Genomic DNA, 72089 nt, shown 5'->3' with positions numbered 1-72089 from the left:
AGTTTGTGAAGACCGACTCAGTTTGTTGTTTCAATAACTACTAATTTCGATCTCAATTCCCACTTGGCAAGGCTATCTCGCCAAGTGTGATCCTAGGAAGTCGAATGTGCTTTCAATAAGTCGATCCTTCCTTCCACACATTTAATCGTAACAACATCTTAACCAAAGTCAATCTTTGATTTTGAAAATTGTTTTGATTTTGAAAAAATAAGCGCGGAGATTGAGAGAGATATTCCAAAGTTATTGAGGTGCTTTTCAATTCTCACATTGGAATTCAGTCATCGCTTCAACTCTCGGCTTATGAGAAAAAATAGCTAAGCATGACAAAAGTCATACTTAGCATATTTAAAAACAAAACTTAAAATAAAAGAAAAATGAAAACTTGAAAAATAAAAGAGAGAACTTTTATAAAACTAGATAGGAGAATTAGAAGATTGTAATATGAGTTGTGAGTTTAGGCTTACCCCAAGAGAGTATTTATAGCCTCTAAAAACCTAGAGATAAACATAGAAATTCAAATAAAAATAATCCTAAAGATAATTTCAAATGTTTTTTTAATTCAAACTTTAAAATTAAAAATAAGTCTCCTAATATAACTCTGCCCGTCCACCTTCCAGAAGGCGCTGACTAGATCTTCTTGAAAACTACTGCTAACTGGACCTTCTAGAAACTGCTACATCAGACCGTGTCATGCCCAGAGTTGTGCCCATGTCTCCAGTTGTGACCAAATAGTAAAAAAAATGCAAAATGCACCCATTTTACTATTAAATATGGAAAGTAAGACCCTGCATGAAAATAAGCATAAAACAACCAAATTAGCAGCAATAAATTCATAAGATCGAAGAATTAACGAGCAAATATTATCGATCCAGAACACTCATCAAAAGTTGACATTATATTGTTTATAAAAGGTAAAGACTTGTTAGTAGTTCAAGTTTAAATTGATGATATTATTTTTGGATATACTAATGATAGTCTTTGCCAAGAATTTTCTAAGTTAATACAATATGTGTTTGAGATGAGCATGATGGGGGAGCTCTCATTTTTCCTGGGACTCCAAATCAAGCAAAGGAAAGATGGAATCTTCATCAATAAAACAAAAGTACATCAAAGATATACTCAAGAAGTTTGGATTGGAGGATGTGAAATGTCAATCTACTCATATGAGGTCATCTAAAAAGCTTGATAGAGATGAAGAAGGTAAGTGTGTAGATATTAAACTTTATAGGTCTATGATTGGATTATTGATTTATCTTACAATAAGTAGACCAGACATTATGTCTACTGTTTGCTTATGTGCTCGATTTCAATCATGTCCTAAGGAATCACATTTACTAGCCATTAAGAGAATCTTTATATACCTTAGAGACACTTCTAATATATGACTTTGGTATCCTAGAGACTTTAATTTTACCTTACATGCTTTCTCGGTTGTGGATTATGGAGGTTTTAAATTAGATAGGGAAAAAAACCTCTCGTACTTGCCAATTCTTAGGTATTATGTTGATTTTATTGTTTTCAAAGAAACAAAATAATTTAGCATTATCAACCACCGAAGCGGAATACATTTCGGCTGGTAGTTGTTGTGCTCAAGTTTTATGGATGAAATAACAACTCATAGACTATAGAATTGATGTAGGTACTATCCTTATCAAGTGTGACAATCATAGTGTTATTTTTCTCACCAAAAATATCATCCAACATTCTAGAACTAAGCATATTGAAATTAGACATCATTTCATTACAGATCTTGTCTCAAAGGAATATATAGTTCTAGAGTATGTAGACATTTTGTACCAAGTAGCTGATATTTTTACAAAACCTTTAGATAAGGAAAGATTTTGGGCACTTAGGAGAGAATTAGGTTTAACAAATCTACCTTGTGTAACACCTTGAAATCCTAGTCTAAGAGAATTAAGCTAAATTGTCTAGGATATAAAAACCAAATTGAATTGAGATTTAAATTAATTGAATTACTTAAGGACCCAATCGAATTGCCTAAGATAAAAACCAAGTTGAATTAAAATTTAAACTAATTGAATTAGGTAAGGACTTAATAGAAAGATTTAGAAGAATGATGACCGATTTTGAATGATTTATTCAAAATAAATAATAAATACCATGATTGCATGCTAAATTCATTGATTCCAAATCTAGCCTTGAATTCCATTATTAAGGAAAGGGAATGATATCATCTTCTCCATTAATCTTGATAGACGGGTGTTAGAGAAAAGGAAAAAAAATAGAGAGATTGTATGGAGGGGAATCAACCATGCAAGCTTGACTTCAAGCTTGAATTAACTAAGGAAAATCATCTAGCACATCAAAGTAAGTTTTCCCTCTATCTTCCTATTTGAATTTACAAAGGAAGTAATTGAATCAATTCTTGAGAATTTCTTAATTTTGGTTATTGAATTGATTCATATTTCTAGCTTGCATGATACTAGAATTTATAATAATCATGTTAAATTAAGTTTAAATGATAGGAATTTTGTTAAATTGGTCAAATTATGGGTTATCACATTGAGAGTGATAACCGAAATATTTGTTAATGAACGTGACCAAATTGAGGAATTAGAAAACGAGGGTACCGAATTGGAAAAATGATTGTCTGACAAAGTTGCTGGAAATTGAAAAATTTTGGACATTCGGAGCATTAAAAAGGAGGAAATACTGTAAAATTTCAAGAATTTGGCCTTAGAGTGAAACTAGTCATAATTGTTGCTATAGATCGATTAAGATTATTTTGAACAAATTAAGCAAATTCGGGATCCAACTGGTCAGAATTAAAGATTTGTAATGCTAGCTAAAAATAGGGTAGAGACTGAAAAGAATGTAAAATAAATTGTAAGGCTTAAATTATAGAGGAATTGGTAGTTTGTAAATGGTACATTTGCAAACTAGGTAAAATTGAACTGTTCTGGAAAATCTGTTAATTGGAGGACTTAATTGTAATATTAAAGGCTAAGTGTGATATGAAATACAGGGAAAGAATGAAACAAGAAATGGTAACAAGATTTAAATAAATTTATAAGAATTCTAGGTGAATTAGCTCACCAAAGTGAATCGAATTGCAAGAGTGACAGATTGGTCACTGTAAATTTTCTAACTTTAAATGCAAAACTGTAATTGTATATAATTAAAATAAAATACATACATGGTTGAAAATATAATTGAATTATCTTTCTAAGGGTATAAATAAATCGAAAATCTGATGATTAAATTCAAAGTTCTGGTCAGATTACTGCAAGGTGTTTAATCTGCTAAGATATAATCTGTTTAATGTCAAATAGCTAATTGAGCTGGAAATTATATTGTATTGATTCTAATAACTTCCCATGTTGTGTGTAAATTGCTAAAGCAAGAAATTGATGAAGTGGCTGAAGGAACTAAAGGAGGATCCACAAAAAATAAACAAAAAGGAATAGTAATTCGAGGCTAACTTGGATTATTGTGAGTGTAACTATACTAGGGTTGGTTATTATGTCCCAATCACCCTTTATTTCTATTATATGTTGAATTTCTTATGAAATTAGAATGTCAATAATGAAATTAAGTCATATTAGAACTTAAAATTAAGGGAAAGAAAGATTAATTAAAGGTTATAAGTTATTGAGTGCTATATGAAATTAATAGATAAATTGGTTATTGCATACTACCATGATTGAATCCAATTGGATGATGAACTATTATATCATGTCTTGATTGAATTGAATCGAATGATGATCTATTGCATGCTACCATGATCGAATCAAATTGAAGGATAAACTATTATATGCTACCTTGATTGAATTGAACCAAATGTTGAATTATTGCATTCTACCATGATCGAACTAATTGAAGGATAAACAATTATAAGCTACCTTGATTGAATTGAATCGAATGTTGAATTATTTCATGTTACCATGATTGAATCAATTTGAATGATGATCTATTGCATGCTACCATGATCGAAACAAATTGAATGAAGAACTATTATATGTTGTCTTGATTGAATTGAATCGAATAGTGAATTATTACATGTTATCATGATCGAATCAAGATGAATGATGATTTATTGCATGCTACCATGATCGAATCAAGTTGAATGATGAACTATTATATGCTACCAAGACTCGATTGAATCGAAATCTTGAATGAACAAATTTTTGCTTGTTGCTATGAGCAATTTGAAATTTAAGGAATAGTCTTGACATGGAATAATCCTTGATGGTTGTGTTATAAAAAGAAATAATGATTTCTTGGCAAATAAGGTTAAATGTCCTTGGATAATAGTTAGTCCAAGACATAAAGGCATGCCTTAGAGTCTAGAGCTCAATTGTGTAAGGGGGACTACGGTGCAATTAAAATGTATGGCGATAGTTGGTTAGAGACTTGATTATCTACACTGAACTAGAAACCAAGGCTTAAATTAATTGATAATGAATCATAACAATGCTCGTATATGCATGAATTGTTTATAAAGAATTGTTATATAGATTGAATTTCTTAATTCAAAATGCCATGTAGATTGTGTGTTGCATATATGGTGAATTATGCATTGATCAAATAGAAGAAGAATTGAAATGTTTAATTGGTTGATTTAGTTGATTTTTAAATTAAATGTGTATGATTGTGTACACTCTCCATGTTTGAAATTGAATCTAGATCAAGTAGATTATTTAAATTGAATGCTTCATGAGTATATAGTAATTGCATGAAATCAATATATTAGTTGATTGTGGAGAGCATTAAATAGTAAAGACTAAATGAACTTAAGTGTTACCTCACTAAGTATTATAAGTACTTATCACTCTTGTTCTTTTCTTTTCCAAACCACAAGTTCTAGAGTACTTGAAGCTCAACCTCCATAGTCAATCAACTCAAAGGAATATTTCAAGTATGGCTTGTTTTGTTATCTTTATACTCCTAGTTGGTGGCTTAGCTTTGAGTATAATGGTTAAATTCTCATGCATATGGTGGGTAATTAAGTTGTATATGAAATGTACCTAAGAACCTTATGAACTAGTATAGTCTATAAAGTTAATAGACCCTAACGTAGATAGCTTAACGGTGTGTCATTTGGTATAATACATTAAGGGTCTCTTTTGTAATGTAAATATATAAGTTGGTTATGAAATGATTATGTAGTAAGTTAAAATCATTAATTCCTGGATATGCATGTAGTTTTATATTAATAATCGGCTTAATGAATTGTAAATTGGAATCAAATGAAACTGCCTTAGCTAAATTATGTTTCATGGTTTATCGAATTAAATGGATGAGTAAATTGATCGAGATTTGTAATCTTGTATTCAAAGAAAAAATTGGCTCTTTCATTCGCAGTGTCTGCTATGTATGTCTGATTCAACGTTCAATGATATCGTTCTTACTTTAAGTCTCGATAATGCTCCTAATCCTTGATTCGGAATGGGGCATTACACCTTAACTTTGTGTTTAAATAATTTATGCACTTCTATGATTTTATGAAAAAACATGCTAAATGACTTCTTTGATGCATGCTATGCAATTAGTTGGGGGAGTTTAGGACTTTTCATTTAAAATTGAAAAAGTGTTCAAAGTATGCTTGAATATGTATTTGTTTGTTTGAACATGTTTTCCTTGTCATTTTAGAGTTGCCTATACCTTTTTTTATGCCCTATTGTATGCTTTATGACTTTTGACCTTTTTGTGCACTTTAACTAGAATTTCATGCAACTTTAGCATCCATAGGTCATTTTGTTGTTAAACCTTGTATAAATGGATGAATGATTGTATCTTGGTCATAATTTTATGTCTCATATTGTCATATATGTTGTATGTATAGAATGGATGCTAAAATGGAAATTTTGGACTTCAATATTGTGCTTACAGTATCGATATTGTTCTTCCTCAGCATCTATATTGTTCTTCCTCGGTATCGATAATATTCATCAAGTACAATAATGTTCCTATAGAATCCATAGAATATTGATACCAGATTATTAGGCATAGGAGTATCGATACTCATTAATGAGTACTGATACAGGTCTGTTTTGCATTTTAAACCCCAAAATCCCTATTTTTTTCATTTTCTTCTAAACCCTAAAAACACTTGCTTCTCACTCAAAATCTCTTCAAAATCAATCGTTTTTGGGTCAAAAATAATACTGATTTTCATCTATTCCACCTGTATTCATCATTAAATCATGCCAACACCATCTTTTCATCTCATTTTCATGATTCAAGGCAACTTTCTTTGACCATAATTTATTTTCTTTTCATCAATTATATGATAAATTTACACTAAATAATTGTTGGGTTTTAGTTTCTAAGTGATTTTACATACAAATTAGTTCATTTTTTAATTTTTTTATTCAAACTCTAAATTTTGATTTTTTGTATTTTTATTTATATTAATTTATTCTTGTGATATCATAAATTTATTTTATTCTTGTTTAAAAATGATTTTAAGGGACACTTTTTTTCCTTTTATTTATATATATATATATATATATATATATACTTTTTAATATATATGTTTTTACGTATACATTATATGTATATATACATATATTGTTTTTACTTAATACATGAGGAATGCGAGATAGTAACACTGTTTGTTCAAAACATACCACCTAGATATCATTGGAGTGGGTTGAGACAACTATTCGGTAGGCATGGAGATGTGGTTAGTTCTTATATAGCAAGGAAGAATGACAGAACAGAAAAGTGCTTTGGTTTTGTTAGATTTTCCAACAGAGATGACACAGTTAGAGCAGTCCAAAGATTAAATGGATTCTGGTTATTTGGATATAGATTATCAGTCAAAGAAGCTCGGTATAGAGCCAAGAATCAAAACTGGAAACTGAACAATCCATCAATCTCCAATGCAACAACCAGGGCAGAACAAGGAAAAAGTGTTAGTGGAGAAAGTTTGGAGGAGCAAGCAAGAAGGAGGAGTAGGTTAATACAGGGGGATATAGATAATGAAGTTGTTCGAAAGCTTCAGAAATGCCTGGTAGGAACGATGGTGATGGCTTGTTCTTCGAGTCAGGTAGAAGACAGGTTACGAGCAGGAGGTCTAGGAGAAATTAAGACTAAGTTTCTAGGATGGAGAGATTTCTTATTACAAATAGATGATAAAGAGTTATACAGAATCTTGAAGGAGCATAATTGGTCGTATTTAAATGAAGTTTTTCAGGAAGTTAAACCTTGGTCAGAATCATACAGAGCGTCGGAAAGAGTAACATGGATTAAACTGTTTGGAATGCCGCTACACTTCTGGAATCATAGCAATTTTAAGAGGATAGCAGAGAAATGGGGAGAATGCTTAGCGATGGGAGAAAACGCACTTCAAGCAATGGGATGTGTGGAGATGTCTATCCTTATAGTAACTAGTAGGAAAGAATCAATTGATGAAGTGGTAGATTTGGAAGCAGGTAGAGGCATATTTAAAATTAGAGTAGTGGAACTTTTCACAAGCAGAAGTGACTCATCGTTTTGAAAGTGAGAATAAAAAGAAGCTACAGTTGTAGTATCTTCTGAATCATTGGTAGGAAGAAGCGTGGACTAATCAGAGGAGAAGAGTTCCGAGAGGTGGCTTGAGGAAGATGGCAGTCAATTACGTTGTATGGGGAACATACCTAGAGGCGGCTACTTGTCGGGTGAGGACGAGGAGGAAAGAAACATAGGGGATAAAGCAATTATGGGACTGAGGAATAACGATGATGGATCGGGGAAGGAACATAAGCAAATCGAGGATGTTGTGGAACACGAGGAGAGAGAGGCAGAAGATGACAACATGAAATTATTTAAGACTGCATGTGCTAATGAGGAAATGAAAGATAATTTAAAAGATTTGACTATATGGGAAGGTCGATTATAGTCAAAGGCTATGGAGGATGTGGTTAATATGGGCCTCACAAACAATTGTGTTAACAAAAGATCCAAAGGAGAGGAAGTCCAATAGGACGGGGTTTTGGCGAATCGGGTGTGTGGAAAACCCAAACCGGGGATAGTTTGAGAGGATATTGAGCAGCGACTTTGTTTGTCATCACAACTGATAGAGGATATTTTTACACACAATTACAGGCAGAATTAAAGAGCAAAGGTGGGGAAAACAAAAAATATAGTTCTCTTCAAAGAATTCAAGAGAAATACGTAGATACCCAAAGGAAGAATAGAAAATGCCGAAACAAGAAAAATCAGAAGAAGGTGCAAAGCGAGGAAGAATTGACTGAACTTGAAGGCAGATCTCTATCTGATTCTAGCCTACAAGAAAGATGGAAGAGACAAAAGAAGGAAGCGAAGGAAACATTACAGATCGGCGAAGAATTAGGGATATAGTTTAAAGGCTCGGAAGAGGTTTTGGTTTGGGAAGTCATAGCTATGGAAGAATTGGAAGGTGAATCTCAATCTCAATCCATTGAATTTTAGCTGTAACCAGAGGGGGAAGAACCGAGATGAGGATCTTATCCTGGAACATAAGAGGTATGGGTTCTGATGTTAAAATTTCTGAACTAAGGAAGATATTTCGGATTCACAAGATTGAAATTGCGTTGATTCAAAAAGTATATGAAGTATCATGTCGTAGTGGAAAAAAAAAGTCGTAGTGTCGGAAACAAACTCTGAGATAGTGACTGAAAGATAGAGTCCGAGTTAATAGTGATTGAAAGTCAATTTTCAACCCTTTTGTTGTAAAAGATAAGTCGAAGGAATAATGCACTATTGCAGCAGTCAATGCATCTGCCATGTACTTTGGTTCAATTTAAATAGTTATTTCCAACTTGGCAGCTTGGAGATGGTAAAACAGTGATGTTATGAGAGGATTGTTGTTGTGGATCTAAGCCTATTAGAGATGACTTTCCCAGTTTGTACAGGGAACTTCAAAGAAAATTGGTTGTCCTAGTAAAAATCGTTGGCAATGGAAGCTGGCAGGACGTTGTATGGGAGGTTTAGTTGCAAGATGCTTGCTGGAACGTGAAAAACAGAGTCTGGAAGTGGTTAAAAAATTGGTCATGTCAACAAGAGTTAATCCAAATATACCGGATCGATTAATCTGGATCCATGAAAAAGCTGGAACATTCTCGATTAAGATACTATCAGAATTGATAGTGAACTTTGGAATAAACGATCCGGAATTAAATTTTGATAAAATCTGGGATTTAAAGGTGCCTCCAAAAGTGAAAAAATTTATTTGGATGCTGAAACTAAATAGGAGGGGTGGCCTTAGAGGAGTCTCAATGCTTGTGTTCGTGGTGTGGGTCTGAAGTTGAATTCTCTAATCATTTATTTGTGAATTTTTGGTTTGTATCCTTCATTTAGAATTGTATTTGCCGTTGGTGGCGGGTGAATTGGTTGAAACCAAGGACAATAAATGAATTATTAGAATTCTGCTTTCAAGTCCGATTGTGAGGAGAGACAAAATCGATTTGGTTTATTTGTGCTGCTTCCACACTTTGGATTTTTTGACTAGCTAGAAATGATAAACTTTTCGAGAAAAAAATTCAAGGACCTGATTTTTTATGCTAAGATGCGGACGATTATCTGGTGCGAAGCAATAAAAGAATATGTGATTGAGAATGAGAATAATTGGTGGGAGAATTCATTGGACTGCATAGCAACTGAATGCAAAGGGGAGAATTCAAGTTTGAGATGGCCTCCTCATATGGCCGGCCAATTAAACTTCAACATAGATGGGGCTGCCAAAGAAGTCGTTGCTGGCTACGGGGGAGTTCTCTGAACATATGATGGTATTGTTATAGCGATGTTCTCAGGGCCAGCCCCCGGATTAGGGTCAGACTATGAAGAAGTTTTAGCGATAAAAATTACTCTTGAGTTATTTGTGGTGGCAAGCTGAACCGGAAAAGCTGAATAGATCATTGAATTGGATTCTCAAGTAGCCCTAAATTGGATCTCGACTGTCACTCTTAGACCTTGGATGTGTGGAACCTTTTTGAGGATATTGATTGATTGGTGATTAAGATTATGAGAGTTCAATTTGTTCATGTCTCAAGAACGAAGAATGCCATGGATGATCAACTTGCAAAAGCGGGTCTTTGTAGACAAGAATTATTTAAAGCGTGGTGGGAAGTGGGGAGAACGGTTCTGCAGAATTTTCATTTTGTTCGTTATCTTATGTTGTGGCGTTTCATGGTCTGGTTTGTGGCTGCTTTAGGTTTTGGTTGAGGTTGCTTTGAATACTTGGAGTTAATCTTTGGTTATGCTTTCATGTATTAGTGGATTAGGGTGGTTTTTTGGGGTATTTGCTTTTGCTTTGTTTGCATGGGTGAAAAGGTTTTGATTGGTTTAGTTGTGTTTTTAGTTACAATTTGTAATCTTTTTGTTTGTGTTGCAAGGTTAAGTTGATTGCAGCAGGTTGATGCAGGGTGCTTACCTGATTAGTAGAGTTAGATTGTGTTTGTTTTGAACATTGTTTCAATGCTTGATTGTGTTGTACTCTTTTCCTCCACATCGGTTTAAGGAGGTTTTTAATGAGGCACACAATTTAGGCTTAAGGTGTATTTGACTTTTTCATTAATAAAATATTTATGCCGAGCAAAATATATATATATGTGTGTGTGTGTTTTTTACATACTATTTTAACTTATATATATTTATATACATACTGATTTTATATATATATATATATATATATATATATATATATGTGCGCGTAAATAATTGTTAAGCCCATTTATTTTTTTATTATTTAGTCTTAAAGGCCGTAAATATTGCGGACTCATTGTGAGTTTTGGGAATTGATGTTAGTATATATATATATATATATATATCATTGCTTTATTTTGCATGTTCTGTTTATCCCGATTTATATCCAAAAATGTCTAAACGAGCTTGTTCTTCTCGAACCCATCCTCTACCCCGTGCCCCTCCTCCAAATCCTATTCCTAATTCGAATCTACACCAAAATGTACAAACAATTCAAAAATTTTGGCTTTAATGAACCTCGTCGCCAAAACCTTTGGCATAGGTACTCGCAATACTTTGAGACTTTACCTCTTAAGGGTATGCGTATATGCTCCCTTCTAGCCATGTCCGAACTTAAATTCAAATACCTTCCACAACTCCGATCTTTGAAACTGGACAACACTTTTAAGCTTAAACCAATTGTCTTTCAACAACTTATTCGTATCTTTTATTCTAATGTTATTTGTGTCTTTGATGAATCCTAAAGAGCCATTGTTAGTATTCGCTCATATCTCATGGGGCAATACATTCATATCGATACCACTTCCATTGCCTGAGACTTAGGTCTAGAGGTTAAAGGTATAGATAATGAGAAAGATCAAGAAAATCCCCTATACGTCGGCCATAGTGTCAATACATTCGACTTTCATGAGTGTTTCTTGCGTCTCATTATCACTTGGTGGTTTCGACCATCCGGTGGTAAGTTCTCTTCCATTTATGTCGTTGACTTTTGGTGGATTCATTGTTTCCAAAAGAACAAGCAAAATCAATTTTACCCAAATTGTACTTTGGTGAGATTTTCGACGTTATAAACAACTTTCAATCCAAAAAGTTTGACACCTTAGTTTATGGTTGTATCCTTAGCCACCTCTTTTTCGAAGCTGGTATAAACGTTAACTAAGATCCTGCTATTCCCTTAACCTCTTACATTGATCTTAAATCTCTTCATAAATCAAGATGGGAAAAGAAAGGCACGACTTGGACAAGAAAAGGGAAGCAAGTAGCTGGTTCCTACTCTAGTGCACCTCAGACTCACATTGATGATGTGATACGCGATGTAGATGATACAGTGAATCACGTTCATGGCAATTTTTTCTCGAGTCGGCGGTGGGTATACGAGTGCCTGTCCTCCTTACTTTCATACTTTCATGGAGATGATGGACATATGGTTCATACTTTCATGGAGATGATGGACATGTGGTTTACTACCATAGAATCTCACTTCACAACTTTGGGGACTCAAGGTTTTGAGATTGTTGCTCCCCAGTTGTCATTAGAGGTGATGTATGTGGACTCTCGGCGTGATTTTCATGCTCGATTCGACACCATAATAAATAAGATTAACGAGCATTCTCGTGACTTTGTTTTTTTCACGCTCCATCTTCGGATTATGATCCTCCTCTGTCGGACGCCTGATCGCGCTTCATATGCACCGCTTGTTCTTTTTGCTCATGTTTGGTATTACATTTTGTCATGTTTGGATATTTGGATGATTTAGTGTTTTTGGGTGATTTTTCATTCTTTGTTTATGGATTTGGATATATGGATTTTTATGTCATTTTGATGATTTATGGTATTTGCTATTTGAGACATTTTTGTAAGTTATGACCATGTTTATTGCTTTAAAATATTATTTATGTTGACTAATCCTTTCGGCAAATTTAATCTTCACAACCTATATATATATCTTGTTTTTATCTTTTTGATTTAATAAAAAGGGGATATATGTTAGAGTAAGGAGGAGTAAATCTTAAAATCTTAAAATATTTTTTCAAAGGTTTTGTTATATAAAAAAGGGGAGATTGTTGAACATGCTTTGCATTTTAATATACCAAAAATGAATATTCTTAAAGAAATTTGAAGATTATTTTTTATTTGATTTTCAAGTTTGTATTTGATTAAGTCATTCAAATATTAAAATCCTTTTCAAGGTCAAAAACTCAATTTTTACTCCTTACTCTTTTTTAAGAATAAATTGTTAAGCTAGAAATAATTTAACGAGGGGTTTCAGATTTTAATCGAGTCAAAAATCAATTTTGCAACCTGCAGTATCGATACTGCAAGAATAGTACTGATATTGTTAATGCAGTACCTGTATCAGTATTGATTCCATTGTGTAAAAATAGGTAGCAGTACCGATACTCAGGATCGGAGTATCGATAGTCCTTTTATGGTTTTGTCGCGACGACTATTTTGAAGTGGCGAAAATCAGAATAAATTTAAAAATTGAATTTTAAAAAAGATTTTAAAAGTTTGGAGTCGCCATCAACCTTTAGGATTAGGTAGGTTGAAAACGTGGGATACACCTTTTTAAATAAAAAAAAATTAAAAAGACGGATTTGGTCTACGATTCAGAGATTTTTGTCATCCTTAAAAATTAAAGAATTATTCAATTGTTAAACCCTAAAAGAAAATTAAATGTGACAAATTAGGTAAATTATTATCTAAAAGGATAAGGATGTTCATTGATTTAAAGAACGAATGTCAAGCCTTTGACGTTAATCAAACAACTCGTCCTTAGCAATTTAAATATAGGAACAAACATCTACCCTTATATTTAAAATTAGTGAACCTATTCAATTTTTGGGCTGATCACTGATAGAATATTCATTTATTCAAAAAAAAAATATTGAACATGAATGTCTAGTTATTTTAAGACCACCCCTTTCAATATTTAATAATAAAATAATATTCCTTTTAATTAATTATGAATTTATATTTATGTGTTTATAATTAATATTATTAAGGAAATAATCCTAAAGGAAATTATTAAACTTATTGATTTCTAATTAATGAACTTAAACTAAGTTTAGGTTTTAATTAATAACTAAAGCACTTAAAATCTAAGGATTAATTAAAAGAGGTTGCTCTTTTAATGGGGTCATGGCGGCGTTGGAAGATGGTAATGTCGACAAAGTTAGTGTATGGGATGGGTGGTGTCGGTAAAACCACACTTCTCAAAGAGGTTACTCTACAAGCCAAGGAGAAACTTCCCTTCACTGAGGTGGTCTTCGTAGCTGTAACACAGACACCAAACATGCTGGATATTCAGAACAAGATTGTCTAGAAGTTAGACCTCAAAATTGTTGAAACAAGCATGGATGTGAGAGCAGCTCGACTTCTTGAAAGACTAAAGACGGAGAAGAATGTTCTTATCATCTTGGATGATGTATGGGAGAACCTGGAACTTGGAGTTCCCACTACAGACGAACATAAGGGATGCAAGATCTTGATGATGTCTAGGAGTCTCGGTGTTTTAAAATCTATGGACACTTGACAAAACGTTTCGATTGAAACATTGAAAGAAGATGAATCATGGAACCTGTTCAAGAACATGGCTGGTAATATTGTTGAAAGATTGGACTTGCAATCTATAGCAGTTGAAATTGCTAAAAGACGTGCGGGATTGCCAATAGCTATTGCCACAATTGCGAAGGCATTGAAACATAAGCAGAACTCATTTTAATGGAGGAGCGCCTTGCAAGAGCTAAGCAATCCTTATAAAGCAAACTTCAAAGGCATACCAGAGAAAGCTTATTCAGCTATAGAGATGAGCTATAAGTTTCTAGAAAATGAGGAACTTCAGCCAATATTTTTACTCTGTAGCATAATGGGCCATGATGCTGCCATTGAGGATTTGTTAAGATATGCTAGGGGTTTGGGTTTACTCCATGGTGTTAAGAGAGTGAAAGATACTCGAGATAAAGTGTTGTCATTAGTGAACATTCTGAAAGCTTCTTGTTTGTTACTTGATGGTTCTCACCCAACCCGATCTGATATGCATGATGTTGTTCGTGATGTTGCCATTTCAATTGCTTCTAGGGACTACGGTTGGCTTGTTTTAACAAAGGAAGATGTATATGAAGAGTGGTCAGATGAGGGCACAATGAGAAAGTGCGAGCTTGTTAGCTTACGCTCTGCTAAGGTTAGTGAGCTTCCCGATGGGTTGGAATGCCCAGTTCTTACCTTTTTCTCTATGCATGGTACTGAAGAATTCCCAGTGACTTTTTTAAGGGAACGCAAAGACTAAAGTTTTGGATTTTGCCGAGATGCATTTTTCGTCCATGCCCTCCTCCATTGGTTACTTAAAACTCTTTGTTTATTGCGTTTGATAGATTGTGATTTAGAAGATATAGCCTCTTTAGGGGAGTTAAAAAATTTAAAAATACTTGACCTCTGTCAATCTAGAGTTGCAATGCTACCGAAGGAATATGACAATTAAACAGGTTAAAATTGTTAGATTTGATTGATTGTAAGAGACTTGAAGTAATAGCACCAGATTTCTTGTCAAGTTTGTCCAGCTTGGAAGAACTATACCTCTATGGTAGCTTTGATAGATGGGAGGTTGAAGGAATTGACAATCCAAGAAGCAATGCCAGTCTTGTTGAGTTGCAGTGCCTGTCTCATCTGAACACTTTGGAAGTACAGATCCGTGATGTGCAAGCCATGCCAAAAGATGATATGTTTTTTGGAAAGCTGGAAAGATACAAGATTTTCATTGGAGATCTAATGTGGTATGAATTGTATGATGGTTTACAGATGAATACATCAAGGATATTGCAGGTTAAGATGAAAAAAAGTATTAATTTATATGGTGGGATTACACTGTTGTTGAGAAATGTTCGAAGTCATTGGCTGGAGGAAGTGGAAGATGTTAGGAAAATGCTTTATGATCCAATTACCGAAGGATTTCTGGATTTAAAGCATCTTCGTTTCCGTTATGTCTTAGATATTAAAGTTCTTCTCAGCTCCATGATGTTGGTTCCTTGTTTTGAGTCACTGTCTCTTTCTGGATTGACTGATTTGGAGGCAATTTGTGATCGTCAACTCAAAGTTGGATCTTTTGACCGACTAAGAATCATAAAGGTTGAGAGTTGCAATGCGTTGAAGAACTTGTTCTTCTTCCCCATAGCCACAAAGTTTTGCCAACTTGAAGAGATTATTGTATCCAATTGTCACAACATGATTGGGTTAATTGTAGAGGAGGAAAAGATGGGTGAGAATGAAATTTTGGAATTCAGACAATTACTCTTGTTAGAGCTGAGAGGATTAGATAGTTTCAATGGCATGTGGTACTCGGAGAAAACCTCAAAATTGGCACATGGCTTTTTTATAAAAAGGTGTTTACAGTCGTCTTTTCTTTCCTCTTATTAATTCTCACTTCTAATAAATTTTTATTTTGATCGTCTTTAACAATTTAACGAGGCTTAATACACTTTTTAAGTTCTTAAATTATACATCAAAATAAGATTTGGTACTTAAGGAAATTTTTACTAATAATAGGTGTTTAATATTTCTAACGTTACACTTTTACATGTTTGGATTTAAGGTTTAGGATTTGAGTCGTAACAACCTTTAAATTTTGGCGTTAAGTGATACATGTCATTTACATTTTTTTGAAATTTTATTTTTTTCTTAAAAAGATTAAGAGTATTATTAATTTAAATGAAAAATCCATTTTCAGAAATTATTAAAAAAGTTCCCAAAACCTTAAAGGTTCTCATTTCAACACACGTTATTTTCCATTGCCAACCACCACTGTTGAGGAACGGTCATCTACCTATCTTTGAACCTTCACTACCAACCGTCCCTCTTGTCAACGTCAAAATCTCCTTAAATTTGTAAATCTTAAAACTTAAATCTCTAAACCTTAATCCCTAAATCTCTACCCCTAATCCCAATACCTATTGTCGATCGTGTAATTTGCAGATGATTTGCAGCTATTTAAGCCGTTATATGATTAGCAATAGATGATTTTTGCAAGATTTGAAGAATTGTAGGAGATTGCATAGTGAGGGGGAGGGGCTGAACAAGACGGGAGAGGGGAGGTGTAATTTGCAGATGATTTGCAGCTATTTAAGCCGTTATATGATTAGCAATAGGTGACTTTTGCAAGATTTGAAGAATTGTAGAAGATTGCATGGTGAGGGGGAGGGGATGAACAAGACGGGAGAGGGGAGGGAAATGGGGGAACAAAAGACGGGAGGGGAAGTCTTTTTTTTTTTACAATTTTTTAATTAAAAAAATATAACGATAAATACTTAAAAGTGCAATGAAAATGTTAGGCAGTTATTATTAAAAGAAAAGATGAATATAAATGCCCCCAATACCACATTGTTAAATATGATTTAAATCGGGGTAAAAAAAATTAGAATTTAAATATTTTCAAAAATAAAATAAATAAGATCCAAAAATGAATTAAAAAATTCCAAAATAGCATTTTATTTATAACATTATATTTAATAATGATATCAGAATTTTAGTATTACTAATAATATTCATAAAAATTTAATGAGATACAGAATTTGTAAGTCTGCTTTGTCGACCCCCGGCGAAAGTACAAATTCGCATAACTTAATGAAGATTTTTTGCCAAATTCCCCTGACATGGCATGGAACTTGGGGGTGGCAATCGGATGGGGAAAAAGAAAACCGTGAGGATCCGAATCGATGGGATGGGAAATAACGAAATCTTCATCCACGGGGATGGGGATGGAGGAGTTTTATCTCCGAAGCTCAAATGGGGATGGGGACAGGGATTACTATATCTGAACCGTGGGGATAAATGAACAGTATCTGTGTAAATAACCGTGGGGATCCCCAAAAATAACCGTAGTGATCCCCCGATATTTTACAAAAATAATCATGGGGATCCCCGAAAAATATCTATGAGATTACATGTTGCCATTGTTACATCTCAAACGAACTAAAATTGAAGTTTAGATCTTTTCTCATTTAATATACATAGATCTGTTGAGATTGAAAATAGTTAAGATTGTACATATACATTGGGTATTAGATGAATATTGACGTTTGAAACTTTCATATTATAGTTAGAGATCAGTTTGAGATAATCTGATATATCTTTAAGTTTTAGGTGTTGCATTGATTTAAAAAAATGTTTGTTTATTTTTTGGGATGAGATGGGATGGGTATAGGGACAAAAAAATCCACGAACCATGTAATGGGATTCCCCAAAACCATACATGTAAGTGTTGGGGATGGAATGGGTAATGCAAATACATTACCGGCTTATGGAGATGGTGATGGTGCAAATACATTTCGTGCTTTTAACCCAACTCAAGCCGAAGAAACTTATTCAATGGTCACCGCTAACCGCTTTTGGTCCCAAATCTTTTGGGTTGCTTTTTCCATTAAACGTTGGTTACATTTCTTTATGTTATTTGTACCAGTAACCGGCTTATGGATGAGTGCTCTTGGAGTAGTTGGTCTGGCTCTTAACCTACGTGCCCATGACTTCGTTTCCCAGGAAATCCGTGCAGCGGAAGATCTTGATTTTAAGACTGTCTACACCAAAAATATTGTTTTAAACGATGGTATTCGTGCTTGGATGGCGTCTCAATTAGAGATGTTAAAAATAATGAATCAACGTCGATTATAACCCCTAGCCTTACAAGCTAATGATGCGGGTTCGATTCCCACTACCCGCTTGATAATCAAATTCTATATATTTGAATATTTATTAATTCAATTCAATGATGCATTATCATCGTTGAATTTAATTAATAAATATGCAATTCCTAAATTATTTTCTCATGTTCTTTAGTTTCTCTGAACAAGAGAAAAGAAAAAACCGAACAAAAGAAGAAAAAAAAAGTCAAAACGTAAAATAAACGTAAAGAAAAGTGTTTATTGTCTAAAGGATAGGACAGAGATCTTTTAAACTTTTGGTATAGGTTCAAATCCTATTGGATGCAATTTAGAATCGATTTTTATATGGAATATATAATATTTATATATTATGTATATTATAATATTATAAATTATTATCCCTAATGGAACTTGTTTAAAACCATTAATGCAAAAACAGTATTGAAGCTGATAGAGTGAAGTATTTCACTTATTACATTTTATAGTCATAATTAAGTTGGAGTTGTTTGTACCACAATCATTAATTATTACTTATTTTAAATGATATTAAGGTTGAATTGTTTGTGATGATATGAAATATGGTTTTTATTTGCAGGTTCATGTCCTGCCTTGGAGAACTTGAGTTCGTTGTTAAAAGTTAGTTCAAAGTTTGACAACCAACTTTGAAAAATGTTTTTCAAAGTTTGGTAAATGTTTCTTTGAAAATGTTTTTTAAAGTTTGGTAAAGTTTGGTAGATGTTTGTTGAAAATAGGAATGGGTAAATTCACTTTAGTCATTGCACTTTAGGGTATTTTCAAAGATTATTCCTAAGTTTCAACTATAAATACCCTAGCCATTTAGCTTCAAAATCATCCCACATCCCAAAAATCATTTCTTTCTCCCAATACTAGAGAGCTTTCTTGTGAGTAGTGAGTGTTTTGTAAACACCTGTAAATTTTCTCTCCTAGTAAAAGATCTGCAGCAGTCCGGAGACGTAAGCACAATTGGCTGAACTCCATTATCAATTTCGGGTATTATTTTCCGCTTTTATTTTGTATTCTCACTAATCTGGGTATAGGGAAATTACTTGTTTACTCGTTTATTTCCCAACAACTGGTAATCAGAGCTTTTGGTTGTAAATTTTGTCAATTTTTGCGAGGTTACTATTCATTACTATTCACATGAATAGTGAATTTTGTGAATAGTAAAAATTTGTCGGCGATACTAATTTGTCGACGGAGGTGTTCTAATACACGGTGGTTCGCAAAAATTGTCAGAAACGATCTAAACGAAGCCAGATTCGAGTGGGAGCGATGGCTGCAGACGAAGGGAAGGTGAAAATTGAAAAGTTCGATGGTGCGGACTTTGGCTTTTGGAAGATGCAGATTGAAGATTTTTTGTACCAGAAAAATCTATATCAACCTCTCTTAGGAAAGCAACCAGAGGGCATGAAGAATGAAGACTGGGCTCTTCTCGACAGACAAGCCCTCGGAGTTATCCGACTGACGTTATCTCGCAATGTTGCTTTCAACATAGCAAAGGAAAAGACCACGGCGAGTCTTATGGTGGCTCTCTCCAGTATGTATGAGAAGCCATCGCCTCAAACAAAGTTCATTTGATGATGATTATTCAATTTGCGGATGACGGAAGGGGCATCGATGGCACAACACCTAAATGAACTCAACACAATCACAACCCAGTTGAGTTCAGTTGAAATTGAATTTGATGATGAAGTTCAGCTTTAATTCTCTTATCATCTCTACCAGACAGTTGGAATGCTACTGTTACAGCAGTCAGCAGCTCGTCGGGAAACAACAAATTAAAATTCGACGATGTTCGGGATCTTGTATTTAGTGAAGAAATTCGACGGAGAGAATCGGGTGAAGCATCAACCTCCTCAGCCTTGCACACGGAGTCTAGAGGGAGAACTTCATAAAGAAATTCAAATCGTGGAGATCCAAATCCAGAATAGGAAAGAAAGATTTTACCTGTTATAACTGCGGCAAAAAGGGTCACTTTAAAAGAGATTGACGAGCACCGAAGAAAAATACCAGCGCATAGGAATCTGCCAACGTGACAGAAGAGACAGGTGATGCCATGATTCTAAGCGTCAACAGTCTGATTGAATCATGGATCTTGGATTCATGGGCATCTTTCCACTCTACCCCATGCCAAGAAATCATGGAGAACTATGTCAGTGGTGATTTTGGGAAGGTTCATCTAGCTGATGATGAAACCTTGAAGATCGTCGGAAAAGGAGACATCCGACTAAAGTTGCCAAACCAGACTACCTGGAAGCTGACAGGACTGAGACATATTTTTGGCCTCAAAAGAAATTTGATTTATGTAGGACAGCTTGATGGAGAAGGATATAGCACAACTTTTTCAGGCTGTGAATGGAAGATCACCAAAGGAGCACTCGTCATTGCTCGTGGTAAGAAGACTGGTACTCTCTATGTAACCTCAAATTTAGAGAATATCATTGCTGCAGCAGATGCTGATGGAAAATCAAACCTATGGACCAAAGGCTTGGCCATATGAGCGAGAAAGGGATGAAGACACTTTTTTCGAAAGGGAAGTTGCGGATCTAAATAATGTAGATGTCGAAATATGCGAGGATTGCATCTTTGGCAAACAAAAGAAAGTCAATTTTGCAAAGATTGGCAAGACAACCAAGGATGAAAAGTTAGAGTTGGTTCATACTGATGTATAGGGACCATCTCCAGTTCCATCTCTTGCAGGCTCATTATATTATGTCATCTTCATCGATGATTCTACAAGGAAGGTGTGGGTTTATTTTCTGAAGAAGAAATCAGAAGTCTTTGATACCTTCAGAAAATGGAAGGCCATGGTAGAAAATGAGACTGGTCTGAAAGTCAAGCGGTTGAGGTCTGACAATGGAGGAGAGTACAGAAATCGTAGATTCAGAGATTTCTGTGCAACAATGGGATCAAGATAGAGACAACAGTTCCCATGACACCGCAGTAGAATGGCGTAGCAGAGTGCATGAACATAACTCTGAATGAATGTGCTAGAAGCATGAGGATACATGCCGGATTGCCCAAATTTCTATGGGCTGAAGCAATCAACACTGCAGCTTACTTGATCAACCGTGGGCCCTCGGTTCCTTTGGATGGCAGAATACCATAGGAAGTTTGGAGCAAGAAAGAAATAAACCTTTCACACTTAAGAGTGTTTGGTTGTATTTCTTATGTACACATAAACTCTGCTGAAAGAAGTAAACTTGATGCCAAGTCCAACAAATGTGTCTTTGTTGGTTATGGTGGTGATGAGTTGTTACCGGTTTTGGGACTACGAAAATCAGAAGATCATTAGAAGCAGAGATGTCATTTTCAATGAGAATGTGATGTACAAAGACAGATCAACCATAGAATCAAGTAGCTCAAACATCGAAGCTGAAACAAAGGAATTTGCTGAGTTCGAGGAGATTTCTAGAAATGATGTTCAGATCAGTCCTGAAGCAGTTCAAGAAGAACCAGACACACCGGAACTAAGACGCTCCTCCAGAATTCCTAAACCAACTCAACGGTATTCTCCTTGTTTGCACTACTTGTTGTTGACTGACAATGGTGAACCAGATTGCTATGATGAAGTAATGCAAGTGGAGGATTCAGTCAAGTGGAAGTCTTCCATGAAAGATGAGATGGACTCTCTTATGTCAAATCAGACGTGGGAATTAGCTGAATTACCACCAGGCAAGAAAGCGCTCCACAACAAGTGGATTTATAGGATCAAGGAAGAGCACGATGGGAGCAAACGCTACAAAAGAGATTGGTTGTCAAAGGTTTTCAACAAAAAGAAGGTATTGACTACAATGAAATTTTCTCTCCAGTCGTGAAGTGTCTATAATCAGACTAGTATTGAAAATTGTAGCTGCAGAGAATTTATATCTTGAGCAATTGGAAGTCTAATGTATGTCATGGTTTGTACCAGATTAGATATTGCTCAAGCAGTGGGAGCTGTTAGCAGGTACATGAATAATCCGGGCAAGGTACACTGGGAAGCAGTTAAATGGATCCTCATATATCTGTAGGGTACTACAAACAAAGCACTTTGTTTCAAAGGTGGAGATACGATACTAACAGGCTATGTAGATACTGACTTAGCCAGAAATATTGACATCAGAAGGAGCACTACAGGGTATGTCTATACTCTAGGAGGAACTACAGTGAGTTGGGTTTCTCAACTACAGAAGTTAGTTGCTCTCTCCACAACTGAAGTAGAATATGTCGCTGTTACGGAAGCTAGCAAGGAGATGGTTTGGCTCCAAAGTTTCTTGGAAGAGTTAGGCAAGAAACAAGAAAACAATGTCTTGTATTGCGATAGTCAAAGTGCTATCCATCTAGCAAAGAATCCGTCTTTTCATTCCAGGACAAGCACATACAATTGAGATATCATTTTATCCGATCTCTTCTGGAAGATGGGATTTTGAAACTTGAAAAGATTAGTGGAGCTCAAAATCCGGCAGACATGTTGACAAAGACGGTGACTACGGACAAACTGAAGTTGTGTTCAGCTTCAGTTGACGTGCTAGAATAACAAGACTAGAAATACTGCTGCATTGATCGAGGTGTGAAGACAGATTAAAATCAATCTTCAAGTGGGAGATTGTTAAAAGTTAGTTCAAAGTTTGGCAACCAACTTTGAAAAATGTTTTTCAAAGTTTGGTAAATGTTTCTTTGAAAAATATTTTTCAAAGTTTGGTAAAGTTTGGTAGATGTTTGTTGAAAATAGGAATGGGAAAATTCACTTTAGTCATTGCACTTTAGGGTATTTTCAAATTAGTCCCTAAGTTTCAACTATAAATACCCTAGCTCATTTAGCTTCAAAATCATCCCACATCCCAAAAATCATTTCTTTCTCCCAATACTAGAAAGCTTTCTTGTGAGTAGTGAGTGTTTTGTAAACACCTGTAAATTTTCTCTCTTAGTAAAAGATTGCAGCAGTCCAGAGACGTAAGCACAATTGGCTGAACTTCGTTATCAATTTTGGGTATTATTTTTCCGCTTTTATTTCGCATTCTCACTAATCTGGTTATAGGGAAATTACTTGTACTCGGTTTATTTCCTAACATTCGTACGGTGTGAATGGCCTTGAGAAAATATGGAAAGATGATCAGCTTCATGTAATGTCTTTTGGTGTTCAAAGCTCAACACGTTTGACAGTTATGAGTTACCATTAGTTGAAGTATGTATTTACGTCATCTATGGGTAGAAGTTTTGCTCAACTCAAAAAACTTGAAGTTTATGATTGTGATGGAATGCAAGAGGTGATACAAGGAATATTAGGAGAAGAAGAAATGATTAGCAGCTGCTAAGTTTGTTTCCTAAACTTAACACCTTGGAGCTCAACAAACTTCCCAAACTCAAAAGATTTTGCTGGGGAATTAATATCCGGATTGAATTTACCTCTCTAAAGGTATTGACTATTATGGAATGTACTGTTTTGAACACATGCAATATTGGTTGGAAGATCAGCCACAACATCTCACTTGATCAGCCACAACATCTCTTCAATGAAAAGGTATGCATTAATCTTCATTCTTAGTTAAATTCTATTTAATTATAGAGATAAGTATTTAATATAAATACAATTTTAAATTTGTTAGAAGAATATAAATATTTAACTTAATCAAATTATTATTATTATTATTATTATTACTACTACACCTTGATTCTTTATAAAAAAACAATTTATAAAATAAAAATATTATAATTAAAGTTTCTATTGCTATTGAGATTTAGATTTTTGTTCGATGTATTTACATTTTGAATTTAAATTTATAATATTTTATTAGTTTAATATAATAAAAAATTTAAAAACAATTTATTTAAATAAAGAGCTCAAAGTAAATAAGGAAGTAGATGCCTAAACATTAGTTATAGGAGGAGGATGTTGGAGTAAAATCCATATTTGAGGGCACATACGTATAATGTACAATGTTATCATAAAATATGACATAAAATTAAGTGACCATTATGTTACATGTGTTATATGTATTAAAGTGTTGTATTTATAATTTGATGAGGGTCATAATTATAAATACTTAAAAATATTGACATAATATTCAATTTATATAAAGAGATAGTGGTCCCCAAGAAATAGGTTAATTTGTATTACTCTTATCCGCGTCAGAGAGTTTTTACGGAAATAGCAAACCTAACTTCTTGGAAGATCACAACCAAAGAAAGACTTAAAGATTTTAACCTTTCAATTAATTCAGGTACGATTCTACAAAATAAGTATTTTATTCTTAATGGTTTGGCATGATTTGATCCTGTTTATTTTTATTTTTAATATGATTTAGTTTAACAAGTGGTATCATCGTCTGTAATGTTGAATCATTGAGAATGTATTTATTTTCTAGATTGATTCGTATAATCTATTGATATTATAAAATTTTGATATTTAATTTTATTAATCGTTTGATGATTTTATTTGCGATAACCCTCTCATTAATTGTTATCGAATTTGGGGTCTTAAACATATTTCATTTTGTTGTATATATGCTGAATTGCTATGAAAGTTGAGGGATATTGGAATTGCAGTTTACCGTTGAACAATTGAATTGCAAAGTTGAATCATTTATGATTTTTTTTTTCTTTTGGTTCCTACTCGTCGAATTGGAAAAGCATTACATGGCATTAAGTATTCCTAATGATTTTGGATTTTTTTGCTTATGAAATTGAATGTGATTCAAAAAAAATTTATTTGCGTAATTTATGTATGATCGAAAGAATTAGACTATTCTAATTGCTTTTGAATTTTTGGGTTTTAATTCCTAATGATAGTGGGTTTTAATACCATTACCACAATAGTTGAGAAATTTGTATATGGGTTCAAATTCGGTATTCAATATTCGTGATTAGATATGTCCATAATATATTTTTAATTTGGTTTTGATTTCTTATATCATGTTTGGTGAATCCATAATTGATAAATTCTTGTGAAATAGTCAAAGATTTAGGTTTTAGGTTTCTAATAGCGTCATTTTAACAACTTTATTATGAGTTACTTCGAAAACTATGACGTGATTAGAAAATTCGGTTTTGGTTTTTGAGTATTATGGAATATGAAATATATATTTGACATTGATATATTCGCTTTAGTTTGCTTAAAGATTTACTTCACTAGTAAATACTTTGATTTGTCTTTCAGTTAAATATTGATCTGAATTTGGTTCGTCTTTAGTAATTAATTCAGTTATTTATTAATTGCATGTTTAAGGAATTCTTCAGAAACATTCAAAGACTTGAGTTTTCAATTTTTTTAGCACCATTTATGTAATATTATTTTGGGTTATTTCGGATACTGTAGTGCAATCAGAAATATTAGTTTTAACCTTTTATTGTTATAGAAATATTAAATTTGAGTATTAATATTTATTTTGAGATGACTTAATTAAAGCAATAAGTCGTTAAAGTAGCCTCAATTACATAAAATATTTTATATAAGTTTTGTACATGTAACTTAGGATATGTTAGTATTGATTTGCCCAAAGGAAGATTAATAGTTGACATAATCATATGTACAACTTTGGTAATAAGCATGTGATAATTATTTGGTTTGACGTGTGAGTAACAAATCGGCCCAAAGGAAGATTTTTACTTGACATGTTCTTATTATCAATGTTTGGTTCCCGCAACAGATATCACTTAAGGTGAATATTTTGTCTAAAGATGGAATATCAATGGAGCATTTGATATCTTAAGATAAGGTTTAACTATACTCAAATTTATTATTATTTTGGTTATTTTTTCATTTAATTAAAAGAGAAATTAAGAGAAATTGATTGGTTGACAATATTTCTATGATTTATATTGTTAATGCAATATACATATATATATTCAATTCGGTTTTTTAGTTTTGATTGTTGGTTAATATAATATATATTTTGAAAAAAATTCATTCATATTATTGCTATGTATGATATTTTGATAGATTAGTTGAAATAAAATATCGCCAAAGTGACCTCGTTTGTGTAGACTAATATATTTAAAATATTAAGATGATTATGTGTTTCTTGTGATTAATGTATTTATTAATTGATCGAAAGGAAAGTTAATATTTGGCCGAATTTTAAGCGACACAATGTTTGATTACTACACCAAGAGTACCATTTACTGTTAATATTATTGTCCAAAGACTTGATATTGATGTACTGTTTGGTATCTTGAGATGTGAATTAGCCATAATTTTGAATTTATTTGTTTACTTAAGATGTGAGTTTTTTATTTACGTTTTGATTGTATTAAACTATTATTTAATGCTATCACAATATTTGCTTTTATACATTTCCTTCCAATGCTTAAGAAAACGAATCTCAAGGAATGAGAAAATGAACTTTCATAAGGTTTTAGTTGTATGAACATAGAATTTGCACTAAGGAAATAACAATTTCCAACTCTCATTGGGGATAACATCTTTAATTGGTATGAGGGGTTTTGAAAGGTGAAATTTGTTCAAATTGCATAAGTCTAATGGTCATGAAGCACAATATTTTATAAGCCTTTAGGGGCACATAATCTGAAAAGATTACTAAGGCTAATAGTTTCCTTAACGAAATTAATAAATATTTTCCTCAAAATAATAAGGTTTAAATGACATTTCTTTTGACTTCTTTGAAGTCTATAAAGTATAAGGGTCAAAGAAATGTGAGAGAGTATATTATGGATATGTTTTATATTACTTCAAAACTTAAGGCACTTGAGATCGAGTTTTTCTAAAGAATTACTTGTTCTCGTGATAAAAGTACTCACTTGAAAAGTGCATATAAAGATAAGGACAAAAATAAAACCAAAAATGTAGTTGGTAAGGGTCCAACTCAAAAGAGCAATAATATGTTACAAAGGGTTGTTATCTTTTAAGATAAATTAGGACATATGAGGAGAAATTGAATTCTAAAACAGTAAGCAACTACTTTGGTTATTCTGTGTGATTTAGTGGTTATAGGTTTTATGATCTCAAATTAACTCGATTCCTATTATCATTTTTTGATATCCATGTGTTACATGTCGTTAATCAAGAAGTGAATCTAGAATCTCAACAAGGTTATTTTGAACAACTCTATATTTAAGATGAAAAATTGTTTCGAAAGAACAAACTCAACACCTCAAAGAATAAGTGTCATTTAGAACATCCACAAGATGAGAGGAATATTATTTTAGATTATTATGTTTATAAAAGAAATAAGTATGACATTAAATGATAAAAGATGGTTTAATCAACTTTCATCATGCCATGTAAGAAGAGTAGAAGGTCTATACAAGATAATAAAGTTTGAGAACTTATCACATTACCTAAATGTGCAAAGCTTATTGGTTGCAAATGAATATTTAAACCCACTGGATGCAAATGGGGATGTTGATAGGTATAAGTCGTGCCTTGTATCTAAAAGATATATTCATAAAGAATACATTAATTTTGTAGAGACTTTCTCTTTGATTTCATTGAAAGGCTCTTTCAGGATAATTATGATACTTGTTGCTCATATTTAATTTTGAGTTACATAAGTTGGATTTCAAAATGAGAACATTGATTAGATGTTTTATAGGGTGTAATTAGAAATTTTTGTCTGATGATACAAAATTAATGATATTAAATCCCAACCACAAGAAGAAGAAGGCAACAATGGCGCCATGCAATCGTCTTTGTTATGGAATTCAGGTTAATTTCCACCAATAACAGATTCACCTTTCAACTATTATCTAGGTGACTAGTGTGAAAACGATTGTACTAAAAACCACCCCAAGGAAGATTCCCAGGAAAGAGGAGGGGTCACAATGGTCCCTCTTAAAACCCACTTTCCTTAGACAGAACTACCAATACAAGTAATTTTAATAGGACAATAATTAACAACAACTATACCCGACAATAGCTATTAAATAGACATAAAGAGAACACCAAAATTTAACGAGGTTATGCCAAAATTATGCCTACCTCCTCGAACACTACTAAAATAATATTTCACTAATAGAGGAAATATTACAAAGAGAAAGAAAGAATACAAATAGCCTTTAATATAGAAGAAGGCTTATATTTGAGGGATGCTAAAATAAGAGGAGGAGGGCTCTATTTATAACAAAATAATTTCCCCTCCTCCTTATACAAAACCAATGTGGGATATTTGCCAAAAACCAACAAATCTCCACCTTGGCAAATTCCACACACGTCTCAAAAAAATCCAATCTTCAGTAGTGTCTGCAAATTCATCTTTCAATTTGTAACAATATTGACCAAGTCTAAACAATGTTTAAACTTGATCACAGTTACCACTTTTGTCAACATATCAGCAGGATTCTCAGTGGTTCGAATCTTCTGGATTATGACTCCACCTTCTTCTAGAATCTCTTGTACAATGTGATATCGAACATCGATGTGCTTCGTCCTTGCATGGTAAACCTGGTTCTTTGCTAAATGAATAGCACTCTGACTATCACAATGCACTTTGATGTGCTTCTGTTCAATTCCCAATTCACCAAGCAACCCTTGAAGCCAAATTGCCTCCTTCACAGCTTCTGTAACTGCCATATACTCTGCCTCTGTAGTAGACAAAGCCACTATTGACTGTAAGGTAGACTTCCAACTGACTAGTGCTTTTGCAAAAGTAAACACATAACCAGTAGTTGATCAACGCTTGTCCAAATCACCTGCATAGTCTGAATCACAATACCCAACTACACACTGACCATCTTGTTTGTCCTGCTGAAAGACCAAACCAACATCTACGGTGTTCAGAATATACTGCAGAATCCATTTCACAACTTGCCAATGCTCCTTTCCAGGATCATGCATATACCTGCTCACAACCCCAACTGCCTGTGAAATATCGGGTCTCGTACATACCATTGCATACATCAAGCTACCAACAGCACTTGCATATGGAACCTTTGACATGTATTCCCGTTCTGCATCATCCTTAGGTGACATGGATGCACCGAGCTTGAAATGAGGAGCAAGAGGTGTACTAACTGGTTTTGACTTCTCATTCATGCCAAAACGTTTTAGTACCTTCCTCAGATATTCTTTCTGAGACAAACAAAGCCTCCCCAATTTCTTATCCCTTGATATCTCCATGCCTAGAATCTTCTTTGCTTCACCAAGATCCTTCATCTCAAACTCCCTATTCAATTGAGTCTTTAGTTTCGTAATTTTTGTCTGACTCCTGGAAGCTATCAGCATATCATCAACATAAAGAAGAAGATATATATAGGATCCGTCTTGTAGCTTGCATAAATGCACACAATGATCATATTTGCTTCTTGTGTACTTCTGCCCTATCATAAACTTGTCAAATCGCTTGTACCATTGCCTTGGAGATTGATTCAATCCGTATAGCGATTTTTCAAATTTGCACACCATTTTCTTCTTTTTCGTCAACTTTGAATCCATCTAGCTGAGTCATGTAGATTTCCTCATCCAAGTCTCCATGTAAAAATGCAGTTTTTACATCCATCTGAACTAGTTCCAAATCCAACTGTGCTACCAAAGCCAACAAAATTCTGATGGAGGAATGTTTTACAACTGGAGAAAATACTTCATTATAATCAACTCCCTCCGTTTGAGCGTAGCCTTTAGCCACCAATCTTGCTTTGTAGCGGATGTTATTCTTGTCAGGAAATCCATCTTTCTTTGCATATACCCACTTGCACCCAATTGCCTTATTTCCCTTTAGAAGACTAGCTAGTTTCCACGTCTGATTCTTTTGAAGGGATTGCATTTCTTCATTCATGACAATCCTCCACTTTTTATGTTCTGAACTTTGGACTGCTTCATTAAAAGTGACAGGAACGTCATCAATTGCAATTGGTGATGCAAAAGAGACCATATCAGCATAACGAACAGGTTGTCTAATGGTTCTCTTTCCCTTTCTGAGTGCAATTGATTCATGTTGCTGTGGAGGTTCTTGGGTCTGAACCTCTTCTTCATGATAATCCTTGATCTATCAGTAATTTCAAGGATTTTTCACCAGCATGCCCCAAGCGCATATGCCATAACCTGGTTGCTTCTGACTCCTGTTCATCAGTAGAAGCTGCCACTGTTGCTGTCCCTACAATTGTACTACCCAGAAAGTAATACACATTATTTCTTCTGGATTCCCTTCATTATCACCAGTGCACCAGAGATAATCCTCATAATCCCATCTTTTTCCCTCACTTTTAAACCTTTTGACTCTAAAGTTCCCATAGAGATGAGATTTCTTATTAAATCTGGTACATAATAGACACCTGTTAAGGTTCTGATTGATCCATCCTGATTCCTCAAGCGAATTGAACCAATCCCAAGTGTGTCAAGAGGGGAATTATTTGATGTGTAGATAATTCCACCTTTTAGTTCTTTAAAATCAAAGAACCATTCTCTATTGGGGGTCATATGGTGGCTACAAGCTGAATCTAACAGGCATGAACTAGAACAGCTGGTTGATGGTAGCAGCGAATGCGAAATCTGAATCTGCATCATCATACTCGACCGCATTTGATTCTAAGACAACCTTTCCCCTTTCAGGTTTGCCTTTGTTCTTTAGCCTGGGACATTCTTTCTTTTAGGCCCTTTTTCTCGACAAAAGGCACATTCATCTTTGCTCAATCTGGACTTTGACTTCGATCTCCCTCTCCTTCCTTTATTCTGACTCTTCGAACGGCCTCTAACAACAAGATTTTCTGCTTCGACACTTGTGTTTTCTTGTTTGTCTTTCTTTCTCAATTCATAACTATACAAGCCACAGTTACTTCACTGAGAGACACATCAACCTTCTCATGAAGTAGAGTAATTTCAAGATACTCAAACTCATCAGGAAGTGATCCCATCAACATTAGAGCCAGATCTTTTTCTTCAAAAGTCACGTCCATATTCATCAGATCAGTCACCAGCTGATTAAAGCTAGTAATGTGATCATTCATAGTGGTACCTGGTACATATTTGAAGCGGAACAATCTCTTTTTCATGTAGAGTTTGTTCTGACCGCTTTTCTTCAAAAATTTCTCCTCGAGTGCCTTCCATAATTTACTTGTAGAAGTTTCCTTAGAAAATATATATTTCTGCTCTCTAGAAAAACACGATTGAATAGTACCACATGCTATTCTATTGATTCCATTCTTTCTCCTCAACATCATCTGGTTTATCTCCTTCAATAGCAATGTCTAGACCCTGCTAAAATAGGGCATCTAGAACCTCACTTTGTCACATGCCGAAATGACCGGTGTCATCAAAATCTCCACTGCAAATCTAACATTTGTCACAGCATTTCTTGCCAAAATTGAAGATGAAGAAGCGTCTGTCATTTCTGCTACAAATTCTATTTAATAGCTACCAATGCGGAATGTCAATTATCCCAAGGAAATTTTTTTTGATGTGGAAGATCAGCCTAAGCCGCAACCACAGAGCATAATAAAATAAACCAAGAGCTCTGATACCAATTGTTATGAAATTCGGGTTAATTTCTACCAATAACAGATTCACCTTTCAACTATTATCTAGGTGACTAGTGTGAAAACGATTGTACTAAAAATCACCCCAAGTTAGATTCTCAGGAAAGAGGATGGGTCACAATGGTCCCTCTTAAAACCCACTTTCCTTAGACAGAACTACCAAGACAAGTAATTTAATAGGACAATAATTAACAACAACTATACCCGACAATAGCTATTAAATAAACATAAAGAGAACACCAAAATTTAACGAGGTTAGGCCAAAATTATGCCTACCTTCTCGAACATTACTAAAATAATATTTCACTAATAGAGAAAATATTACAAAGAGAAAGAAATAATACAAATAGCCTTTAATATAGAAGAAGGCTTATATTTGAGGGATGTTAAACTAAGGAGGAGGAGGGCTCTATTTATAACAAAAGAATTTCCCCTCCTCCTTATACAAAACCAATGTGGGATATTTGCCAAAAACCAACATCTCCACAACTCATTCAATCGGATGTTATTACATATGAATTTCCACACTTGACATCCTTAATATTAAAAAAATTGCGAAATCTAAGGAGCGTCCATCGTAAAATGCTTAGTATAAATTGGCCTTTGCTGAAGGAGATGCAAGTGGAGAGGTGTGACAAAGTGGAGATACGTTTGCTTCTGAAGAAACAAGTGGATTCCCAATTCAACAGCCCCTCTTTTGGGTGAATCAGGTATATTCATCCTAATTCTTGGACTATTCATTATCTCTTATCCTCTGATAGTTTTGTTGAGAAACAAATGGGAATTGTACAGTTTACGTTTCCAAATCTGCATGAACTGACTTTGGGATGGAATGCTGGAATGGAGATTGGCATTGTCATGGCCAACAACTTGTATCTCACTACTTTCCCAACTTAAAAGTTGTCCAACTTGAGGATTATCCGGAGCAAGTGAAGAAGGCTGCGAGGAAAACTCTGCATGGGTTAGGAAAAACAATCTGATTCCATCTTTGGTATCTTTCCGAAATCTGGTGACTTTGAAAGTAGAGAAATGTGATGGATTCATAAAATTAATTACACATTCGACAGAAAGAAGTCTAGTGCAGCTCAGAAAAATGAGTATAGAAAATTGCAGAAATATAGAAGAAATAATACAAGGGGGGATGATGGTGATGAAATCAGTTTCCCCCAGCTCAATATTTTTAAACTTGTATATCTACCAAAGCTGAAGAGCTTCTGCTCATCAGGGAATTATAACTTTGGGTTCTCATCATTACGAACTCTGGTTGTGAAAAATTGCCCAAAGATGAAGATATTCTCTCGAGGACACTCAAACACTCCAATGTTGCACGAAGTACCATCACATGGGCTGGAAGATGGACGACTTTGGGAGGGCAGCCTTAATAGCACTATACGACTGCTGTTCCACTTCCATCCAAAGGTATATATAATTTTCCGAATTTCCTCATTATTAAATTAGTATTTTACAAAATTTGAGTATTTGGTTTTACATTTCACTCTCGACTCTGTTCTTGAATCAAAACCAAAGAATTGGAATGAAAAGAACTAGTTTTTAGGATTAAATTTAGCGAGGGTTTATGAATATAAAAGAATTTTGAAGAAAGAGTTGTATTTGTTCATAAAGGAGGATACTATTATATATATCATTTAGAATTTAGGCAAGTGCTCATTATTCACATTAGATTTAGGCTGTCACCTATGAATGTACACGATAACATCTGAATTATATTTAATTATTGTTTTTGCCTATTGATCATAATAGAATGACATGGTAGAAGGATGTGAGAATTCAGGAAGATCAAAGTGATCCTTGTACTCTATAACAACCCGGAAATTTAAAAATATTATTTAAATGAAATTTGAGGTTTTAATTTTGTAAATTGATAAATTTTGGGGACTAAATTGAAAGTTTTTAAAATTTGTAGCCTGTTTTAGAGTTAAAGAAAATTTAAGGACCAAACCCTGAATTTACTCCTGAAGTGTCGGCAGGCTCTGGTTATTTAGACGTGCAATTGGTTTTTGCAGAAACCAATTGCTCAAATTTCTTCTTTTTTTCACACAACTTCCAAACCCGATTCCGACGCCATCCGACCTCCGATCATCGTTTTTGAAACCACCATCGTGTTCGTCCATTGAGCAAGGAACAAACACCATAAATTAATTGAAGTGAAACGCTGCCAAACACCGTGAATTTCAAGTCAAAGTCTCGACGTTTTTTTAGCTCAATCACCGAGAAAATCTTAAATTCATCGCCAATCGTTGCTCCGTTTACAACACCTCCCGCACCATCGTGTCCTTGTTCCGTTCCGAGTTCGCGGTGTCATCCTTGGTCTCCGTCGATGGCTGTAGGGAGGTGAAGCGGTCAAAGTTTCCGATTTGTTGAAATCGAGCTCTCCGCCGTTCAAAAATTTGAATCGAGCTTTGTAAGTATCTCGAAATCGCTCAAAATAATTTTTAGAAATTTTTCTGTAAATTTTCCTACGCTTATAGACGCCGCACGCGCCGCCACTGCACGTGGGGAAGGCAAAAATAACCGGTTTGATCGGTTTTTAAAGGTTTTGACTGGTTTGACCGGTTCCAACCCGACCCGACCCAACCGTTGACTGAGGTGCTATTTTAGTAATTAATTCGAAATAGGTGCTATTTTAGTAATTAATTTAAAAAGGGTGCTATTTTTGTAAAATGGTTGACAGTTTGTTAACCTCCTTTGACCAGAACTTTGACCGGCTTTGACGGCTATTAAACAGCCGTTAATCTTTTCCGAGTATACCTATCCTGATAGTTTTCGACGTTTCGAATCCGTTTTTGGGGTCCGTTTTGCCAAATTCAAACTCAAAAGTCTTCAAATTGTCAGTCAAACCTGTTGACTTTGATTTAGACCAAGAATTCAAATTTTCGGAAGGTCATATTCTATGTATTTCGACATCCTGAATCTTATTCAAAAGTCCGTTTTACCAAATTCTGACCTGAAATTCCTGAATCGAGCATGTGAACACAAAAAGGCTTAGTATTTTAATATTTTGATTATTTAATTGAGTTTTGATTAAGGAATTGATTCAATAAAATATTTTATGAAGGTACTGGTGTTTCAACTGAGAGATGATCAGTTAGGTCCGAAATTGTTCGTTCGTCAGATCAGCCCGAACCACGTACTACTAGACTTACCCGTAAGTTTCTGTATATTATTTAAATAAAGATTGAGATTATTTATATTAGGATTCCAATATGGATTTTTTTTCAATTCGTAGGATCTAGCGCTGCAGCAGAGCGTGATCGACAAAACCAGTAATAGGCTTCCCTATCTGATTTCTCAGACTGTTACAGGTGTGTTTCCTGATAGTGTTATATTATTATTTTAAAGTATATAAATATCTGAATATTGTGTATCTGATTTCTGATTTACTGCATATTTCTGATATGATTTCTGGTTACGGTATTTTATACCATTTTCTGAATACTGATTACCCAACATCTGAATTACCATACATTACTGATTTGATTTTTGATTTCTGTATTTCTGTTTATGGTTTTCAAGCTTGAAACATTCTTATGTTTTTAAAGAATTATTCATTGTTTTACGCGAATACATTCATGTTCATTACTATCATTGGGGGGAATATTATTAGAGAAAGATTATCTGCAGGCTCCTCGGCTGTGTGCTCAGGGCCTTACTGGTTGTGCGGGGTGTATGGTTATGGGGAACCTACACAAACAGATTGTGAAATGATGGGGGTAGTGTTCATGTTTTCAAAACATGTTGCATAAACAAATTTTATTAAAATATTTTGTTAGTATGTTTTTATACATTGTATGGAGCACACTGGGCTTTTTAGCTCATTCTGTAGTTTTTACCCTTTTTCAGATAACAGCAGACCGTAAGCTAGCAGATTTGGCATCAGGAGAGATCAACTACTTATTTTATACGAACATATATCTTTATATGTTTTTCGGTTATATTTGGTGACATGTATTTGCTATCGTTTTGGATATATCTGTATTATTAATATTTTGTTCTTTATTATATTTAATGTTCTATAAGTTGTTTAAAAAAACCTCTGAATGGGACATGTGACCACTTAGGTTTGGGTCTAACTTACAGACTGGTCTGGGAGGCTACATTTGGTGGTATCAGAGCTTTCGGTTTTAAACACTCGGACTGTATATGGGTCCTAAATTTTGGATTTTTAAGAAATAAAAAAATGTCACCTTATTTTATGATTTAAAATTTTTCAAGATCTCTGATGTTAATCTGACATATGTTTTAAATTCTTTCTGTAGAACCTTATAGATCTAACGATAAGTGCTGCTAGAGGTCGTAAGACAGGACGTGGACATGGTCGAGGGCGAGTTGCTCGACCTTCTGTTACGATTGACGATTCGATGTCTCACGTGATCCTCCTGTTCCGCAAGTAGATCCGACCCTTTCTCATGATGATCAGTTTACTCCTGTGAGAGACCCTCCCGTCACTGGAGATGAGGATACTGGCGTGAATGAAGATGTCATTAATAGAGATATATTCCGCATGTTTCAGAGAGCTGCCAGAGCCCCTAGTAATATGACTGCGGTTGAGATTTCAAATTCTTTGGTCGCTGCTGTAGTTCCATTCGAGGGTATTACTGGTGGACCCCGAAAGACACTGAGTATTGGCTGGAGGACACAGAGAGGATTATGGATGAGATGGACCTCGGACCTGAACAGAAGTTTAAGGGGGCCCTAAATGTTGAAGAAAGAGAGCTTTAGATGGTGGCAATCAATTTCTGGTAGTATTTTGAAAAACCAGTTAACATGGGATCTTTTTAAGACTCGCTTCCGGAGTCGCTACATCGAGAGAGATATTTACAGGAGCGACATCAGGAGTTTCAGAATCTGGAGCAGGGTAATATGTCTATTATGGACTACGAGGTTGAGTTCATCCGATTGAGCTATTATGCTCCTGGACTTGTTGACACAGAGACAGATAAATGCTTGAGATTTGAAAATGGACTCCGGTATGAGATCAGGAGTCGAGTCGCTACCCATCGGGAGAGGAATTTTGATGCATTGGTTGAGATAGCCAAGACTGCTGAGGAAGTAGAGCGATTGGGTATGGAGCACAAGAGAGATAGTGATCGAGCCCAAAATTGATTCAGGAGGCCTTCTGGTTCTGTTGATTCTTCTACACACTCTAGCAAGAGAGGCAGGGGTGAGTCATTTCAGAGAGGCGGTGCGAGTGTCAGACCTGTTTGCATCTGGTTCTTCAACTTTTCAGCCTTCTAGATATGGTGGATCTTCTGGGTCGCAATCTTTGTAGTCATGTAATTATTGTGGGAAACCTCATTATGGGGAATACAGGAAGAAATTGGGTACATGTTTTAGATGTGGTTCAGGTGACCATATTGTAAAGGATTATCCAGAGTTAACTCATTCAGTTCAGACACCAGCTCGTACTCCCGCTCGTACTCAGAGTACTGTTTAGACTCCTGCGGGTGGTCGTACTTAGGAGAGATCATCTGGATCGACTAGTAGAGGTCGTGTATATCAAAATAGGGGTCCAGTCAGATCTGAGGCCAGACAACCTGCATTGGTTTACACTGCTAGACTTCGACAAGATCGCGATGGGCCTAATGTGATTTTAGGTACTGTTACTATTCATTCAGTTCCCTACTTTACATTGTTTGATAGTGGTTCTACAAATTCCTATATATCGCATTCTATTTTTTAGGGTCTAAATATTCCTGTTGAGAATACTGAGCATTCGGTGATAGTTCAAAGTCCCTTAGGCAAGTCCATAATGTTGGATCGTATTTTTAGAGAATGTCCTATAGAGATCAATGGAGAAATTTTTCTGGCCGACCTGATGGAGTTACCTTTGGAAGAGTTTGATTTGATTCTCGGTATAGATTGGTTGGACAAACATCGAGTAAATATTTATTTTGAGACCAAGAGAGCTATTCTGAAGACCCTAGATATATGAAAGATTGTAATGATCGGGGAACGCCGTGGATTTCTGACGAATGTTGTGTCTGCTTTGGTAGTTGAGAAGATGATCAGGAAAGGTTCTGAGGGGTTTTTTGCTTATATATTGGATACCAGTAGTTCTCAATCTGATATTGAAGGCATCCAGATTGTCAAGGAATTTTCTGATGTTTTTCCCGAGGAGTTGCCTGGATTACCGCCGGATAGAGATGTTGAGTTTGAAATTGAAGTCTATCTATTCTAGTTCCACTCCGGTTTCAATGGCTCCTTATCGTATGGCCCCAAAGGAGCTTAAAGAACTGAAAATCTAACTTCAGGAGTTGTTGGATAGGGGATTTATCCGACCTAGTGTATCATCGTGGGGAGCCCCAGTTCTTTTTGTCAATAAGAAAGATGGGACATTGAGACTTTGTATTGATTATAGAAGACTGAACAAGCTCACGGTTAAAAACAAATATCCTCTGCCCAGAATCGATGATCTATTTGACCAATTTTGAGGGTTTTCTATCTTTTCAAAAATAGACTTGAGGTCTGGTTATTATCAACTCAGGGTGAAAGACTCGGATATTCCAAAAATTGCTTTTCGTATTCGGTATGGGCATTATGAGTTTTTAGTGATGCCATTCGGGTTAACAAATGCCCTACTGCTTTTATGGATCTGATGCATAGGGTGTTTCGACCTTATTTGGACCAGTTTGTAGTTGTATTCATTGATGACATACTGGTATATTCTAGAAGTGATGCAGAACATGATAAACACTTAAGGATTGTTCTACAGATTCTAAGGGAGAATAAGTTATACGCTAAGTTGAGCAAGTTTGAGTCCTGGCTCAGCGAAGTGACTTTTCTTGGACATATTGTTTCTGCTGAAGGCATTCGGGTGGATCCAAGCAAAGTGGAAGCTATTCTGAACTGGAAGCAACCCAGAAATGTCTCTGAGATTCGTAGTTTATTAGGTTTAGCTGGTTACTATCGTCATTTCGTTGAGGGGTTCTCTCTTATTGCAGCTCCTCTAACGAAACTATTGAGGAAAAATGTTCCATTTGTCTAGTCTGAGAACCAACAAGCTAGCTTTGAGAAATTGAAGACTGTTATAACTCAAGCCCCAGTGCTGATTCAACCTGAATCTAGAAAAGATTTTTCTGTCTACAGTGATACTTCTCACTCTGGATTAGGATGTGTTTTGATGCAAGATAGGAAGGTTGTCGTTTATACTTCGCGTCAGTTAAAGCCGCATGAGCGTAACTATCCTATTCACGATTTGGAGTTAGTTGCTGTAGTTTTTGCTTTAAAGATCTGGAGGTACTACCTATATGGAGAAAAATGTTATATTTATACTGATCATAAGAGTATAAAGTATTTTCTTACTCATAAAGAATTGAATTTGAGACAGCGTCGCTGGTTGGAGCTTCTAAAAGACTATGATTTAGAGATAGAATATCATCCATGGAAGGCTAATGTAGTGGCAGACGCCTTGAGCCGTAAGGCTATATCAGGTCTCGGAGCCTTATTCGCCAACTTGAGTTTATTTGCATGATAACAATTTGTTAGCAGAGTTGCAGGTTAAACCTACTTTGGCCGAGGAGATTAAGACCAAACAACTTCTGGATTCCTCATTGCTACCAATTATTGAACAAGTTAAGCAGGGATTGAGTTCGGAGTATACTGTGGATCAGGATGGTATTTTGTGTTTTCACGGTCGTTACTACGTCCCTAAAGATGATGAGTTGAGACGGGTTATTCTTTAGGAGGCTCATAGTAGTCCTTATGCTATGCATCCTGGCGGGAATAAAATGTACAATAATCTGAAAGAGCGATACTTTTGGATTGGTATGAAGAATAATATTTCAGATTTTGTGGCGAGGTGTTTGACTTGTCAGCAGGTTAAGGCAGAGCACCAGCATCCATCTGGATTGTTACAGTCAATTAAGATTCCTGAGTGGAAATGGGAGCGCATTATGATGGACTTCGTTAATGGTCTTCCTCTGACTCCTTTCAAAAAGGATTCTATCTGGGTGATTGTTGATCGACTCACCAAGTCAGCGCACTTTATCCCTATTCAGGTTAATTATTCTCTGGACAAACTGGCTAAGTTGTAAATTTTTGAGATCGTTAGACTTCATGGTGTTCCGTTGTCTATCATATCTGATCGAGATCCGAGATTCACTTCCAGGTTCTGGAAAGTTTTGCACGAGGCTCTGGGTACTCGTTTGAATTTCAGTACAGCTTTTAGACAACTCAATAAAGTAACCATTAAGAATAAGTATCCTCTCCCTAGAACTGATGATTTATTTGATCAGTTGAAGGGAGCTTCAGTCTTCTCTAAGATTGACTTGCGATCGGGATATCATCAATTGAAAGTTCAAGAGAAAGATATTTCAAAAACTACATTTAGAACGAGGTATGGCCACTATGAGTTCATTATGATGCCCTTCGGAGTTACAAATGCACCAGCTGCTTTTATGGACTTGATCAATTGAATTTTTCAACCTTATTTGGACCAATTTGTAGTGGTGTTTATCAATGACATATTGGAGTATTCAAAGACAAATGGAGAGCATAGTGCACATTTGAAGATAGTCTAGCAAACTCTTCGAGACAAGAAGTTATATGCCAAGCTATCCAAATGTGAATTCTGGTTGAATGAAGTTATATTTCTCGGACATGTGATTTCTGCGGAAGAAATTCGAGTGGATCCTCATAAAGTAAAAGCTATCCTTGAATGGGAGGTTCCCAAGAATGTATCTAAAGTTCACAGTTTTCTAGGACTTGCCGGTTATTATCGAAGGTTCGTTAAGAACTTTTCGATGATCTCTCTACCATTAACCAAGTTGGTGAGAAAAGGTGTAACTGTGGACCCCTAAATGTCAAGAACGTTTTGATATGCTGAAAAAGATTTTGATAGAAGCTCCAGTATTAATTCAACTAGAGTCTGGTAAAAACGACGTGGTTTATAGTGACGAGTCCCACAATGGCTTGGGATGTGTACTAATGCAAGAGGGTAAAGTGGTAGCGTATGCGTTGAGGCAATTAAAACCACACGAGAAGAATTATCCTACATATGATCTGGAGATGGCTGCAGTGATATTCGCCCTAAAGATCTGGCGCCACTACTTGTATTGTGAACGATGTTGTTTATATACATATCATAAGAGTCTGAAATACCTGATGACCCAAAAGGAGTTGAATTTAAGGCAAAGGAAGTGGATAGAATTTTTGAAAGATTATGATATTGTGATAGATTTTCATCCTGGAAAAGCAAATGTGGTAGCGGATGCTTTAAGCCAAAAGACGTTTGCAGCCTTACGAGCCTTGGATGCTAGGTTGTCATTGAATGATGATGGTGCTTTATGTGCGGAATTAACCCTTCGGCCATCATGGATAGATAGAATCAAAGAATTGCAAGCTAGAGACGAAGAGTGTTCAAAGAGGTTACAGCATGTAAAGAATGGAGAGCTTATTGATTATGAGATTAAGACTGATGGGAATTTATACTATCGAGGGATACTAGTAATTCCATATAATAAGGAGTTGATAAATGAGTTGTTAACAGAAGATCATTGTAGTCCATTGGCGATGCATCCTAGAGGAAACAAAATGTATATGGATCTCAAGAGTCGGTATTGGTGGCCGTGAATGAAAATGAACATTACGGAATTTGTATCCAAGTGTTTGACTTGTCAGCAAGTCAAAGTTGAACATCAAGTTCCGTCAGGATTATTGCAACCTATGTCGATTCCTCAGTGGAAATGGGAGAATGTAACGATGGACTTTGTGATGGGATTACCTCTAACTCTGATCAAAAGAGATTCAATCTGGGTGATTGTAGATAGATTGACTAAATCAACCCATTTCATACCAGTGCGAGCAGATTTCTCCATGGATAAGTATGCCGAGTTATATATAAGAGAGATTATATGGTTGCATGGTGTACCTGTTTCTATAGTTTCTAATTGAGGTCCTCGATTTACTTCAAGATTTTGGAAATCATTTATGGAGAATTAGGAACTCGATTGGATTTTAGCACAGGGTTTCACCTAAGACCGATGGAAAATCTGAACAAACGATCCAAATCTTAAAAGACATGTTTAGAGCTTGTGTAATTGAATTCAAGGGATCGTGGGAAAGATATTTGCCACTTGCTGAATTTGCATACAACAATAGCTATCAATCGAGCATTAAAATGGCTCCCTATAGAGCTTTATACGGGAGGAAGTGTTGTGCGCCTTTGAACTGGTATGAGCTTAAGGATCTAGAAGTTCTTGGTCCTGAATTAATTCAGGAGATGGAAGAAAAAGTTATTGTAATCCAGAATAATCTCAAATCTGCCACAGATAGACAAAAAGCATATGCAGATCTGAAAAGGAAAGAAATTGAATTTCAAGTTGGTGATAAAGTGTTTTTAAAAGTATATATATGGAAGAAGGTGTTGAGGTTTGGTCGGAAAGGAAAGTTGAGTCCTCGGTTTATTGGACCATATGAAATTGTAAAAAGAGTGGGACCAGTGGCATATCAATTGGCCTTGCCACCGGAAATGGAAAAGATTCATAATGTTTTACATGTCTCAATGCTTCGGAAGTATAGATCGGATCCCTCCTATATCGAAACACCAGAAGAGATCGAGGTGCAACCGAATTTGACTTATGAGGAAGAACCCATTCAAGTTTTAGCAAATGAGGTTAGGCAATTGATGAACAAGACTATTCTATTGGTTAAAGTCTTGTGGAGGAATCAAAAGGTTGAGGAAGCAACGTGGGAACGTGAAGAGGATATGAGAAATCAGTACCCACATCTCTTTGCCCATTGAAAATTCGAGGACGAATTTTCTTAAGGGTGATATTTACAACATCCTCAATACCGGGTTAGTGATTAAATTATAAAATTTCAAAATTTGGTGATTAAAGTAGAATAATTGAATAGTTTAATGAGTTATATGGGAAATGTTTTGTAGGATTCAAGTGTAAAGAAGAAGAAAGTGAAGGACAAAATGGTCATTGACAAAGGGAAATAATTTAATTGTTATGGTTATATATCTTTCCACGTGGAATGGGGTGGAGAAGGAAATAAGCTTCCAGAGTTCTCTTCTTCTCTTGTTTTCTCCATACGTGAAGACCCAAGCTAAAGGTAAGATCTCTTGTTAGTGAAATTCTTGATGAATTTATGGTTGATTTATGACCATATATTTTGATATAACAAAAAATTGCAAAATATTTTTGGACTTGATTGAATTTGTTCAAAAATTTCATATATCTTTCCACGTGGAATGGGGTGGAGAAGGAAATAAGCTTCCAGAGTTCTCTTCTTCTCTTTTCTCCATACGTGAAGACCCAAGCTAAAGGTAAGATCTCTTGTTAGTGAAATTCTGATGAATTTATGGTTGATTTATGACCATATATTTTGATATAACAAAAAATTGCAAAATATTTTTGGACTTGATTGAATTTGTTCAAAAATTTCAAAAATATTTCAAAGTCGAATTTGAACACAAAATATTTTTCTGGGTAAATAGTAACGGTATTATTCTTATAGTATCGATATTGCATGAACATTATCGATACTATTCTTGTAGATCGATATCAAAGAGAGAGTATCGATAATCCTATTGATACTACCCTTTGTTTTTCAAGTTGTTCAAATTCAACATACAAAATTGGTATCGATACTACTTTGCACAGTAGTACCGATAGTGTAGAATTCTATTTGAATAATGGCTAAAATTTTAAATATAATAAAGGAAGTATCGATACTCCAAAAGACAGTACTAATACTCTCTGTGCTGGACAATTTTGTTTAGCATAAATTAGTTCCCCAACATGGATCATACAATGAAAAATATATATTTTTATAAAGGTTACTCTTTAGTCTAGAAAAAGAAAGAATAAATTAGTGATTAGTTAAAATATTTTCTATAACCATTGGCATACTTATAATATACATGGATCATACAAAGAAAAAAATCAAAAAATCATCCACATTTTTAAATATAATATAGATACAAATAGATTTGATTACATCGATAAACAAACCACAACTGGAGATCAAACTACTAAAAGATCACTAAAAATCGTAAATTGGAATCGAGCATGGTGAGAAAATTATATTCAAACGCAAATCATGTATTCAAATTCAATTCAATGGTTCGAAGTAGGAAAGATCAATCTAATAACAAATAAATGCCATCTTGATTAATCAAGACCACAATAAATTCAATTTTGAGAAAATTAAACAAAAATAACGACCAAAATGATCGATAAAGAATATTAAAATCATGTAAAAAAAACAGAGAAAACATGTACGGAGAGAAATGTATCACAAATACAAAAATAATGTGTCATATAAACAAATTTATAAAAATTAAAAGACAAACAATGCACATAAACAGGGTTAACGACTAACATTAAAACTGATATTGTCGCCGACCAACAGAATAAAGAAGGCTAGCTACACAAGGAAAAAATATATTTATAAAAGGAAAACTAAATTATAAAATAATTAACTGACACTATTCTCATATGTAATAGGAGGGAAAATAAGGTAATAGACTGTCCTCAATGCCAATTGAAAACAGCTTCCGTAGAAGACCTCCGACAATCAGAATTATGAATTACCCACCATGAGACTCAATCCCACGACCACAAGATTAAGAGTCTTACGCTACAACTGAGCTAGACAGGCAATTATAAGTGTTTTACAAAAGTTTAAAAAATATTGTTATACTAATTTTATTAATGTATACGTTATCAATAAAGAATTGAATATTCATTTTATACTTTTTTATAATAAAAACATAAGAAAATATACTACAATCATAAATATTTCTTCCAAGGCTAAAATGTACTATAATTTACATTTTTGAACGAGTCTTTCCCACCCTCGGGATAGTATATATATATATATATATATAAACAAGGGTTTGATTTAAGGTCATCAACCATGGCTGCCACTATATCTCACAAATAAAACAATCAAGCAAACGGTGGATAACTATAATATATATTACAAACAGTTCTTCAGCAAAACCAAGACCAACAAGCGTTGGTTCAAACGAATTCCCCATTTTTTCCGGCAGAAAACCCCATTCGTGGTGGAATTAGGCCAACATGTCGCCCGAGGCGGACGATCGATAAATTTCATCAGCATGAGCCGCAGGCACATACACTGCATCCAGCAGTGAGCTATGGGAACGACCGTAGAACACGTAAACCACCACCCCCATTAAAAGCCAAACCGAAACCCGAGCCCAGGTGGCAGTCCTGACAATTTCAAAGGAAGCAAACATGAGAATTCTGGAAAGACCAAAATTCTGAGCATTCGAATTAGACTTAGTTTAAGACTTACCCCAAATTAATGAGCAAGTAGACATTGATGAGAATGCAAGCAATTGGTAGGAGTGGAACGAAAGGACATATGAAACCTGAAAATAATATCAATATTGCCTCAAAATTGATTCAACAGTAAAGATAATCAATATGGCAATGGCAGGTAAACATGAACTACAAAGAGTACAGGGAACATGCCTCCGGTATGGCCGAAGTTGTGCCTGGCATCATCTTGATCAATTAATGTGAGCACAATCAGACCCGACAGAAGAAGCACACCACCAACTCCACAACATGTGAGCCGAATAAGTCTATAGGAAGATACCAACAACCATCAAACCGAAAGAGCAGATAATGAAACCATTTGAAGAGAGAAGTTATTAAAAGATAAAATCGAATATTCTTCTCCATATATGTCATAAACCACTAAAATGTTCATCCGGAACTAGTTTCCTATCATCCTGTATCAACAAATAGAGAAAATAATATATGTCCTCCAACCAAGTATCGATAAAATGGGTTTTCATTATCTCTTCATCCATATCAATGTGTAATGCCTCCGTTTCATTTTGAAATAGAAAAAAAAACGTAGTTCGACAACAGACATAATCAACCTACCCCGGAATCCACAGATTTGAAGCTGCGAGAGTAAGGCCAAATATCCCTACACATAATAACATTATGGTCCAGCCTGCAACTTTTCGCCTGTTCTCTTCATCGAGTGCCCCTACAATAACGATTACATGGAAGGAAATCAAGACTCCAAGAGATGGCAGTTGATGAAAAGCTTTAAGAAATAAATGAATGCACTTTTAAAAGCATTTTTAGGAGAGTAAGAACATATTAAGTTCCAAAATATTCTATTTACATTCCAAATAATTGGGTTTTTGCACTTTTAAAAGCAAGCAGAAAACCTTCAAGCACATTGCTTACATAAGCTTGTGGTAAACCTAAGACATTTTATACTAATTGCTTAAATGAACTCTATACAGTGTATAAGAAAACAAGACAGAAAGCAAGGAACTTACAAGAGGCCTGAGCTTCTTGTTTTTCAGCCACTATAATCTTCTCGCGAAGCAAAGGCTGAGAACTGTCTCCAGAAGTACCTATCTCAGGATTTTTCCCACTAATTGCCTGGGTACTATACCTTAGGGTGACAGAATCAATTGACTCCTGAAGTGATGATGGAAATGGCACCTCATCTGGCGGGACATATCGAAGTATCAACACGGAAATTGCTACCATAGTAAAGGCAAGAAGTGTACCCACGCTAACCTGCACGAAAAAGGCAACTCTTAGCTTCATGTTGGCATATAAACCCAGGGGCCTCTTTATCTCGAAAGTTAAGCAGGAGCATATTTCGTAATCAACCCATTAACATTGTTTTGAAAACTGTAAATGATCAAACAGACTAAAGCAATAATAAGAGACATCATTATATGGTAAAAGTTTTCCTTTACTTGATGCTTGCTCGAATATGAGAGTCAGATACGTTCATTTTTCAATTAAGACCGAGTCGCCATATTAACTGAATGCAATCAAGACCAAGAAAACTATAATCATTGCGAACACAGCGGCGTGTTTAGATCTACATTCAAACTAAGATGATAAAATAATGTGATCTGGACCCCAAACAGGTAAATGAAGTTTATCCCAATTGCAAGAAATGTCTACTTACCATCCCGGCCAACTGTGAAACATCCATGACAAATGACAAGGAAGCAGCAACAATACCAGTTGTCAAAGTGCCTTTGACAGGAACCTGGCTGCGTTTATTAACATCTGAAAAAAAAGATGGCAGCAATCCATCTCTAGCCATTGCCATAAGAATCCGAGGCTGAAAACACACGATTAATGAATTAATTTACGTAAAAATAAAAAACACTAAGCCCCATGATCGATCATGTAAGATTCAAGTGCAAGCATTTTATCATTTATTATTTGGATTCTAAATGGGTTGAAGTGTTGACAACAAAGTAATATTTACAAGGAACAATTTAAAATTTTAAACATAACATTACATTAATTAATATATCTAAAATCCTAATTGAATCCGAATACTAAAATAATTGAGAGGGATCTCTAGAGTAATTAAACCTTCCAACTCGATTCATACCTGAGGGAGCATTGAGCCCATTAATGTTGAGCAAAGAGCAGTAAAAGCTCCAGTGGTTATTATGTAACTGAAACACAGCATGAAGGTTCCCCATATAAAAAGGTTTCATAAAACGAAAAATAAATAAATACACACTCCGAATGCATGATGAATACTCACGCTGCCCATTGCATCCCATGGCTAGCAAATGCTGATGAGATGGGAGTGTCGGGATCCATAGCATAATAGGGGACCAGACCAACAATCACAACAGAGACCAGCATGTACAATCCACAACAAATGGAGAGGGCTGTCGCAATACCCAGCGGCAAGTCTCGTTGGGGATTCTTCACCTGCAATTCACAATTTCAAATTTTTCATATGACCAGGAAAGACAACTTCAATACAGAGTAAACTGCTAGAAGAAAAGAAACCATATACCTCCTCAGCAGTACTGGCAACCGAGTCAAAACCGATATACGCAAAGAAGACTGTTGCAGACCCAGCAAGCATTCCATCCACACCAAAGGGGAAATACCTATGGGATAAAAAATTAATATAAAAGATTTTGAATGATCATATTTGCATTGAAATATATCAAAAAATTCCAGTTACCCGGTAGGAAGTCCATATCCAACCCATCCAGTCTGGTAACCCAGATAACTGCCCGCTATTATAACAAATATCATGGCACATACATTTGCAGTGGTGACGATCGCTTGTGCTAGTGTACTCTGCATGAAACGTGCATAGAGGTTTTAATTTTAAGGAAACAAAGGATCCATCACCCATACTTGGAAAACAAAAACAAAAATGAAAAGCGGTGATAGACAGCACCTCCTTGATTCCAACACACAAGAGCCCCGTCACGATGAAAACTAGAATTGCAGCACATGGATCCACCACAATGTCAAGGCCGGGAATATATTGACGAGCCAGAAAAAACGGTAAACTATTTTCACCACCAAAGAGCAAAGCCTAGAAGCAAACATCAAAAAAAAAATAATAATGAAATTTTAATCAAAAAACCAGCCAAAGAAAAGAAGGCCAAAATTTTTGAGAAAATTCACTAAACCAGATTCGGCGAGATGCCACGAGCAACAGCTGCACCACCGATTGTATACTCCAATATCAGAGCCCAACCAATCAACCAGGCAACACTGCAGAAAGATATTTACTAGTATCAGAGGCAAGAAACTGATAAATCTATATGAAACAATAAAGACTGAAAATCTAGTATCAACTTTTGAAATTGCAAGAACAAAGAACAATACACCAGTAAGAAATTTACAAGACCAAAATCAAGAAAAATGCAAATTACCCTTCACCAACACAAATGTATGAATAATGATAGGCACTGCCGGCAGAGGGGCAACGACTCGCAAGCTCGGCATAGCAAAAAGCAGAGAGAGCAGCAGCAATTCCAGCTATTAGAAAAGAAAAGGTGAGAGCTGGCCCTGCATGCTCTCTAGCAACTGTTCCAACAAGAATATATACTCCAGCTCCAATTGTTGATCCAACACCTAATCACAGTGTACCAAAGTTCAAAATAAGCTATCTAGTTATATATCAAAAATAAAAACGGGGAAAAAACATTATCTTAAGGTAAAAAAAACTAAAATAAGGATAAAAAACAAGAATAACCACATACATCAAATATATATATATGAGCAAGAGAGTAAAAAAAACCCCCAGCAAATAACAACAGAAAATGTGAATAACGATCGAAACCCATCATAGTAGATAAACACCTTAAATCTCTAAATATATGAAATAACTAAAAACCAAAAACCAGCATCAAAATTCCCCCAAACAACTACAAATAAATGTCGAACTTTCCCAAAAATCAGCTAAAAAAAACATAGTAAAGGGCTTCCCCAAAAGAAGTAGAAAACATGAAATGTTACCAATTGCTATGAGATGCGGGACTGTCAACTGCTTAGCCAGCTGATGATGACCCAAACGCTTGGAATGAGCCGAATCCACCTGTTTTCTTCTCACCAAACTCTTTAACCCACCCCATGAAGAACCAAACCTTCCTTTCGGGAATCAACCAAAACACCCATGAAGAATTTCCACCCAAATCGATCACCCTTTCCCCAAATATAATTCTTCTTATTAACAGTAATTCACAAACTTGGCTTTTATTCACACAAAAAAATTACTTTAAAACTAAAAAAACGAAACTATTAACATAAATATCCGCCCCCTGAACCCTTTCAATATATAAATTAGGCTAAACAAAGCGTTTAATTTTGTGTAGTTCTGGAAAGGGCAACAACAGGGGCTGGTTTTAGGAGAGAAAAAACTTTTTTTTGGGTATTTCTAGTTTTTTCTCAGAGTTTGATTTTTGCTTGGAAGAGAATGAAACTGCGGTTTTAAATGGAGTAATTTGGACTGCCCGTTGCCCGTTCTTGAAGAACCAAATCAAGAAAAGTGGGTTTGATTTTCTTGGATAATTAAATGTTCGTACAACACGTGATTCCAATTAAATAAAAGAGTAAACCACCTATTTAGTCATTCATCTATTACTAAATTTCTTCCGGATCACCTACCTATTATTTTTTCAAAGGCACTCCTATTCTTCTTCTAGTATTTTGATCCCAATGTAACAATGTTTTATTTTGGGGAAATAAAGCTCCTCCATGGATGAAAATATTAGTTAACAAGAAATTAATGTTCTAAAATATGAGTTTTTTATCCTAAAATGAAACTTTTGAGGACAAAAATGATCTAAAATAAAAGAATAAGAATTAAAGTGATTATTAGTAAAACAATAGGGCCTTTTGACCTAAAATGAGACGTTGGTAGCAAAATATTTAAAAAGGAATATGAACAAAAATGATTATTTTAATAAACATTAAGGATTAATTTGAACATTTAATTTTTTCAAAATTTCAAAATTTCCTTTGATTTTATCTAATAACTTAAATACATATTCTAGTGATGTGAAAATTAAAAATACTTTAAAAATGCCAAAACGGTATTAAAATGATAAAAATTATTTTCTTAATAATGAGTGATGAAAACAGAAATAAATTATAACGTTTATATGATTTTGAGAAAAAAATAATAATTAGATTACTAAAATAGAAATGTGAGGAGAAATGGATGACTAAATATATAGTTAATGCAAATAAAACACTGAAATTCAAATTATATACGTATTAAATATATCAGAAAAATATCAATTAAATTTATATACAGATATAAAACTGAGTCATAATTTTATTCCCTTTTTATGTAATTTTTGATAATTATATTAAATATCAACTCAAATAAAGAATAGACGAAGAAAAATGAGATAGAGTAGAATAATGATGGGGTGAATACAAAAAACTTTACGTAAAAAAGCATCTAGAAAGGGATCTATTCTAGTTTTCGATTCGTACGAAAGGCCACGCAATTCAACAAAATATATTTTAAGTTGAAGCCAATAAGCGTAGTACCTTGAACAACTTGACATCTTTGCAAAGGGTAAAACTGTATATTAAATAATAATAGAGGTCAAGTTGGATTGGAAGAAGATTCAGAATCTAACAACAATAATGTGGTGAAGTATTACTGGGTAAACTACAGGTTTAGTGTCACAATTATCACTTTTATTTTTTTTATTACTCAATTATTACGTTTTTTTTAATCATACCTAATGTCATTTTGATTTTATTTTAATCAACTACCGTAAAAAAATAACACAACTACTAACTAGTAGTGTTTAATGAGTTGAGCAGCTCATGAGCAGTTAGAACTCGACTCGGTCAAAGCTCGTGTTAACTCAACTCAAGCTTGACTCGAGACCTTAAAGAGTTGAGTCGAGCAATGTAAGCAATTTGATGATTTTTTAGATAAGTTTTTAGTAATTATTTTTTAAAAATTATTTCATTCAAAAAAATAATAATTTACTAATATATAATAAAAAGATAATAAATTTCTAATCTATGAATTTTCTAATTAACAACAATAAAATACTAAATTATTAATTAATATTTTATTATACTCAAAAATCAAATCTTATTTATTATTTTAATGTATTTGTAGATTGTTACTTTTGGAATTTAGACTTTAAAATTGTTTCATACACTTTTTATTATTATTTTTGGTTAAATTTATTAATATATGTTTATATCGAGGCAAGCATCGAGCATCAAGTTTAATGGAATGAGCTTAACAAGTAATGAGTCGAGCAACAAAAATTTTTAACGAGTACTAGTTGGGCACTACCCAACTCGCGATTGACTCGCTCGATAATCACCCTACTATTGACATAATATTTAAAAAAAATTCAATGATGACGTGATATTATCTTATGATGACATATCAGTGTTATCGTTAATTTTTTAATGATAGATGACTAAAATAAAATTAAAACATAATATTAGTTATGATTTAAAAAAATAGTTAAATTATCAAAATAAAAGTAATAGTCGAGACAATAAACATATAGTTTATCCTATATTAATTTTGTTTGTTTAATGGCAAGGCACGATGCACAATGGAAAAGATTTGAAGCGATGCCATGCCTTGGGCGGTGGTCTTCGGGGATCCTTCAAAATTCCAGCAATTTTGGAACTATTAGGCAATTAATAATTTACAAAAGTGGCTCAAAATCCATACGGAAAATGGGCAAAGCTACTTCATCTTAATAAATCACATAAATATCTCCTTTCATTCATATACCCCCGTTCATTATTGTCTCGATTTTAGTGCCTCTTTCTATATTTGTTTAAAATAAAAAAAAATTAAATTATTATTTTTTATTAATATAAAATAAGTACAAGATAATATCAATTTAAAGATATTTCTAAATTATTTAATATTTAATGTTCATAAAACCCCTAATTTTCATAATGTATAAATCTAGAATCTTTAGAAATAATAATTATTTTTACCACTGAAATAACAAAATTAAAGTATTATAACTTTTAAATTTTTTCTATTTTTTTAGATAAAATTCTTTTTGACTAATTAGAAATTGACATTTCACATAAAAGTAAGTATTTATTTTAACCAAAAAATATATTTAAAGTAAGAAAAGATTGTAGTTTAGAGATTTAGTTTTATAATAATAATAATAATAATAATAATAATAATAAAGATAATGCTTAATCCAAAATAAGTGTTCGAAATATGCTTCAAAAAATATTTTAGTGTCTAAAAAATTTTTCACTAAAAATAGGTGTCTAATATTTTCTCAGTTATATTTTTAGGTATTTATCGTTTATTTTTTTATTTTTTTAATAATAAAAATGTTATTTTTAATTAAAACGAAAAAATATATTTATAAAAATCTATTTTTTACTGAATTATAAAATAAAATAAAATCTCTCATTTTAACCCCTATTACCAACCGTCACCAGTCATCTCCGGTGACCATCACCATTTTCGAACGGTCACTCACTCGTTGCCACCAAAGCATTAATCAATTGTGTCCTTATCGTCACCCAAAATCCCTAAATTTAAAATCCCCAAAATATAAATCCCTAATTCCCAATTTTAATTTCCCAACCCAAACGGTAGTCAGCCATCATCGTCATCACCAAAGGGCTGTTTTTTATTAGAATTTCAGGTGGTTTGAATGGTGACAACGATGTGACTTATGGACGTCGGAATTGACCGAAACCAATGAAGAATGATGACGGTATCCAACGAACCTTTGAACTTTTCTCCACGACAAATGGTGGCATATTACGACGAAAGGTCAACGGGGTTTGATCGAGGGTTGAGGTCGGTGCTGATGAAGGTGGTTAACTTCCGGGCACCTAAAAATAAAACGTTTGAAATATTATACACCTATTTTTAGAGAAAAAATCTTTAGGCACTAATATATTTTTCGAGACATAGTTCAGACACTTATTTTTGTATTAAGCTAAAAGATAATCTAAATACCTAAAGTGATTACATATAATAGTTTAAGAATTTTATTTTAATAAAATCATTTATAGAATTAAAAGAAAAAAAGATGTATAGTTTAATTTTTTTTAATTTAAGTGTTTTATATTTATTTAAAAGATAAATTGCACCAATAATTATCAAATTGTTATTTATTTTTAATTTTAGTTGTCAAATTAGATTTTTAGCAAAAACGTTATTACCGTTATCCTTTTTTTCTTTAATTTTATTTAACTAATATTGTTGGCGTTGCGATACGTACTACATGTCATAACCATCGTTTAGGTGGGCACAAAATCAGGTTCTGACTTAAATTTGATGTGATAGAACCTCCATCGATCATTTAAAATTAAGTTGATAGGATACCTTAATTTGTCATTTTACCTGATCTTCATTTTTACCAAAATTAAATCGGATTCGGGAGGCGATTACAGTCAGAGAATGATTAGCACCCCTGTACTGCCATTTCGGTACTAATTTAATTTCTCGGTTATCTTAATTGCGAAAATTAAAGGTTAAAATAAAATTAAAAGTTCGATCCGAATACTTACCTTTGACCGATTACAATTATTCCTAAAAGAATAAAAAGGTTGAGTAATAATATAAAAGAGTTAGTATTGGGGTTAAAATAAAGTAATTAAAATAAAAAAAATAAGTATTAAATAAATAAGATAAATAAAAGAAAAATTAAATTTAAATCACTTAAAATTAGAAAGAATAAAAATCGAGGACCAAATTGAATTAATTGAAAGCTACAAGGAGAAAAGCAAAGGTTGTGGGGTTAAATTGCAAAATTACAAAAATAGATTGGACTAAATTGAATTGATTCGATATTACAGGGTAAATTTACAATGAGTGAGCAAAATGAATTACACTTCAAAGTTAGAGGGATTGTGGTAAGAATTAAACTATTGAAAGAATAAAAAATCGAGGACCAAATTGAATTAATTGAAAGCTACAAGGAGAAAAGCAAGGTTGTGGGGTTAAATTGCAAAATTACAAAAATAGATTGGACTAAATTGAATTGATTCGATATTACAGGGTAAATTTACAATGAGTGAGCAAAATGAATTACACTTCAAAGTTAGAGGGATTGTGGTAAGAATTAAACTATTCATTATTTATACCCAAGCCCCCTCTATAAATATCCCAAAATAACAAAAATCCTCATTTTTAACCCATAACCCAAAAAAAGTGCTTTCTCTCCTAAAAATGTTCTCCCTTCCTCTTCAATCGACCTCGATGGCCGGCCACCGACCGCCACTCTGATAACCGCCGCCGGTGGTCGGGCGAACCCGAAACACCTCGAAATGCTCGTCTCACCCTCGAGACCCTAAATCTAAACCCCAAAATAATAAAAGCAAACTCCCTCGACGTAGATCTAAACTAAAAGGTCTCATTTTTTACCTTTTATCTCCGACGACCCCTTGATCTTTTGAAAGGTCGTTTGCTCCTCCACACGACTTTGCAAGATGTTTTTCTTTTTCTTTGTCTTGGTTTATACTATGTTTCGTTGAGTATTGTTTTACTTCTTGGTAATCTTCGATTGTTGCCTCGTTTTTTATTCAGCGCTTTCTTCGATTTCTACGAATACTCCGTTTTTGTGTTGTTTGCTAGGTTTTTTCCGTGGCTATTGTTGTTGTTCTTGACAGAATAGGTGGGGGTATTTATACCCCACTGTCGGTGATTGTTTCCGTTCCCAATGGGGTTGTTTCATTCGTTCTCATTATTTCCGGGCCATTCGATCGTTCGTGTGATTGGCCATCCCGGGATGGTTCAATCCTGGGTCGTTTGGCCAAATCTCAGCCAGTTATTGCGCGTGGCTTCCACATACGCACCCACAACTTCTTAGGATTTATATAACCCTAATCTACTATTTACTAGGCTAGATCAGGCCCCCTATCCTTCTTCTCCAACTAAACCCTTCTACCTGAGGTCTACCATGGCACCAAAGAAGAAAGTGAGTTCGAAGTCATCTGGTCGTACACCCACTCTGTATCCGACCGTAAATACAATGCACAAAGTTACTTCGTTGGAAGATGTCACGAGATTTATGGATGAGGAGCAGAAGCGGTGGTATGAAGAAGAATTTTTTGACCGAGACTTTTGTTGTGAGCAAGGTTTCGATTAATCTACTGAGTAGGAGCCCTAGATTTTTTACTACATCTCCCAAATGATCACACAACGAGGATGGGAAAATTTTTGATTACCCCAACGATATTAACCAACAAGTGGTTTGGGAATTTTATAGCAACCTCATCGGTCAGACTAAATGATTGGTGTTTGTCCACTAGAAAATGGTCCGTTGGTGGGCAAAAACCACCAATACACTGTTGGGTATTGCTGAGGAGTGGTGCGAGCATTCGCCATTTATTGAAAATCTAACTGATGAAGGATTAAAGCAAGTAGGTAGAGCCGTTTGTTTGCCCGGGCGTTCTTGGAAAAGATCAACAACTGGCGTTTGAACCATCAAGTAACTTGATCTTCATCGGGATGCTAGGGTATGGTTTATTTTTCTTAGAACTCGTTTAATGCTCACTATACATTTTTCAACAATTACTAAGGATATTATTTTGTTTTCACTCTATTTTATCAGGGAGAAAAATTGATATTGGAAAAATTATCTATGTTGAATTGTTTGCTTGTTCCCAAAAAAGGCTATCTATATTTTCCATCTTTAATCACTGCACTATGCTATCAAGCACATGTGGTTGCTTTGTCTTCTGACCAAAATAGAAAATTGAATCCCGATTACCCCCGTTATGTGAGGCAAACTTTGATGAAGAAAAAACTAGACCTTAATAAAGCTCATGTCGAGCCATCCGCTCCCATTGCCACATCACAACTCCCACCTATGGATGACCAAACTCTGGAGGAACTAAAGAGTGCTATAGTATCTGTCAGTACTAAGCAAGATCAGATCATGACATTGTTGAGCCACTTTCTTCAGAATTAATCTAAAATGCACAATGCCCATGTCCAATATTGGGAGTATGCAAAAAATAGGGATCTAGCCACAAAGAATATGTTTTCCAAGCTATTTACAGAAGCCGAGGGATGTTCCCTACCTTTCCAACAAAGATCTTAGAAGATTTGATGTAACCAGTTATGCCTGATGCTGGCCATAGCTCAGGAAGCATAGATTTTGATGATGCTATACAACTGGGTGGTGAAGAAGAAGAAATGGCCACGGATACCAAGTCGTCTAAAGGAGAAGTAGAAGTTAAGGGTGATGAAGATGAAGGGGACAATAAAAATGAGGTGGAATCTGAAAAATCCACTGAAGTTTTGCCAATGGATGTTGATATTCAGGAGGAAGAAGAGCATGTGAGCAGCGAACAACCACAAGAGAATACCACTGAAGGAGACGATGCTCCAACAGAGCAGGTTATGACACAGTTATTAGATTTGAATGAAACTAAAGTTGCAAGATATGCGACAACTGTTGATGAACCAAAATTGGATGTAGCGAAGGTAATAAATAATGTCATCGCTGTTGTCGTGCAATCGCTGTGAGTCCGCCTTAGAGCACTTTGATTACACAAGCCACCGACGCAAAGAGAGTAGAAGTAGAAGCAAAGAAAAAGTTGGATGTAACAACATCTACAACTCCAATCTCTTATGCTCATGTGGAAAAAGCCACGTCAATGTCAGTCAGTCAGAAGAGGAAGAGCTTGGTGAAGTCCAAAACAACAACAAAACGTCTTCGTCCAAATGTTCTCAACCCGTGCAAAAGCCCAAGGAAACCCACTTAGGAGAGTTTTATTTCCCTTTCTCATGTTTTAGTTTTGTTTGTTTGTTTTTGTTTTAAGTTTTTATGTTTTTGATGTTTCATGCATTAGACACAATGCATCCCTTAGGTTTGGGGGTGTGTTGTTAGTTGAATGTTGCATTTAGGAATGTATGCTTATAGACATTGACTGACTCTAACCTGTGGGTAATGGAAATGACTAATCTTGACGCTATGATACCACTAAATATAACACTCGAATCTAGTTTGACCCAAAGATCTATGTAAAACATTTCTTTTAAAATATCTGTAAAACATTTGGTAAACTCCAACCCAAATAAAATAAAATAAAAAATCATAATTAAAGTTTAAAAAATATAGGGAGCTCCCAAATCATCCATAATAAATACATTATGTAATACCCCAAACTTTGGGTCAATGACCATAATGAAAGAATTTAAAATTTGGAGATTAAATTGAATAAATGGTAAAGTACAAGGAATAAATGGTAAAGTACAAGAAATAAATTGGGAAAAAGTTGTGTTTAAGACTAATTAGTAAGAATGGAAGAATGGAAGACAATTTAGTCTTTTAGAATGAATGAATTTAATTTTCATTTTTATGGGGATATTTAATAAAGTTAGAAAGGGGGAAATGGTAAAAATGGCAAACTTGGTTTTCTTCTTCTTCTCGTTGTCCCGTGCTTTCCCCCTATAGTCAAAGGTAAGATTTCTTCAAGTTGGCTTTTCCTTTAGTTTATGGACTGATTTTGAAACCTTAAGTGATATAGAGGCTTAAGGAAAGTTCAAGGATGATTAAAACTAATTGATAAGTGAATTATTTGAGATTTAAGAAAATGAGTTTTTGAGTGATATGATGAAATATGAGTTTTTATTAAAGTTTACAAGTAAATTTGACTTGTCAAATAAGTACATGAGAGATTAGAAGCCTTGGTTGTGATTAAAAACATGTATGAAAAAGTAGTGTGATTCTTGGGTTGGAGTGTTCTTTGAAGATTTTAGATGTTATAGGAAGATTAATGAAGGAAAGTTTGTTGGGTTTAGTAAGGATGAGTTTAATGGTATTGTTGGAGGTAAAAGTAAGAGAATGAAACGAAATTTGGGTAAAATCAAAATGAAAAATATGGTAAGGGTATCGGTACTTGAAGAACAATACCAATACTATAGGTTTAAATTTGAGCAAATAGGATGAACAATATCAATACTGATACAATTAGTATCGATACTACTATGGGTGTCGTAACTAAGAGAAAGGTATTGATACTATGGATTCCATAATGCAGAAATGGTATCGATACTGAAGGGAGTATTGGTACCATAATATAGAAGTATCGATATCATAGTAGAGGTACCGATACTATTGAGCCTGGAATTTTAAGATATGATGAATTTTAATAGAAATTAAAAATAATAGTACTATTAAGTATTATTAAAAGTATAAATGTTAGAAAGTATATTAGCATTTGTATGGTATGTATAATTAATGGATGCTTGTATAGATCGTAACCAAGCTACAAAGTCAAGCAAGAAAAAGGGTACGGATAAAGTTGTCGAATAGTCGGACATCATTAAATGTTTAAATGTTTAAATCTGTGAAATTGATTTAAAAGCCCATTGTATGTGCATTGGGAGTCATAGGTGTATTTCGATATACTTTGTGTATGATAGTATCGATCGATTTTGTTTAATGCATAATGGTGCATTTTCGTATCAATATTATGTGTACTTTTGGCACTATATGTGCAATCATGGTATTCATAATAAGTTTGTGAATTACCATTTCGATATACAATTATGTATATAAGTTATCGATTGATTTTGTTTAATGCATAACGGTGTATTTTCGACACTAAATGTGCAACCCATGATATTCATAATGTGTTTATGAATAATTATTTCGACACTATGTGTGCAATACATGGAATTCATAATGAGTTTGTGAATTTCCATTTCGACACTTCGGTGCAATGCATGTATCTTGCATTCTCATTTGACATACATTGAGCAAAATAAAGCATAAATTAGAAACTACTGATGGATAGGTATGTTGAGCATACTAAAGATAGTTAGCATGCTATTTGAATGAAGATTGGTTCGCCAAGCCAATTTGATGTATTGATATGAATTATACGATGTTCATTCGTCTTTGATAAATTGTGATATGCTTATATTTAAGTATAATTCATTTTGTATTATAATGCCTCACTAAGTAAATACTTAGCATGTGTTGATTTCACATGTAGGAAATAACAAAGACTAGCGGAGTAAGGAGTGCAGTGAGCATCATCAATCAAAGGTTGCCTCATCAGTAACTGTAGGACATTTATGTCTATTTTGATAATTTAGCTGGCATGTATTTAGACTTAAGAAAATGCTCTGGAATGTATTAAAGGTTGCCTCATCAGTAACTGTAGGACATTTATGTCTATTATGATATCAAAAAAAATGTTTTGATTTATTTTCGAAACAATTTTTATAGGTTTACCAATAAGATGTTTTTAAAAGTTACGTGACACCTGTGACTTGTGTACGGAAACGTATCCAAGAATGGGTGTTACACATTGAGTTCAAAAAAATAGGGTTATATCTGAATGTCTACAATAGTACATGCCTTCTAAATAAATCAAGAAATACTATGGTGCCTCGGTTGTGCTGGAATATCTAGTGATGATAGCGCTCCTCATATGACCTCTTAAGAACCTACGCACGAAAATACATTCCGAACGCTGAGCGTACGAGCTTAGTGTCTCACTGATAATTGTATTGTACTACATATATTCACTAAATACGCATGTTAGGGGAACATGTATAAAGACATGAAAATATTGATCTAACATGTTGATGAAGCATCATGGTGCGACTGAGGGTTCTAAATCTTGGAGCTCACACACCCCTCTAGCCTCTCTAAAATACCCTTGGGAATTTGGGGTGAGATCCAAAGCTGCATCAGAAACATACACACACCAACTTACTCTATTGAGTCTTGGGGCATTTGCGCCCAGTCAGTAACTAAAGTGCATTGACATTGAATGGATATCCGAACTATATGATTGTATCTTACTAGAGTAACTCGAAGTCTGACTATGTCCCAAGCGCCAATCAAGGCTATTTTTATGTCATCATAGTTGTTATTTTTTTAACTATTATGAGTTATTACTATTCTCATTTGTAATTTTATTTTATGACATTTTGGTATAATTGAGTCCCTCAATTCTACCCCTTAACACTCTTGGCTTTCTTACCCAAAACTGTTCATGGTTACCGATAATAAGCCCTCAGTATCCGTACCGGTTTATGGGTATTGATACTAGCCTTCGGGTATGGATACTACTGAGTTATTTAAGACTGATGATAAGGGGTTGGTATGGATACTCTAGTTGGAGTATTAATACTTCTAGTTTGTGGTATCTATACTTTCTTGAGTATCGGTACCAAATTTGGCTTTAATGTTTTAAAAAATACCTAAGTATCATTACCCTTGCTAGGGAGTATCGATACTCTACCCTTGGTATCGATACTCTACTCTTGGTACCGATACGAAAAATGGTTATTAGAATCTGCTAAGTAAACTTCGTATCGACACCACCCTGAGAGTTTCGATACCTTACCTATAGTATCAATACACATTGCATGGGTATCAATACTTCTATCCTATAAACCCCTTTGTTTTAACTTTTGAAAAATAGTATCGGTACTATTCTTCTAACATCGATACTCGTGCCCAAAAATACCCTATTTTGGACACGAAAAAACATCTCTAACATTGCTAAATATCCTATTGAGGTCCCTAAGAGTTATTAGTGTTATGTCTGATAATAGGGGTCATAATAAGTCCTTAAACATATTGAAAACACCCAAACTCTAAAATCTACCTTGAACACGCTTCATGACTCATGCAAGGTAACAAACTCATCTATTGATCTATATGTGGTAGAGTTGAGTTAAGAGTGAGTTACCTGAGTTTTTAAGTTGCTAAAAGCTCCTTTAACTCAACGAAGGGTGAGCTTTTCCTTCCATTTGCACTTGGAGCTTTCTCCAACTTCTCTTACTATGCAAGAATCAAACACATGGATTACTAACATGATAAGAAGTTTAGGAAAGTTTTTAAAACGTTTCTATAGGTCTGAATATTCCAAAAATGGGCTAGTTTCACTTAGGTTTCTAAAACCTCCACTAAACCCATATGTGGTTTTCTCAACCAAAACTTATAAATGGGAGCTTGATTGAAAGCTAAGAGATAATGGTTTCATTTTTTACCTTGACATCTCAAAAATAGAATGATTGTCTAGCAAAGTTGGAACCTTTCTTTTTTGGAATGGATGGGAGAATGAAGGATGATGGAAGAAGAAAAAAAGACAAATAAAAGTTGAGAAAAAGAGGGAGAGAATCATATGTGAGATCACCCAAATTAATGGGTTTTCAGCCTTTGCAAATATTTTTGGTGTAATTGCTCCCTTGAACACTCTAGCTTTGGTTGTAAATTAAAAACACTTTTTTTCTCAATTATTGGGTCCAAAACAAGCCCAAACCAATGTCCACTTGATCTAAAACTTCCTACAATGTCTATAGATTTATTCTATGGCCCACTCGAGTTAACACAAAATCCTAACCCGAATTTGTGGCGTTATACAAAGAGTTATTACATTAGAAGCTTAGGTTTTCCACATCTTGGTTGCATTAGGTTTTGTGGAGCTTTTTTGGTTAAATGTCGACATTGTTTTTTCTTATTTTCGTGTTCCGATGTTCAAATCCTACATTTGAGTTGTTTGGGTAGTAATTTGTTATTGTTGAATGGCATTAAGCACGTCGATATGTTGATAATAACAACCATGAGGCCTTTAAGTTCCTCGAGAAGTTTTTCAATGTTCGTGTCAAAGTTTAATCTCTAGTAAATATGAAAAAAGCACTTAGTAGCTCTAAAAATTCAAACAAAGGTTAAGACTCCAATTGAATGAGAATGAAAGGAAGAAGAAGTATGCAAACTCTTTTAGTCCTAATAACACAAGTATAATAATGTGTTAGATGATGTAAAGGAACAAAAAAAAGAAAAAAACCTAAGGCAATAAGAATAAAAAAGTTAGAAAAACCAAACCCTAAAAACCTAAAAACATAATATAAAGATGTTTTCGATGTCAAACGACCTAAAATTTTATGTGGGGGTCAATCTTTGAGTGTATAAATAGACTGTAAAATTTCATCCCAAAATACCATCAGTAGTATCTTGTAAAAATTCTTGAAAGGATGAGCCCTAATTTTGTCATTTTTATCACCAAATTTGAAGGGGGTTTTAACGTACAAATGGTCTAATTTCTTTAAATAGAAACCGATCTTGTGATGTGAAATATGTTTGTAAAATTTCATATCAAAATTCTTTTAGTAAAATTTTTAACAAAGAACCTTAAATTTGCAAGACAAATTTGAGTGACGCTTTTGAAGGGTCTGTTGATGTTTGATTGACCTAAATTTTGGATTGGATGTCACTCTTAGGATGAAAAATGTACCTGTAAAATAAGCTCCAAATTCATTCGTTTGTGTTTTCTGGATTTTTTTCTCATTTTTTTCCTTTTTCTCATATTTTTTTTAGTTTTCTTTTCTTTTTGATAAAAATAACAAACTAACAAGAAGGAATTCAAATGAAATTAAAAATGTAAAAAAAACTAAAAATGATCAATCACTGCAAAATAGCTCTGTTGGGTACCCAGGCGGTTTATGCGTGTAAGAACATAAGAAATCGATCAATTCTCTCCAAGAATTGATCTAAATCTGATACCAATTGATAGAGGATGGCACTAGAGTGATGAATGTTACTCATAGTTGAAGAATCAAGCCTAGGGGTCTAGCTCAATCAAAGAACGAGATGGATTAGATTATTGTCAAAATCTAGGGTTTTGAATGGGACTGAAAGTTACTAGAAAAATGAAGATAATAAAGAAAGATTAATTATGAACATAATGAAGATTAAGAGAATAAGATCAACAAAGACAAAGAAGATAAAGATAGAATGACTTTGCCAATATTAGGGTTTTTGGTGATGATGGGAAACATGAGTGATTTGATGATGATGAAGATGACGATGATGGTGATTGATAGATAGTTGTCATGCGAACCTTCGTAATCGAATTTACTAGGAAAAACTCGATAATCGACTCTAACTAGCTCTCCTAATTGCAATGAGAAGGTAAACCAAAGTGTGAAGATCTCTCTCATGAAGAACTTGAAAGAACTTAATGATGAAGAATGCTTCGAAGGCACCAAGCAATCAACACTTGCAAAAATGAACCCTTGTTGTATTATTAATCAAAGAAATATGTTTATATTAAATTGAAGATAATGTTTTGATTCTATCCTAATTCCTAATAAAACAATAATAAACTAAAGATAATGTTTTAACTCTATCATAATTTTTAATAAAATAATAAATCTAATTGTAAAAGATAATGTATCATCCTATTTTAAAGTATATTTCAAATAATCAATAAAAATATTGATAATTCTTAGAATTTACAAAATATCATATTAATCACGTATAAGAATTTCTGCATACGTTGTCTTCACTAAAATTGGTGTATCTTGAGTTCCTAACATCGGATTTATGTGTTTCAAGTATCGTACATCAGGTCGTATCTCTAAAAGACATGTCGACCAAATAACACTTGAATCCCATTCAAAAGTCATCGCAAGTTTGTTGCTATTCTGGTCTTATTTTCCAAGGCTTGGTTGTGTGGATCAATTGAAAAAAATAATCCATCTTCTTTTGATACGAGCCTTGTAGTGGATGTATTAGTCAACAACTGATCCTGAAATAGATTGTGTGAAACCAAACTAATAAAAAATGATTACTCAAATTTCAGTTAATAGTTGCGTAATAGATAAGAGATGCATTCACATGTCATACGTTTGATGGACCACCCAACTTAGGTGAGATACAAGCACTCAATCATGCATTTAAATAGGACATTCATTGGAACTACACAAAAATTTATTAATAAATATAAATTTATAAACGAGGTTCTAGTTATGTCAATGTGATTCGACTACCACTGAATTGATATGGGACCTTCCTAAGGAAGTTGTTGCATAGAGCACCCTAGTCATAAGCACTTACCAATCACAACACGTCCATTAATTGAGAGTCCAAACTCCCCACACAAATGATGAAAGTGTGTCTCTGGCCTTCTCCTCTCAATGAGTGCATAAATGAATTTTTGTTGCATTTTACAACCTCCAAACACATAGGAAATTACTAAAATTCGACTTGACATAAGTACTCCATAATACGATTAGTGGGAGATTTCTTCGCATTGTGAATAAATATATCAAGAATATGATCCCCACCTTGTTAACTTAAAATAAATATATTAATAAAATATAATATTAAATAACAATTAATAAAAAATAATTTCTTTAGCATACATGGTTGATGGGTTACAATATGTTTTGTATCTAATCTAAACATTTTTTAACTGTAAAATACTAATTAGATAATTAGAAAAATATCATCATTCTATTATTTATTTTTAAAAATCCAATAATAATAAAATGCTATGTAGTCAATATTTTTTTATATTTAATTATTGATGAAGATTCAATAATTATAGATGCTAAAGCAAGTCCTAGCACAACGATTATCGATATTATTCTATACTTTCAAATTCAACTTTTGAAATAAAGTTGTGAATTCCTTAAAAAAGGTAAATTACATGTTTGTAACTAAATTTTATTCTCTATCATATTTCACTCACTATACTTTTAATTTTTTTTTCGATTTAATCACTGAAATTAATTGATTGATTTTTTTGTCACTTTGTCGTTAAATAATTAAACGATGTTATGACATGACAACTTATATCAAAACGAAGTCATTTTGAATTCTTAAAAAATTAATTTTATACTAAAACGATGTCGTTTTGATTAAAATACGACCATGTGGTACGACATTAATTATTTAACGGAAGAGTGGCAAAAAAAATTCAATCTATAAAGTTCAGTGAATAAATGAAAAAATTGAAAGTACGATCAATAAAATAAAAGAGAGAGTAAAGTTCAATTATCAATTTTGTAGTTTACCCCCAAAAAAATGTGAAAGCCCAAAAATGGAAAATTTGTTGAAAATTTTGTGGATATTGCTTGTTGGTCCAGGATTGATGGAAATGTAATGCAATATAATAATAACAATTATATAAACCATGATTTAGAAGGAAAAATATTAAAGTCTATGTGCTAGTATTCCTATAGTTTATCATATGATTTATCATTTAAAAAAAAATAATGGTTGTTTTTATTCTTTTATTTTATATAATTTTTTAATAGTCTGGGTGATTACAAGAGTAATATCTATTCATATTTTTTTAGTATATTAACAACACACATATCCTACAATACAATTGTTCAAACTCACATTTTATAAAAAGAATGTTATTTCCTTTTTACCATTAAGGCTACTTAATAAATTATTTTATATAAATTTTTTAAAGTTAGAAAAATTGTTACACATATATATAATTTTTTTGTTGTTGTTAATATCACAAAATTTAATAATAATTGTGAATATATAAATAATATATATTGTGTATTAATAATTACATATTCTGTTTAATAATTGTGGCCATATATATATATATATATATATATATATATATATATATATATATATATATATAGTTGATTGATTTTGTTTATTTATAGTTTACTTTTTGTCAAGTTGTCAAGTTTTATCTATTCTATATATATTTTATAAATTTAATTTTACTGTTTAATTTAACCATTTATACTTTGTAGTTTCTTCATTTTTCAAAATGTGTATTTCTACTAACGAAGTTAATTTTTTTTTCTAATTTTGTACAACAATTTAACTTTACTTGTTTTTTAAACTTATGGTATGACATATATTTATCATTGTTTATACACTTCCATATTTTTTTTACATTTATCAATACAAATAAATACTAAAATGTATAATATTTTTCTAATTAAAAAATATAATAAAACGTGGAAAGAAATAAATCATGTAAAACTATTTGATAGAATTATAAAAAAATTAGTATAGTGACTAAAATGATATATATTTATATTTTCAGAAAAGGTTCGATTGTAATTCTTTTATTAGTCTGAGATGAATATAAGATAGTATATGTTCAAAAGACTCACAACCATTTGACAATGGGTGCTCATACATCTTTACAGACTCGTGCTTGAACCTGAGACCTCAAGGAATAACAATGATTTTTTAACTATTGAGATCGTTTGGTTCGTACAACAATTATAAATATAAAATTACTATAATCAATGAATTTATTATGAGTAATCTAATGTTCAAATAAATGAATAAACTCTTATTTATTATAATAATTAATCCAGTTATAGAAAAAAAAATTTTCCCTTTTTTATCAACTAAAATTTGATTTTAATAAAAAAAATTAGAATGTACTCAAATGGTATATATGGATAAAATGAAACCTAATGTAACACCTTCAAACCGATGTGGGTGACCCAATCCGATACGAGGTGTTACATTATGGCCACCGGAGCCCACAGTAAAAATCCTGAAAAATTTAAAAATTTCTGTTAAAACACGTAAAATCATAAAACAATTTATAATTAAAATACAAGTTCAGAAAATAAAACATTCATATATTACAAATAGAATTAAAAGCATACAAGTTCATACTAATTATAAAAATCAAATGTGACCTACATGCCTATTAATTACACTTGTATTGTACTCTTCAACCCAAGCCAATGGAACTCCCATTACAGAAGTCGATAGTTGCACTGAATCAATTCTTTTAACATGAAATAGAGAGTCAAATAGTGAGCTTTGGGAAGCTCAGTAATACAGAACTACCAAGTGATGCTGAATGACATACAGATAATAGGCAAACATAAAAATGTCCTTATCGAATCAGACATCTACTGGTTTTCAGGATGGGTTGTGGTTCCACTGATATTTCTTTAAGTACAAAACATAAAGCTTACAGTTCAAAGGACCCGATTCAGGAGATCAGAATAAGGTGTCTAGTATGTTCCCACAAAATCAGTGACAAGGTACAGTTCAGAGGACTCGGTAAGTCATTTTTCAGTGTTTTATCTTCGGATTCAATTTGATTTTTCGATCAAGTTCAGCTTCTGACGTAAATTTGTTTTCTATGTATCTGAGACATTATGGGACACGAAATTAAAGTTCGAGAGTGATCGAATGGAGTTTAAATGGTTGATCGATATGACTCGTAAATCGAGATAATACTCTACTACCTTTTGTATGCTTTTCGGAATACACTAATAATTGGTAAATGCATGAATATGAATTATTAGTCAATTAGGTGTATTTAATTATCATTGGGCTTAAACTGAATATGGAATAAAGGCATAACAATGTACAAGATTCAGACAACTCACAAAAGAAATTGGTAGATCGATCGGAAATAATTCTAAGTTCATGGATTATGTAGTAATAAATTGATATTTGAATCCAAAATTTTGATTAATTTCTTTAAGGGTTAAATGCGGGGAGTACTTGATTAAGAAATTACAAAAATACCCTTAAGTTGTAAAAATGGTATGTATTGATCCTAATAGTGGAATTACCCCGAAAATCTGTATTTTGACCCGATAAAATTTATGACGCACATGTTAAATCCTAATTTATTTAGAAAATATCTTATAACCAATTTTAAACCTTAGAGAAAGCACAAGGCCTATAAACTCTTATTCTTGAATAAACACTTGAAGCCTAATTTATTGGAAGTAATGTCACTGACAGAATTGAATGAAATGTCGATAATACCCTTAAAGTGTACAAAAATGACTATGGATGGCTATGATAATGGAGATGACCGGAGAACTCATATTTTGATTCACTTGAACGTTGGAATGACCGATTAAATTCTTGATCTATTTGAAATGCCCCTGTAATAACTAAATACCCTCAAGCTCCGAAATGAATAAATCAACCTTGAATACCAAAATGACATAGAAATCCTATTTCATGAGCAAACACCCGAAGACTAATTACCGAAGGTACTTTACACGTCTGAATTTTTCGAAATGACTAAATTATATGACCAAGTTGAACTAAATGCAAGTATTGTATGTATCTGAATGGCTGAAACAACCGAATTACTCTAGAAACTCAAAGTGATAGGGATAGACTTAACTATTAAATGACCTAAATATCCTTAAAGGCCTAGAATTAAGTGAGTGACTTAGATAAGTATGGAAATGCTGATGAACCTATATGTCTTACCGTCAATAAGGGTTTTAAACCAAGAATCAAGAACGTCGACATTTCTTGATATTGTTGCAATACAAAAATGAAATAAATACCATTGGAACTCCTTATCGTCTCCATAAGATCCATTTAACGATGATTCTGAAGATGATTAGTTCGACAAGAGTTGTCAGTATTAAAGTGTGAATAACTTTAAAGTTCATCGATTTGACTGGTTGACAGGTATCACAGTGTTGGGATTTGTTCAGTTCGAGTTAACTCGATAGCCTGATAAATTGACAAAAATCTTAAATACCATGAATCATCGTTTCACCCTTATTAGATCAAATTATTAATAATTCTCCAAGAACCAAATGTTCAAAATACCCCTGATTTTCTGAATAATGGAATCACTACTGTCATATTTGAAATCTTTAGTAACTCTGATGCAAAAGATTTTGAATACCTTCCTGATTGCTTAGTGCCTCCACAAAATATCTAAATACTATATGATCTTGATAAATCATTTCCTAAATGAATGGTGACTCTGTTAGTTATCAAACCCCTTTTCTATAGGGATCTCGATTCTTAAATCCTATTAAATTACAGAAGTTTCATGGTCCCCACTTGATAATTGCTAAGTACATTCGGAAAATAACTAGATCCTCTAGTGTGTTCCCTATGTACTACATGATTGTTTTATCTGTTTTGAAATACGTTTCACTAAAATTTATGATTTACTGATTTACAAATTTACTGGCTTATGAACCATTGCTACATGGTATGTGTTCTCTGATTACCGTTCTCACTGGAAAATATAATCGTTTCTGATTTATAGATCATGGGATCTACTGGTTACTACTTGAACTATTTTATTGGGACGTTATTTGGGTAGGCTTGAGTATGGAGGTTCAGTTTTGATCAAGTTGGTAATTCCTTACAGACCTAAGGTGACCCTTGTGTAGGCTCCGAGGCCGCGAGAAGCTTTCTTGGGTAGGCTCTCAGGACCCAAGGCACTCCCTTGGGTAAATCATGGGACTGTATATAGTGTACATGTGAAGAATAACTATGTGGTTTATTTCATTATCACTCTTACTAAATTTTACTGGATCACGATCTTGATATTATAGTTACTGTTAAATTTGATTTCTACTTGATATTGTATGGGTATGATTATAGTGTATGGAGGTTCAACTTTGATTAAGCTGGTAATTTCTTACGGACCTAAGGAGACCCTTGGGTAGGCCTAACTACATCTATAAGGACTTACCCTAAGCACACAACAAAGAAGTCACCCTAAGGGAATACCTTGGGGCCTATGGGCCTACCCAAGGGTCTCCTTAGGTCCGTAAGGAATTACCAGCTTGATCGGAGCTGAACCTTCATACTCCAGAATCCCACCCACATAGTATCCAGTAGAAATCAAATTTAATAGTAACTGTAATATCAGGATCATGATCTAGTAAAATTTCGTAAAAGTGACAATGAAATAAGGCACATAACTGCCCTCCTCCCGTACACCATTTGCAGTCCCATGATTTTCCCAATGGAGTGCCTTGGGATTGGGAGCCTACCCAAGAAAGTTTCTCGGGGCCTCAGAGTCTACCCAAGGGTCACCTAAGGTCCGTAAGAAATTACCAGCTTGATCAGAGCTGAACCTCTATACTCTAGCCTACCCAAATAATGTCCCAATAAAATAGTTCAAGTAGTAACCAATTGATCCCATGATCCATAAATCAGAAACGATTATATTTTACAGTGAGAACGATAATCAGAGAACGTATACCATGTAGCCTTGGTTCATAAGCCAGTAAATCAATAAATCATAAATTTTCGTGAAACATATTTCAAATTAGATAAAATAGTCATGTAGTACATAGGGAACACACTAGAAGATCCAATTATTTTCTGGAGGTACGTAGCAGTAATCAAGTAGGGACCATAAAAATTCTATAATTTAATAGGATTTTAGAATCAAGATCCCTATAAAAAAGGGGTTTGATAGCTAACATAGTCATCAGTCATTCAGGAAGTGATTTAGCAAGATCATATATTATTTAAATATTTTACGGAGACACTAAGCAATCAAGAAGATACTCATAATCTTTTGTATCAGAGTTACTAAAGATTTTAAATATGACAGGGGTGATTCCATTATTCAAAAAATCAAGGGTATTTTGAACATTTGGTTCTTGGAGAATTATTAATAATTTTGATTTATTAAGGGTGAAACAATGATTCATGGTATTTAAGATTTTTTTTCCAATTTATCAGGATATCGAATTAACTAGAACTGAACAAATCCTAGCACTGTGATAGCTGTCAACCGGTCAAATCGATACACTTCAAAGGTATTCAGAATTTAATACTGACAATTCTTGTCAAACTAATCATCTTCAGAATCATCATTGAATGGATCTTAGGGAGACAATCATGTATTCCAATGGTATTTATTTCATTCCTGTATTGCAACGATCTCAAGAAATGTCGACGTGCTTGATTCTTGGTTCAAAACCCTTATGGACGGTATGACATATAGGTTCATCATCATTTCCAGACTTATTTAAGTCATTCACTTAATTCTATGTCTTTAAGGATATTTAGGTCATTTAGTAGTTAAGTCTATCCTAGTTACTTCAAGTTTCTATAGAAATTCGGTCGTTTCCTCCATTCAGATACATACATTACTTTCATTTAGTTCAACTTGGTCATATAATTTAGTCATTTCGAGAAATTTAGACGTGTAAAGTACCTTTGGTAATTAGTCTCCGGGTGTTTGCTCAGGAAATAGGAATTCTAGGTCATTTTGGTATTCAAGGTTAATTTATTCATTTCGGTGCTTGAGGGTATTTAGTTATTTCGGAGCTTGAGGGTATTTATTTATTCCAGGGCTTGGATGTATTTTGGGTCATTTTACACTACATGGGCATTTCAAATAGACCAGGAATTTAATCGGTGATTTCAAGGTTCAAGTGAATCAAAATATGAGTTCTCCAGTTGTCTCCATTATCATATCCATCCATAGTTCTTTTTTACACTTTAAGGGTATTATCGACATTTCATTCAATTTGTCAGTGAAATTACTTGCAATAAATTAGGCTTCAAGTGTTTATTCAAGAATAGAGTTTATGGGCCTTGCGTTTTCTCTGAGGTTTAAAACTGATTATAAGATATTTTCCAAATAAATTAGGAGTTAACAGGTGCGTCATAAATTTTATCGAGTCAAAATACAAATTCTCGAGGTAATTTCAGGATCAATACATACCATTTTTACAACTTAAAGGATTTTTTCATAATTTCTTAATCAAGTATTCCCCACATTTAACCCTTAAAGAAATTAATCAAAATTTTGAATTCTGATCAATTTATTACTACATAATCCATGAACTTAGAATTATTTCTGATCGGTCTACCAATTTCTTTTGTGAGCAGTCTGAGTCTTCTACAGTGTTCTGCCTTTATTCCATATTCAGTTTAAGCCCAATGATAATTAAATACACCTAATTGACCAATCATTTCCATTCATGAATTTACCGATTATCAATGTGTTCCGACAAGCATACAAAAGGTAGTGGAGTATTACCTCAATTTATGAGCCATATCGATCGACCATTTAAACTCCATTTGATCGCTCCTGAACTTTAATTCCACGTCCCATAATGTCTTAGATCTTAGCAAATGAATTTACGTCAGAAGTTGAACTTGATCAGAAAACTAAATTGAATCCGAAGATAAAACACTGAAAAATGGCTTACCGAGTGCGAATTTGGCAAATCGAACTCATGACGTCAATAATAATAAAATATGACTTTTTGGAAATTTTAACTTTTTTTTGTCAAAGTCAATGGCCAACTGTTAGACCAATCAAAGTTAACGGTCAACGGGCCAGGTCAAAGTCAACGGGTCTGGTCATAGTTAACAAGTTGGTCGGGTTGACTCGGTTCAAGTCCGGTTCGACTGGACTGGTTCCATAAGCTTCCTGGACTGACGAACAAATCCCACGCGCACTGCCGGCGTGTGGCGACGCGTACGACAGTGACATGGGTCGTTTTGACCGGCTGTTCTTCCTTGAATCATCTACAGATTCCAATTAATCAGATTTCAACCCAAAATAACAACCAAACCAAGCCAAAGTTACCAAAATTCAATCGGAACTTTCCCCGATGGCGAACGATGATGCATCGCACTGGCGGGTTTCGTACGGACAATGATGGCGAGGCTGATGGGTGTGGCGGTGAAGTGAGACGGTTTCTAGGTTGGCCAGAATCGCTAAATAACCGATGCAATGGAGGGTTATTTCATCGTACGATTGAACGCCAAATTATGACGAATAGTGGTGTTTCATGACGAAATAAGGGTCGGGTTTTGGTCGTCAGGTGATGACGATC

At 34.0% G+C, this 72089-nt stretch overlaps 4 protein-coding genes across 4 annotated transcripts; 3 read left to right on the top strand and 1 right to left on the bottom strand.

Moving 5' to 3' along the window:
• Positions 1-13765: 13765 nt before the first annotated feature.
• On the top strand, positions 13766-15822 carry LOC120189845 (disease resistance protein RPS2-like). The gene is made up of 3 exons (XM_039193009.1): positions 13766-13919; positions 14187-14651; positions 14909-15822. Exons 1-3 carry the CDS (start codon positions 13766-13768, stop codon positions 15820-15822), a joined length of 1533 nt encoding a protein of 510 aa, XP_039048940.1.
• A 1809-nt stretch (positions 15823-17631) lies between these two features.
• On the top strand, positions 17632-18069 carry LOC120189843 (photosystem II D2 protein-like). Its single transcript, XM_039193008.1, has one exon. The coding sequence runs from the start codon at positions 17632-17634 to the stop codon at positions 18067-18069; it is 438 nt and encodes a 145-aa protein (XP_039048939.1).
• A 22445-nt stretch (positions 18070-40514) lies between these two features.
• On the top strand, positions 40515-42406 carry LOC120189842. Its single transcript, XM_039193007.1, has 2 exons — positions 40515-41041; positions 42394-42406. The coding sequence occupies exons 1-2, from the start codon at positions 40515-40517 to the stop codon at positions 42404-42406; spliced, it is 540 nt and encodes a 179-aa protein (XP_039048938.1).
• Positions 42407-44496: 2090 nt separating this feature from the next.
• LOC120189753 (cationic amino acid transporter 2, vacuolar-like) lies at positions 44497-48937 on the bottom strand. The gene is given in 15 exon segments (XM_039192956.1): positions 44497-44695; positions 44781-44856; positions 44960-45072; positions 45380-45488; positions 45790-46036; positions 46440-46598; positions 46878-46944; positions 47037-47209; positions 47298-47394; positions 47472-47590; positions 47694-47834; positions 47932-48016; positions 48178-48379; positions 48764-48889; positions 48892-48937. Coding segments are annotated over 15 exon segments (1908 nt in total). The 5' UTR covers positions 48923-48937; the 3' UTR covers positions 44497-44532.
• Between the last annotated feature and the right edge of the window lie 23152 nt (positions 48938-72089).

The sequence above is a fragment of the Hibiscus syriacus genome, unplaced genomic scaffold, assembly GCF_006381635.1.
Source record: "Hibiscus syriacus cultivar Baekdansim isolate YM2019G1 unplaced genomic scaffold, ASM638163v2 tig00116959_pilon, whole genome shotgun sequence".
Classification (NCBI taxonomy): Eukaryota; Viridiplantae; Streptophyta; class Magnoliopsida; order Malvales; family Malvaceae; genus Hibiscus; species Hibiscus syriacus.
This window is presented reverse-complemented; position numbering and strand designations above follow the sequence as displayed.

Coding starts and splice junctions, on each gene's coding strand:
- LOC120189843 (XM_039193008.1), top strand. CDS start 17,632: ATGGGATTCCCCAAAACCATACATGTAAGTGTTGGGGATGGAATGGGT.
- LOC120189842 (XM_039193007.1), top strand. CDS start 40,515: ATGGCTGCAGTGATATTCGCCCTAAAGATCTGGCGCCACTACTTGTAT.
- LOC120189845 (XM_039193009.1), top strand. CDS start 13,766: ATGGATGTGAGAGCAGCTCGACTTCTTGAAAGACTAAAGACGGAGAAG. Junction 13,920..14,186: donor GATGATGTCTAGGAGTCTCG/GTGTTTTAAAAT, acceptor CAAACTTCAAAG/GCATACCAGAGAAAGCTTAT. Junction 14,652..14,908: donor TACCTTTTTCTCTATGCATG/GTACTGAAGAAT, acceptor TAAAATTGTTAG/ATTTGATTGATTGTAAGAGA.